Here is a 67918-nt window from a genome sequence, read left to right on the forward strand (position 1 = left end):
AAGAGAGAAGAAAAGTCACAGCTGTTATGTTAGCATCTGCTTCCTCCCACCAGACTTTGTCTCAAACCCTCGAAGATGCAGGCACGCAGACAAGGCATGAGGGCCAGGGGAAAGCCGCCGGGCACTGCTCGGGCCAGCGGCCTGGGCTGCTTCTGTCCCCTCCCCACCCCCAGTGTCCCCTCCCCTGCGAGGCCCCTGGGGTGGTGTTCAGGACGCTGAGGACGCCTTGCTGAAGGCAGTGGTGGCCCCTCGGACACAAGTGTGCGGCCCAGGCCCGAAGGCTCAGTTCCTGCCGCACCTGTGCACTCGCCTCCCTCTTCCAGGAACCAGGGGTTCCCCATGGCCGCCCCTCGGCCTCCCACTCTCACACCCGGCTCCTCCCCTGCCCTGGGTGCTGCCCAACCCGCTCCAGCACGAAGCCGGCCATGTCAGCAGCCCGCCGGCCCCTGGTCTGACTCCTGGCCCGTGGCGGGGGCTGCCCTGGATTTCTGGGCACAGGGGGAGGAGGCTCCGGGAGAGGGGGGCCCGAGGCGGAGCGGGTGGCGGGGTACAGGGGTGGCCCCGCAGATGGGGAGGCTTTCGCACGGAGGGGGACGTCTGTAGGCGGGGAGATTTCTACAGATCTGTTTGAAAGGCAGAGTTACAGAGAGGTGGAGCCAGAGAGAGAGAGGGAGAGAGAGAGAGCCAGAGAGAGAGAGAGGGAGGGAGGGAGAGGGAGAACCAGAGAGAGAGAGAGAGAGAGAGAGAGAGAGAGGGAGGGAGGGAGAGGGAGAGCCAGAGAGAGAGAGCCAGAGAGAGAGAGCCAGAGAGAGAGCCAGAGAGAGAGAGAGTACAGAGAGGTGGAGCCAGAGAGAGAGGGAGGGAGAGGGAGAGCCAGAGAGAGAGAGAGCACCAGAGAGAGAGAGAGAGCCAGAGAGAGAGAGAGAGAGGGAGGGAGAGGGAGAACCAGAGAGAGAGAGAGAGAGGGAGGGAGAGGGAGGGAGAGGGAGAGCCAGAGAGAGAGAGCCAGAGAGAGAGCCAGAGAGAGAGAGAGTACAGAGAGGTGGAGCCAGAGAGAGAGAGAGAGAGAGAGAGAGAGAGAGAGAGAGGGAGGGAGAGGGAGAGCCAGAGAGAGAGAGAGAGAGAGCCAGAGAGAGAGAGCCAGAGAGAGAGAGAGAGCACCAGAGAGAGAGAAAGAGCGAAGCCAGAGAGAGAGGTCTTCCACTCCCCAGATGGCCACAACGGCCAGAGCTGAGCCAACCTGAAACCAGGAGCCAGGAGCTTCTTCCGGGTCTCCCAGGCAGGTTCAAGATTTATTTATTTATTTTGAAAGGCAGGGTTACAGAAATGGGGAGGGGAGGGGAGAGGAGAAAGAGAGATGGATACTTTCCATCTGCTGTTTCACTCCCAGATGGCTGCAATGTCCTGGGCTGGGCCAGGCTGAAGCCAGGAGTCAGGAGCCTCTTCCGGGTCTCCCACACGGGTGCAGGGGCCCAGGCACTTGGGCCATCTTCTGCTGCCTTCCCAGGCCACAGCAGAGAGCTGGATCGAAAGTGCAGCAGCCGGGACTAGAACCAGTGCCCAAATGGGATGCCGGCACCTCAGGCAGAGACTTTACCTGCTGCGCCACAAGGCTGGCCCCACAGGGTCTAAACTGCTGCACCAAACCCCTCCACCGAACATTTTTAAATCTGTTTTCATTTAACTTTTTTTAAAGAAAGATTTATTTATTTATCTATTTTCGTCCAGGTTTCTGAAGCACCCCAGTATCTCTGCTGACCCCAGTATCTCTGCACTAAGGGCTGAAAGCCACCAGGAAACTCAGGAACCAGAGCAGGCTGGGCACCTGCACACAACCTGCCGACGCTGCACACGACCCCCTCCAGACACTGCACACTGCACACGACCCCCGCCAGACGTTGCACACGACCCGCCAGACGCTGCACACGACCAGCACTGAACACCTGCACACAACCCGCCCCGCCTCTGCGCACGCCCCACCCCCCACGCTGCACGTGGCCCACACGCTGCCTCTGCACACGACCTGCTCCTGACACTGCATGTGGCCCACACCCCCGCCCCTGCACACGACCCCCGCCAGACGCTGCACACGACCCGCCAGATGCTGCACACGACCAGCACTGGACACCTGCACATGACCTGCCCCGCCTCTGCACACGCCCCCCCTCCCCCGATGCTGCACATGGCCCACATGCTGCCTCTGCACACGACCCGCTCCTGACACTGCATGTGGCCCACACCCCCGCCCCTGTACACGACCCCCACCAGACGCTGCACGCGACCCATGCAAGCACCTGTGCGTGGGTGACCCACACACCTGACAGGTGCGCATGACCAGAACACAGCTCGGGCTCTTCGGAGGCCCCTGCCGCTGTGTCAGAGGTCAGAGGGTGCCCGGGTGGCACGGCCTTTGGAGGAGCGTCCAGGGTGCCGGTGACCCCTGCACACCTGCACACTGCCCAAGCCTGGCCTCCACCCGGACACCTCCAGCCAGCCCTGGCTGTTGCAGGCATTTGGGAAGTGAACCAGTGGATCTGTTAGGTAGGAAGTCAGTTATGAGCTTATGTGTGTGTGACAGGCCTAAAGAGAAGACATCTATATGCATCTGCATCTCAAAGTCATCCTAACAAGGTTTCAGGGGAAGCCCAGATTTCGCATCCTGCCTGCCCTGCCCCCTTCTACCTGATAACCTGCCAGGTGGAGACCCTCACCCCTCCTGCTTCCTGCCTGATAAATCTTCCACAATCTCCCAGGTGCAGCCCAGTATCTGCATGTCAAACACCCTGCTCCCTTCCTCAGGTCTGATAACATTTGCATCCATAAAGTCCTTTGTTTCAGACCTTCGAGAGAAGTTTTTCTATTTACATCCAAAAAGCCCTTTGTTCCAAGAGGAGCAGAGGTGGGGAAGCAAGACCCATCTCCTTAAAAACCCCCAGCCTCAACTGGACTGCGCGCTCAGCTCTCGGCATCTTTGCTGAGCCGCCCGCGTGGCCTGGCCGGGTGTACTCTCCACTCACCCATGCAGCCCCGCTCTCCCCCAGTCTGAGGGACTGGGCACTCTCTCTCAGGCCCTGTCTGGAGAGGTGCCCATCCGTCCTTACAGATGTTCCTTCTTAATAAACCTTGCTATTTTACCTCCCACTACTCTGTCTCACGCCTGAATTCTTTCTTGCGCGAAGACAAGAACCCTGCAATTTCTCCGGTAACAGATCTATCTCTGCCTTTCAAATAAAATGAAAATAAATAAAGTTTAAAAATTGAAAAAAGTATTGGGTAAACAACAAAGGGCATTCTTTTAAAAATCAAAATTGGTGGGGCTGGCGCTGTGGGACAGTGAGCTAAGCGGCTGCTTGACACCAGCATCCATTAGGAATGCTGGTTCGAGTCCCGGCTGCTCCACTTCCCAGCCAGCTCCCTGCTGATGCCCTGGGAAAGCAGCAGAACATGGCCCAGGTGCTTGGGCCCCTGCACCCGCGTGGGAGGTCTGGAAGAAGCTCCTGGCTTTGACCTGGTCCCGCTCCGGCTGTTGTGGCCCTTTGGGGAGTGAACCAGCAGATGGCAGACCTCTATCTCTCTCTCTCTCTGTAACAGCCTTTCAAATAAATTTTTAAAAATAAAAATCTTTAAAACTTTTAATAGTAATGTGTGTGGGGGTGGGATTTGGTCTAGTAATTAAGGCGCCCGTGTCCCACATCAGAGCGCCTGGGTTCAAACCCCAGCTCTGCTCCTGACTCCAGCTTCCTGCTCACGCAGGCCCTGGGAGCAGCCGTGGTGGCTCAAGTGCCTGGGCCCTGTCACCCACGGGAGACCTGGATGGAGTCCTGGCTGCTGGCTTCCGGCCCATCCAGCCCCAACCGCGTGGCCTCTGGGGAGAGCCCAGCAGGTGGGAGATCTCCCTCTGCTGCCATTGAAATAAACAAGTAAGTGTCAGTCCCCGTGGGCCGCACGTTTATGGGAAACGTTTACCATGGAAGCTACACTGGCTCCACGGGGCCACGAGCTCCTGAGCTGCCCTCTTCTCTATCAGCTTTGTGGCAGGCGATGCACGCACCCGAGTCAGGACCAAAACCCAGGTCGGCCTCCACCTGCACCCGCGGCCACCCAACTCTGTCACCAAACCCCAGAGCTGACCAACTGCTCCGCCTCCCGGTCCCCGGCCTCCCATCTCCTCTGCCTCCCGGTCCTCAGCTTCCGGCCCCTTGGATTCCCGGTCCTCAGCCTCCCGGCCCCCAGCCTCCCGGCCCTCAGCCTCCGGTCCTCAGCCTCCCGGCTCTCAGCCTCCCGGCCCCCCAGCCTCCCGGCCCCCAGCCTCCCGGCCCTCAGCCTCCTGGCCTCCCAGCCTCCCGGCCCCCAGCCTCCCAGCCCCTCAGTCTCCCAGCCCTCAGCCTCTGGTCCCTCAGCCAGGAGCTTCCTCTGGGTCTCCCACACGGGTGCAGGGGCCCAAGGACTTGGGCCATCTTCTACTGCTTTCCTAGGCCACAGCAGAGAGCTGGATGGGAAGTGGAGCAGCCGGGACTAGAACCGGCGCCCATATGGGATGCCGGCACTGCACAGCTTTACCTGCTACACCACAGCACCAGCTCTTGGAGATGGATCTCTCGTTTGCCTGTTCACTCCCCAAATGGCCACAGCGGCTGGGGCTGGGCCCTGTGCAACCTTAGTGCATCGCTGTCCTCACTCCTGGTAGCTGTGTGGGGCTCCATCCAGCTCCCACACTTGCCTCCCTCACAGGGGACACGCGCACTCAGGTGGGGTCTGACCCCTGCTACTCTGCATGAATGTGGCTCAGTGGCTTTTATGTCTGAGAGCCACTTGCATATATTATTTTAAGGCAGAGATACAGACATAGAGCAACCTTCCGTCTCCTCATTCACCGCCACCCCAGCTCCCCAAAAATGCTCACACAGCCAGGGCTGGGCCTGGAAGCCAGGAGCCAGGAGCTCCATCCAGGTCTCTGGCGTGGGTGACAGGGCCCAGTCTCCTGGGCCATCTGCTGTCTCTCTGATTGCTCAGCAGAGAGCTGGAATGAGAGCTAGAGCCAGGATTCGAACCCAGGCACTGTGACGGGGGAAGAGGGCGTCCCAAGTAGGGTCTTGACTGTGGCACCAGACACCTGCCTCTATTTTTTAAACTGATTGTGTAAAGTAACTTTAAAAATTTGTTATTTAGGGGCTGGCATCATGGCATAGTGGGTAAAGCCACCACCTGCAGTGCCGGCATCCCATATGGCTGCCAATTCGAGTACGGGATGCTCCACTTCTGATCCAGCTCTCTGCTGTGGCCTGAGAAAGCAGTGGAGGATGGCCCAAGTCCTTGGGCCCCTGCACTCATGTGGGAAGACCTGGAGGAAGCTCCTGGCTTCTGGCTCTGGATTGGCGCAGCTACAGGTGTTGTGGCCAATTGGGGAGTGAACCAGCAGATGGAAGACCTCTCTCTCTGCCTCTCCTCTCTCTTTAACTCTGACTTTCAAATAAATAAATAACTTTTTAAAAAATTTATTTATTTAAAAGGCAGAGTTACAGAGAGAGCAAGAGAGGCAGAGAGAGAGAGAGGTCTTCCATCCACTGGTCACTCCCCAAATGACCTCAACGGCAAGAGCTGGGCCAATCAGAAGCCAGGAGCCAGGAGCTTCCTCCAGGTCTCCCACATGAGTGCAGGGGCCCAAGCACTTGGGCCATCTTCCACTGCTTTCTCAGGCTCATTAGCAGGGAGCTGGATCAGAAGAGGAACAGCCAGGATTCGATGCCGGCACCACAGGCAGCAGCTTTACCCACAGCACCAGCAGCCCCCCATCTGTTTTTATATGAACTCTTTACCATGTGTTTGCTTTTTCTCCTTCGTCTTTTCTAAAACTTTATGTAAAACTCAATCCGGGTCTCCCACAGGTGTGGCAGGGACCCAAGTACTTAAGCCACAGCTGCTGCCTCCCAGGGGCTGCATAGCAGGAGGCTGCACTGGGAGTGGAGCTGGAACCTGAACCCGGGCACGCCCACGTGGGAGCGGCATCTCCACGGCGCCAAAAGCACAGCCTGGTTCCTAGTCTCGCTGCCACTGTGCAGGAGCTCTCCGTGTGCGAGTCTGAACAAGCTGAGGATTCGCAGGAGTGGCGCAGGCGTTGTGGTGCGCATCCCATGGCTCAGTGCCTGGTCCGAGTCCTGGCTGCTCTGTCCCGCCAATTCAGCTTCCCAATAATGTGCCTGGGAGGCAACAGATGAAGAGCCAAGCATTTGGGCTCCCACTGCCAACGCAGCAGATCTGGATGGAGTTCCTGGCTCTTGGCTTTAGCCTGGCCCAGTGCCAGCTACTGCAAGCCTTGAAGGGTGAGCCATTGGAAGGGAGATAGTCTCATATTCTGTCATTGCCTTTCAAACGAATCTGTTTTTTTGAAAAAGATCACAGAAAAATAAAAGATAACTTTACTGGGGCCGGCGTCTTAGTGGAGTGGGTTGAGCCAGCGCCTGCGGCCTGCTGGCATCCCGTATCAGAGCACCGGTTCAAGTCCAGCTGCTTCGCCTCTGAACCAGCTTCCAGCTAGTGCTCCGGGGAAAGCAGAGGACGATGGCCAGGGCACTTCCCCACGCGGGAGACTTGGATGGGGTTTAAGGCTCCTGGCTTTGGCCTGGCCCAGTCCTGGCCATTGTGGGCAAACTATTTGGGGAGTGGACCAGCAGAGGAAAGATCTGTCATTTTGCCTTTCAAATAAATATACATATATATTTTTTAAAGTAAAGAAAGTGTTTTTTGGTGCAAAAACCTATAAAACCCATGCGTAGTCTCTTCATCACGCACGTTCTCCGTGAACCTGGGGAAGGCCGGGCGTTGGGGAGTCAGCCCTTTGTTCTCAGGGCTGAAGGTCATTTCCCCATTGGCTGTTTGTCTTTGAGCCACTGCTCAGCGGGACTGTTTACTCTTCTGCAGTCAGATTGATTGGTTTCTGCTTTCAGGCGGGTTGTGTGTCCTGCTCAGAGGAAAGGGTGCTGCCCTCCGATGAGCTGGGCACGGCGGGCTGGGCTCCTTGGACAACTAGACAGCTCCTGCTCTCCAGGGATCCCGGTTTCAGAGGGACAGGAGGCCAACTGGCCACTGCGTTCTGCGTCATAACAACGTCATACGAGCACACGGGGATGTGTGAGAGTCAAGGACACCTCGCCAGCTGGAGCTGGCCAGGGAGGGCTCCCCGATGGAGGCGAGCACGGCAGGGCCCTGGCCAGCCCTGGCCTTCCAGTAAAAGCAGCCACGTGTGCAGACCCAAGAGGCAAGAAGTGACGTGGCTCATTCAGGTGGTGCAGTATGGCCAGAGAGCTGGCTGCCCTGCCCGGCTGGCCAGGGGTCCGAGGCAAAGCTGGAAGGGTGGGCATCAGGGCCTTACCCTGCGGCAGTGGGGAGGCAGCTGAGGACCTGACCAGGCAGAGGAGTGGGAGGCGGCCCAGGGTGGAGGCAGTGTGGAGGCGGGGCCTCTCACCAGCAGCCCTGACTGTCCCCCGCTGCCGATGAGCGTGCGTGTTTCAAATGCTCTCTTCTCTCAGCTTTGCAGAACGCGAGAAGCAGCAGCAGCAAGGCAGGCATCTTCTCTAGGGGACATTCTCGCCCGGGACGGTGGCCACACGGAGCACGGGCCCCTAGTGGGGAAAGCCACAGTGCCGTCCACCCTGGTACCCCCAGCATACGGGGAGCGGGGCGGTAAGTGCGGCTGCCCAGACCCATCTGTCCAGGCCCCCATTCAAAGCAGGCAAGTGCAAGTGTTTGGCAAGTGGTTAAGATGCACCTGGGGCCCCCACACCCCACAGCATGCGTGGTTCAGATGCACCTGGGGCCCCCACATCCCACAGCAGTGCGTGGTTCAGATGCACCTGGGGCCCCACACCCCACAGCATGCGTGGTTCAGATGCACCTGGGGCCCCCACACCCCACAGCATGCGTGGTTCAGATGCACCTGGGGCCCCCACACCCCACAGCATGCGTGGTTCAGATGCACCTGGGGCCCCCACACCCCACAGCATGCGTGGTTCAGATGCACCTGGGGCCCCCACACCCCACAGCATGCGTGGTTCAGGTGCACCTGGGGCCCCCACATCCCACAGCATGCGTGGTTCAGATGCACCTGGGGCCCCCACATCCCACAGCATGCGTGGTTCAGAGGCACCTGGGGCCCCCACACCCCACAGCATGCGTGGTTCAGATGCACCTGGGGCCCCCACACCCCACAGCAGTGCGTGGTTCAGAGGCACTTGGGGCCCCCACACCCCACAGCATGCGTGGTTCAGAGGCACCTGGGGCCCCCACACCCCATAGCATGCGTGGTTCAGACGCACCTGGGGCCCCCACACCCCACAGCATGCGTGGTTCAGATGCACTTGGGGCCCCCACATCCCACAGCATGCGTGGTTCAGATGCACCTGGGGCCCCCACACCCCACAGCATGCGTGGTTCAGACGCACCTGGGGCCCCCACACCCCACAGCATGCGTGGCTCAGATGCACCTGGGGCCCCCACACCCCACAGCAGTACGTGGTTCAGATGCACCTGGGGCCCCCACATCCCACAGCAGTGCGTGGTTCAGATGCACCTGGGGCCCCCACATCCCACAGCATGCGTGGTTCAGACGCACCTGGGGCCCCCACACCCCACAGCATGCGTGGTTCAGACGCACCTGGGGCCCCCACACCCCACAGCATGCGTGGTTCAGATGCACCTGGGGCCCCCACATCCCACAGCATGCGTGGTTCAGACGCACCTGGGGCCCCCACACCCCACAGCATGCGTGGTTCAGATGCACCTGGGCCCCCACATCCCACAGCATGCGTGGTTCAAGCCCCAGCTCCACTCTAAGCTCCAGCTTCCTGCTGGGAGACAGCAGGCAGTGGCTCAGAAGGTTGGGTCCCTGGCGACTATGTGGGAAACCTGTTCTGGGTTCCGGGCTCCCAGCTGTCAGAGGCATTTGGGGAGTAAACCAGTGGAAGTTCTCCCTCTCTATGTCTCTGCCCCTCAAATAAATAGAATTTTGGTGGCTGGCACTGTGGCATAGCAGGTAAGGCCAGCATTCCACATGGTGCTGGTTCATGTCCCGGCAGCTCCACTTCTGACCAGCTCCCTGCTAATGGTCTGGGGAAGGAGTGGAGGATGGCCCAAGTGCCTGGGCCCCTGCACGCGCATGGGAGGCCTGGCAGAAGCTCCTGGCTCCTGGCTTCAGCCTGGCCCAGCCCCCCGCTGCTGCAGCTATCTGGGGAGTGAACCAGTGGATGGAAGCTCTCTCTGTGTCTCTCCCTCTCTGTAACAACTCTTTCAAATAAGTAATCAAACCATTAAATAAACATTTTTTAAAAAACAAGGACAACAAAAGAACTGCGCACTGGCTGGTCGGGGGTCAGGCGTCAAAGCGTGGGTAATGGCGCTCCTGAGACAGGGCCAGAGCTCCCTCTGGCTGGGCGCCACCCCCCCCTCCTGCCACCTACTTGCCCTTCCTCCTGCTCTGTACCCACTGCCGAGCGGTGCTGCCTCCAGCCCCTGTGGAGGTGGCCAGCGATCACCCAGTGCCTGCTGTGTGCAGGGCTCCAGAGGAAGTCACTGGGGGACCGCGGTCACCCCATGCCTGCTGTGTGCAGGGCTCCAGGCCGGGCTCCGCAGGAAGTCGCTGGGGGACCACGGTCACCCCGTGCCTGCTGTGTGCAGGGCTCCAGGCCGGGCTCCGCGTCACCCCGTGCCTGCTGTGTGCAGGGCTCCAGGCCGGGCTCCGCAGGAAGTCGCTGGGGGACCACGCCGCGGGCCAGAGCAGGGCAGTCTGCAGGCCACTGTGGCTCTGAAACAGCTGCGGCCGCTCAGCAGGACCGAGCCTGGCTGACTGGGAGGAGAGCGATTTCCAAGTGACGAGGGCCAGCTGGAGCCCCCACCCCTGGGTTTGTCACTGTGTCCCCGTGCCACATCCCACCCTTCACCCCGACCTGATTCCAGGAAGCTCCAACCCAACGCACGGCCAGGACTTGGACCCAGGCTCTCTGACAACGGACGCAGCGCCCAAGCACAGCCTTAACTGCCGCCCAAACATTGCCTCTTGAGGTAGTTGTTTTCCCCCAAGATTTATTATTTATTTAAAAGACAGGGCAAGAGACAGAGAGACAGAGATCTTCCACCCACTGGCTCACTCCCCAAGTGGCTGCAACTGCTGAGACTGAGGCTGAAGCCGGGAGCCCATAGCTCCGCCCAGGTCTCCCATGCGGGCGGCTGGGGCCCAAGCACTGTGTCCACTTCTGTCACCTTCCCAAGGGCATTAGCAGGGAGCTGGATCAGAGGCTGCGCAGCCAGGACTGGAGCCCGCGCGCTGATAGGGGATGCGGGCGTCACAGGCACAGCCTAGCTCACTGTACCACAACACCGGCCTCCAGAAGGGCTGTCTTCTTCAGTGCCTGAGGGCAATTCTATCCCACAGCACCACTCATCCTGTCAGGTGCCGTACAGGAGAGGGGCTGGAGGGAGTGGAGGCCTTGGTCCTGGCCAGTGGTGCCCTAGTGGCTCTGAAGGCAACTCCAGTCTTGGGGCTCTTGGGACGGGATGGGGTATCCCCCATGCCAGATCGGGAAGCCAGCCCCAACCCCAGCTCCAGACAGGCTAACGAGCTCCCGACTGCACAGTGCAGCCACACAGCAGTGAGCTCAGATGCAGGCAGCAGGGGCTGTGGTCTCGCTGGGGTCTCCCCCATTTATGTGAGCTGGGGGGAAGGGGCCCTGTCTCAGGAGCAGGACAGCAGAGACCAGGACGCACACAGGCACCGGGGGCCAGGCAGGTCCAGCCCCGCTGGCCACTCACCTGTACTTGCAGAAAGCGATGTGGGTCCAGGAGCAAACGGCACGAGGGGTTCAGGCCTCGAGACTCCAGGCAGGTGCTGGGGCGGGGCCGGGGGCCGCTGTACTCCACACATTTTCTCTCCCTCGGTCCTCCCCACACCTCCACGAGTGTAGGACGGCGGGGAAGCGCCAGTCGGGGCCAGCAGGGCGCTGAACCGAGCAGGGAACGGGGATGCAGGGGCATCGGCCAGCCAGCGTCAGCCCAGACCCTTCCCGAGAAGGTCACTGTTTATTCCCAGCACCCCAGGTTCACAGCACGGTCAGTGGACACCACGTCCTGCCGGCGGGCACTTAGGCCCCTCACCAAGTGACCCACCCCGCCAGGACCCCCAGGTCTCCCGTCACTCAGTCCTGTGCCCAGGAGCACAGGGACAACACAGCCACCGTCACGGCACCACTCTGGGAACAGGCAGGGAGGGGCTGCAGGCAGCAGGCGTCCTCTGGGAGAAGCCAGGCCCAAAGCCTCTGATGCCGTGTAGCCAGGAGCAGGCCAGGGCCTGGGGCAGCTCCAGGGCGGGCCCAGCTCAGAGCCCTACTCAGCAAACACGGGCCTCTTCACCAAGGGTGGACGCCTCCCTTCTTCGCAGCTCGGCCAAGCGCAGAGGCCACACGGCACAGAAACCCCAGTTCAACCATGCTGGACGCCATCGTGCTGAGACAGGATTTCTCTCACTTTGTCCACAATGGTCTCCACCTCCGCCATGGCCCCCAGACCTGGGAGCAAAGTTCTGCTATGGCCAAGGGCTTGCCAGATGGGGCCCACAGTCCCTCCCAGGGCTCCGCCAGTACCCTACCCAGAGCCCAAGGCCAGGCCAGTGTGTTTGCCTGAGCCACCCCTGGAATCCTTCCTGGACAGCACAGCACAGGCCCTGGGACGGGGCTATGTACCAGGGACTCCACCAGGCCCTGCCTGTGACCGTTCATCCCAACCACTCTGGGGACTCCCAAGGGCCAGTGAGGGGGCGATTTTGCCACCATTACAAGCCCTTCTGCAGCCAGGCTGTGAGGCTGGTGAGACGCCCACCTTGGTCTCCACACACCAGCTTCTTTGCCACGCAGGGGATCTCGATGTAGCCGAAGGCCTTGAGCTGGTCCACCTGCTGGGCGGTGACTGGGTGCTCCCACATGGCCGTGTTCATTGCCGGGCAGAAGAGCAGGGGCTTGCTGCGGTCCCAGGCCCGGATTACACAGGTCTGTGAGGGAGGTGGGGCGGGGGTCCTGCGGGTCTGCCTGCCACCCACCCCGTCCTCTGGGCCCTGCACCAGTGGTGCAGCCCCAGGCTTGAGGGGCCAGGTGCAGCCTATCTGCAGGCAGGTAGCTGGCTGGCAGCCCCCCCTCCCCCCCGCCCCCCCCGGCCTCCCCACAGGAAGTGCTCGGGCAATACTGCCAGCGGCCCGGCCCCCCCTGGGCAGGCCTCCTATCCCATGCAGGAAGCCTCCCTGTGCCCCAGCCTGAGCCTGCGCCCTGGGCTCACACCTCCTCTGGAGCTGTCCGCCTGCATCAGCTCTGCTTCTAGGCCACCTGACGCTGCCAAGAACCTTCTCAGACACTCGCACTTCCCTCCGAAGCCTCACTGCGACCCTACCAAAGGAGCTGCCCCACCTCAGACGGCCAAGCTGCAGCTCCCTGACAGGCGAGCGCTGAAGGCTACCCTGTGCTCCTCTGCCACCCTCCACCACCCTGCAAAACCCTACCGCCTCCCGAAGCCGGACCCCAGCAGCTCACAGAGACCTGGCTGTGCCACCTCTCTCGGGCTGGGGGACGCAGCCCCCTCCCTTAGAGTCCTTCCTGTATAGCTGCAAGGCCTGCGGGTGAGAGGCTGTCAGGGCTCACAGCAAGGGCTGGCGCGAGGCCCCGGCTCTCAGGCAGCTCCTGTGGTTGCCAGACACAGGCTCCGTGGGCCGCGGGCTGCCCCAGGAGGGAGCGGGCTCCCCCAGGCACCAACTGCTGCAGGCGCCTCCTCCCTGGACATGGAACCTCCCCTGCAGGGCAGCCCATCTGGGAATGCTACCCACAGGCCAGGACCACAGCTGCCCTGGGTGCCCTTGCCCTCCCCTGGGGACAGGAAGGAAGTTCTGTCCCACATAGCCCCAGACCTACTGCCTGCGTCATCTCAGACACAGCGTCGGTTTCCCACCCAGTGCTGGCAACACGGCAGCTGGGCTGTGAGTGGCCGGTTTCGGTTGCACTTCCTCCTGGCCCCAGCCACCTGCTGCTGCCCTGGTGCTGTGGGGTGGGGGCTGCATGGGGGCTCCTGGGTGCCCTCTTCAAAGCCCAGCACAGCAAGCTCTCCCTGCCTCACCCTGGCCAGCAGCACTTCCTGGGCAGACCACGGCTCCTCTGAGCCGCCTGCCTGCCACCCTGCCTGTTACCACTGGCAGCAGGAGGGAGCAGAGGAAGTCACTGGCTCACACGGGCACTCCTATCTGTGTCCTACGCCTCTGGTTCTGCACCCAGGAAGCCAACAGACACCAAAGGGCTGGTGCTCAGCCAACAGCCCGCTCCCAGCTGCACGGTCCATCCTGGGAAGTCACCTCCTCTCTCTGTATCTGCCTGCTTGTGTGGCACAGGGCAGCACGGGGCCCACATGGGCCAGGAGGCAGGCATGGAAGCAAGGGGCACAGACCCACACCTAGCAGGCTTCCCTGGCATCCCAGGGTCTGGACTGGAGGGAGAAGAGGTGGAGAGGGAGGCAGCAGGTGGGGGGCCTGCAGGGGGCATGCGGTGAGTGTCACTGAGAGAGGACACCAGTTCAAGCTTCGTGAGCCTCGCGCCTGCCAGCTGGGGTGGGGGGGTATCCTGAGTTCAGGGGTGGCAGCACCTCAGAAGGAAAAAGGAAGGGAGAGGTCCTTGGAGGCCAGTGAGTTTTGTCACATGGGAGGCAGCTGGGCAGCCAGTGGGAGGCCTGGGACTTGTGGGACAGGCTGGTCACACACGCTGACCCCTCTGTGATGAACGGACTGGGCGCCTCACCTGCGGGCCCCAGGAGCAGCCCCGCCAGGCAGCGCTCCTGGTGCCTCCGAGGCCAGCTGTCCTGCAGCACACGGCCTGGGCCCCAGGGCCAGCTGTCCTGTGGCACACGGCCTGGGCCCCGGGGCCAGCTGTCCTGCAGCACATGGCCTGGGCCCCCTGCTCACCCCAAGCCCTTCCTCAGATGAGGCTGACGCTGCAGAGCCCACTGGCAAGCAGGCGAGGACACGGACCGCGTGTCTGACCCCAAACCCCGCCTCCGCGTCACGACTCCCGTTCTTTCCCAAATGGAGCTCAGGAGAACTGCGGGCTGTTTGTGAAAGCGGAGTCACTACTCGCCTCCCACGCCCGCAGGACACGGGGTGCCCGACAGGGCCTCGCAGGACCGTACCGCTGGCTGGGGCGCGGGCGAGCGTGCCTTCCGATCCTGAGTGCCATCCCACGGCAGGGGAGAGCTCGCACTCGGACCTCCCAGGACGATCACAGGCGCAAGGGCGGCTCCCAGGACGCCAGCTCCAGGAGGTCGCAGGTCCGAGGCAGCACCCTGCACAGCTGGACGCCCGCCAGCTCCCCCGCCCGCCCCGGCTCCGCTCCCGCTGAGCTCCCCCTAACAGACGGGAACACTGTGTCTCGGCCTCAGGCTGCAGCTGTGAAAGAAGCGAGTGTGCACGAGAGACCCCGGCGGAAGTCCACCCCTCTCAGCTTGGCCTCATGCGTACCCAGAGCTGATGGGGAGGCCGTGGGCCAGGCAGGGAGCCCAGCGGCAGCGCAGGGCAGGGGCGGCCCAGGCAGGGCTGAGTGCCAAGGGGCAGCTGAGAGGCAGCCCCTCCAGGGACCCCCGGGACCCCTTGCTGCACAGATGGTGAGGCAGGCCCCGGCCCACGGAAGAGGCTCCTTGTACCAGGAAGTCTGCAGCTGAGCAGGCCCGGGCGGGGGGAGGGCACCGGAGGTCACTCACAAGCAAGTTGTCACAGATGCCGCTGGCCACCTTCCCCAGGGTGTTGGCGTCCAGCGGGGCCACCAGCATGAGGTCGGCCCACCTCCGCAGGTCAATGTGCAGCACCGGGTCACAGCGCTGCTTCCACATCTGGCCGAGGGAAGGGAGCGGGGTCACCGAGATGGCCACTCTCTCAGCGTGTGTGTCGGGGAGAGGGGCCAGGCAGAGCCCGTCAGGAGCCCACATCCCTCCCGCAGCTAAGGGGGCCCTGAGAGAAGCCAGGCCCTGAGAGACAAATGCCCCTTGTCTCCCCAGCCATTCCCTTTATGGCTTGGCTTTCCAGAGCGCTGACATCTGGCAGGGATCTCCCGCCTGGGCTGGAGGCAGATGCTTGGGCTGTCCAAGCCAGCAGAAGGGCCCCGGGGCGGTGAGAAAGAGGGGGCGGGGTGGGGGAGGCAGGCCAGCCAGCAATGTTCTGGGCTGAGAATGTTTAAAATCGCCTGGCAGGGCACCCCTGGGAGGCCCTGCTCGGCGTCTGGTGAATGGGCCCGGCGGCCGTGGGAAGTGAGGCGCTGACGCCGGGAGCCACGTGGACCGGGGTGGTGGGAACAGAGCGGCTCTGTGGCTTCACCAGGCCAGATAAGTACAAGGACACTCGACCTCGGGCACCTGGCCAAGGCTGAGCTCCGCCCGCAGGCCAGCAGCCGGACAGATGTTTTCCTCACTCTCTCTGCCCAGATGGCCCTGACCGCTGACGGGAGCCCAGCCCGGCTGCAGGGAGGGCTGTCCTGCCCCTGCCGGTGGGAACGCGCACTGACCTCCCACTCGTCAGCGTCGCTGTAGAGGGTGGCGGCCACGTCCTGGGGGCTGTAGAAGTGTTTGGCTCTCTCAGTTGTGACCACTGCAACTTCCAGCTGTCACCGAGCACCAGTGGAGGAAGGAGGGGGAGGAACCGTCAGACCCGCAGGCCTGGGGGCCATCGAGGCAAAGGGCTGCAACAGCAGCCAGCCCGCGTCTGTCACCAGAGGTCAGGCCCTCCCAGGTGCACCCGTACCTGCCAACCGGTGCTCAGGGAGCAGCAGGCCCTCTGCCCGGGCAGAGTGGGTGGCAGGCGGAGCAGGCTGGCGACAGGAAGAAGCTCAAGCCGCTGCGGTGCCTCACAGGCCCGAGTCCCGCACATGGCAGCCCTGCCCTCTGCAGGCAAGGCACCGGGAGCTGGTCTGGCCCCGCAGTTGCACCCCAGCCCCAGTGAGAAGGCAGCAGAGGCCTCTGGGTGCTTCTAGGAACAAGGACTCCTGGGAAGGGGGCCTGCTCTCGGCGGCCTTCACACACCCATCGTTTACTCATAAATCGCCCACACAGCACGGGGCAGCGTCTGCCTGTGTGAGCCGTGCGGTCAGACTACCAGGCTGGGAGGGGGAGGGAGAAGGGAAGCGTGTCCCCAGCGTGTCGCGAGGAGCAGCAGCAGCAGGACCAGAGCAGTGGGCGTGCAGTCACGCTGTGGACCTGCTTTGAGCCAACACAGATTGGAAGGCTTCATGTGGAAAACTGAACTTCCCGGCTCCCACGGAAGGCTGACAGCCTGAGGGCTGCTGGCCCCGTCTCCCTACTCGCTGACCTTGGGGCACTGGGCAAGAGCGGCCTCGTGGCTGGGGCGTCCCATGCCTGTGCCAACTCAGCTCGGGGCCTGAGCGGTCAGCGAGCTCTGCACAGCACCTGGGAGCAGGAAGCAGAAGTCTGAGACGACCCATCCACTCTCCACCTCACTCCCACGAGCGTCTCCCCTCCACAGGCCTTGTACGAACCTCAGGGACGTCGGGGAGGGGTCCTTTAAATCAGGCCCCTCAGAGTGCTGGCATGGCCGCACACAGCCCCAGCAAGCCTCGTCCAGCCCCGAGCACCCAGCCCCAGAGAGGCCGCGGTACAGGGTGCTGCCGTGGGTCTCCTCTTCCCCATGGGGAAAGACACAAGGTCAAGTGTGGGGCACAATCCCTTAGAGAGGAACATCCAGCTTCCAAACTAGCAGGAGGAAACCTATCCGCCCAACAAGGGGGAGGAGGGAAGCAGCAGACACGACAGGGGACCGCAGACAGCCTCCGACGGGACGCAGCAGGAGCCTTTGCCTCTGCACTGTCACTGATTTGAAAGGCAGAGAGAAGAGAGGCAGAAACACAGACCCTCCTCCCGCTGGCTCACTCCCCAAATGCCCGAAACAGCGGGGGCTGGGCCCTGCCAAATCTGGGTGTCTGGAGCTCCGTCCAGATCCCACGTGCACGGCAGTGGCCCAACCACCTGAGCCACCACACTGCCTCCCAGGTGTGCACTACCAGGAGCTGGGTCAGGAGTGGAGTCAGCACTGAGCCCCGACACTGCTGTGTGGGACGTGGGCGTCCTAACGGGTGCCTAAAGTGCTGAGCCAAATGCCCGCCCCCCAAAAAACTGACCTTTTAATTCCATTTGCCTGCAAACTTTTTGAGAGGCCCTTGTGAAAGCAATTTCTAAGAAAGATACAAACACAAACACTGCAGAACAAAGAGAAGAGGACAGAAGAGGACAGCGTGAGGCAAACGCATCTGTGGGAGAAGGGAGGGGGCAGATGGGATCAGACGGGACCAGACAGGTGAGAAAGGGGAACGCTGCGAGCTGGGAGCAGCTGAGAAACCAGGGCGCAGGACGGGCGCAGGAGCTGGAGCCACTGTGTACCTGCGGCACAGAGCTGGGCTCCGCTCCTGCAGGAGGAGCAGGCAAAGCCCCCAGATCTCCCGCCCAGCCCAGGCAGCCCACCTATCACCCTTCCCTGCCCCCGCAGGGGTCCAGGCGCCAAATCTGGCAAACCGCGGTTAAAAAGGAGCCTTGGAATAGAAGAGATAACTTATGGAATGACCACAAGGCCGAGCCCTCGTCCCACACTCGGCACTCAGAACCCTGGGTGTACGAGGCAGGATACTGCAACAGTGTTTTCTGGAAAAACCAAATGACCTGGGAGTAGAGGGTGGCACCTTCAGGTTTTAAATTCCAAGGTCCCCAATAAAACTTCGTGTCCCCAGCTAAGTACCTGCCTGCCAGACAGCAAAGATGGAGTCTTTTACATTCAAACAAGAACGAAGCAAGGGTATTAGACATTGGAGGAAGGCTGAATGGCAGGGAAAGAGATAAAATACACAAATAAAAACCAGAAACCCAGAGATAATGCAGGGACAAGAGGACAAACATGAGACCGTACCCAAGAAATAACACAATGTTATTTTATTTATTTATTTTCATTTTATTTTTACGGCAGAGAGACAGACACAGGGATCTTCCATCCACTGGTTCACTCCCATGCCTGACATAGCTGGAACTGAGCCAGGCTGAAGCCAGGAATAATGAACTCCGTCCAGGTCCCCCAGGTGGGTGGCGGGGACCCAGGTACCTGAGCCATCAGCTCTGTGTCCCAGGCATTACCAGGAAGCTGGATTGGAGGATACAGGCGCCCCAAGCAGTGACTGAGCCACTGCACCAAACACCCACTCCCATAATGCTGCTTTAAAAAATGAATGTTCAGGGGAAAAAAAATTAACTCTTAGAAACGAACAAGATCAGGGCTGGCGCTGTGACATAGTAGGTTAAGCCTCCGCCTGCAGTGCCAGGACCCCACATGAGCGCGGGTTCAAGTCCTGGCTACTCCACTTCTGAGCCAGCTCCCTGCTAACGTGTCTGGGAAAGCAGCAGAAAACAGTCCATGTGCTTGGGGCACTAAACCCACATGGGAGACCCGGAAGCAGCTCCTGGCTCCTGGCTTCAGCCTGGCCCAGCCTTGGCCCTTGTAGCTATTTGGGGAGTGAACTAGCAGATGGAAGATCTCTCTCTCCCTCCCTCTCTCTGTATTTCTGACTTTCAAATAAAATAAAATAAAATAAATAAATAAATAAATAAAAGGAAGGAAGGAAGGAAGGAAGGGAGGAAGATGGTCAATAGTGAAATTAAAAACTCAATACAAGCCAGCGCCGTGGCTTAACAGGCTAATCCTCCACCTTGCGGTGCCGGCACACCGGGTTCTAGTCCCAGTTGGGGCACTGGATTCTATCCCAGTTGCCCCTCTTCCAGGCCAGCTCTCTGCTATGGCCTGGGAAGGCAGTGGAGGATGGCCCAAGTGCTTGGGCCCTGCACCCGCATGGGAGACCAGGAGAAGCACCTGGCTCCTGGCTTTGGATCAGCACGATGCGCCGACCGCAGCGGCCATTGGAGGGTGAACCAACAGCAAAAAGGAAGACCTTTCTCTCTCTCACTATCCACTCTGCCTGTCAAAAAAAAAAAAAAAAAACTCAATACAAGCTCTAGAGGAACCTTCCAGAAAGAAGAACAGAAACATAGATAGATAAGAACAGCAATAATAAGCGGAGAGAAACATAGCAACCCAGGAGGTGAAAATCCAATAAATTCCATAAAGCGAGTAGAAAGAGAGAGGAGACAGGCCTGCATGGCGGTGTAGCGGCTAAAGCACGGTGGACTAAGCCTGCATCGGTGGCGCTGACATCCTATATGAACACTGGTTTAGGTCCCGGCTGCTCCACTTCTGATCCAGCTCTCTGCTGTGGCCTGGGAAAGCAGTGGAGGATGGCCCAAGTCCTTGGGCCCTTGCACCCTCATGGGAGACCCGGAAGAAGCTCCTGGCTCCTGGCTCCTGGCTCCTGGCTTTGGATTGGCCCAACTCTGGCTGTTGCAGCCATTTGGGCGGTGAACCAGTGAATAGAAGACCTCTCTCTCTCTCTCTCTCTCTCTCTGCCTCTGCCTCCCTGTAACTTTGCCTTTCAAATAAATAAATCTTAAAAAAAAAAAAAAAAAAAAAGATAGAGGGGAGAAAAATTACAAAAGAAATAAAAGTTCCCCAAACTGCAGAACCCAAAAGTGGGAGCCTGTGGGGTGTGAGAAGGCGGCCCCACAGCTTTTCAGGAAACAGTAGTGTCACATCCCGACTGTCTATCAGTGGGACAGAGCCCACACCCCGACCCGTATGGAGCCTGCAGCCAGCAGGGACAAGGACGTGCTCACATGGGCCCAGCCAGGCCCAAGCGTTGCCTCTCCTGTCCCCAGCGGGGTCCCTCCCTCTGGCCCAGGGTTTGCTCAGCCTCAGGGAGCTCCTGGGGGTCTCAGGCCTGCTGCTCTCCCAGCCAGCACCAGAGATCCTAGGCCACATCACGAGTAGCATGAGGCCAAGACAGAGCTTCCCCACGGCCACAGGCTGAGAACCAAGGGAAACCCTTTGCGAGGAGCATCTTCACAGGCAGTAACTATGCTGGCGATGTCCCCAGATTCCATCAAAGGCCTCACCTGCATCCAAAGCTACTAGTCGCGGGGCAGGTGTTTGGCCCAGTGAGTGAGACGCCCTGGCTACTCCACTTCCGAGTTAGGTTCCTGCTAATGTGCCCTGGGAGGCACCAGATGGTGGCCCAAGTAGTTGGGTCCCTTCCACCATGTATGAGACCTGAATGGGGTTCCTGGTTCCTGGCTTTGGCCTGGCCCAGCTCTGGCTTCTGAAGTCATTTGGGGAGTGAACCAGCAGATGGAAGACCTGTCTCTACCTTTAAAATAAATAAAATGTAATTTTTAAAAATAAAAACCCTTATCTCCTACCTACCATGTGAACAGAAATTGTTCCTGGTGGGCCAGATGCAGCCTGAGACAAGCATTCTCCAGGATCTCCTGCGGCCCCCGTGGGCAGTACCCGTGGTCATCTGTGGGGCCACCTGCTCCACTCCCAGAGACATGGACAACTCCAGCCCTGCCCCGCTCTCCTGCCCCCACATACACCCTAGGCCACCAGCCACAACCCCATGCCCCCACCCCACATCGGGAAGGGAGATGAGCCCCAACATGTGTCCAAGCCCCTCCCACCACCACTGTCCTGCTTTCTCGGCCTCCAAAGGGACCTCAAGGACCCACCCCGCCCCCACACACCCCGCCGGGGATCTCGGGAACCAGACGCTGCTTCAGTGGTCTTTCCCCAAACACGGGAGCAGCCTCTGGCACAGCCCGACGTCCTGGCTGTGTGGTCTCCTGTCCGCCTGGCCACTTGCCCCGCTTCTCTGCTGCAGGGGACCACTGTCTCACTCCCCAGAGCTCCCCGCTGGCCTGCACCCTTTGCTCTTTAAGAACTTCCTGGGTCCATCCTCTCGCCATTCGGAAACTTGGAGAGCCGCTTCCTGAAGACGGCTCCCCCTCTCCCCAGCTCCCCGGCTGCCTGTCACTCCGGGCACAGAGGGCGTGCCAGCGCCAGCGCCAGCCTCAGGAACTTCCTCCTGCAGCGGGCCCAGCCCTGCCCTCTGGGCTCCCGGCCCCCTCTGCAGCTTCCCTGGCAGGTGTGGGTCCGCGTCTTCACCGGCCAGCGGGACAGGTCCTCCCCACTTCTCCAGGGTGACCCTGACCCCAGGGTGGCTGGCAGGCCTGGGCAGGTTTTTCTGGTTTCCAGGGATGTCACTGGCTCTGAGTCAGGAGCCCTTGGGGCTTTGTTCTTTCGTTTTCATTCACTCCCTCAAAGGTGTTGGGAGCCAGGGGCTGGGCCCTGGGTCTGAACCCACACACAAAGCCTTGTTGTGCTCCCCTCCGAAGCACCCAGCAGCTCACTCGCCCTGACCTTTTCCACAAATGCCACAGAGCCCTGGCAGGGCAGAGTCTCCCCGAGGGCAGGAACCCTCCTCGGCTTCCTCTCACACCTCTCTGGGTCCTGGCAGCAGCAGGGCTGGGCGCCAAAACACCGTCTCCAGGGCAGGCGGAGACGCAGACTGACTAAGACACTGGCATCACACATCACGGGGCCTGGGTTCGAACCCCATCTGTAGCCCCCGACTCCAGCTTCCTGTGATGCACACCCTGGGCGGCAGCAGGTGAGGGCTCAAGGATGAGGGTCCCTGCCACTTACGTGGGAGACCTGGATGGAGTTCCTGGCTGTGGCTTCAGCCTGGCCTGGCCACTGAGAGTATTTGGGAAGTGAACAGCAGAAGGGGGCTGTGCGTATATGTGTGTATGTATCTCAATACATTTTAAAAAGAAAAAGACCAGTCTCCTACACACTGCATAATTCCTGAAAAGCAATTCCGTGCCTGGTCCCCCGCTGGAGCCTCTGAGAACAGTTTTTGTATCTAATTTTTAAAAAAATATTACTTATTTGAAAGACAGAGTGATGGGTGGGGGGTGAGTAGGGAGGACAGAGAGAGATCTTCCATCCACTGGCTTACTCCCTAAACGGTCACAGTGGCTCGCTCAGGCTGGGCTGAGCAGAAGCCAGGAGCCAGGAACTCCAGCCAGGTCTCCCACGTGGGTAGCAAGGACCAAGCACTTGGGCCATCTTCTGCTGCTTTCCCAGCCACACCCGCAGGAGCGGGGTCAGAAGCCAGCTTACTGTGTCACAACGCCCTGCCCCCACCCTATGGGGTCTAATACTCTAACCTGAACTGTGCGGCTTGGCCAGACCCTAGCGCGTCTGCTGCCTGCAGCTTATCGCCCACCACTCAGGATTCCCTGCCCGAGCCGGCTGGCAAGTCTGGCTTCCTTCTCTCTGCAAAGCAGACACGGAGCAGCTCGGGAGTTCCTGCAATGCAGGCAGGAGAGGCCACAGACCGAGGGCGACTCCTCCACCCTAGGCTGCAGCTTGGCCCTGGCTGTTGTGCCATGTGGGGTGTAACCCAGCGGATAAGATAACAGATCTCTGTCTCTCTGCCTTTCAAATAATAAAGAAATAAACTACATAGTGTTCACTCCTGCTTCTGTTCGGTAGGAAGTTAGAAATTAGCCTATGAGTGTGTGAGGGGCCTGAGGTAGCCAAGCCTCTGCAGCCCGGGACTGCACACTTCCAAGTCCTGTGCAGGCCTGAGAAAGTGGACAGGTGGTCTCAGCCCTCCCGCAGAGTCCTTGCTGCTCAGCACCACGGGGGTTTCCTGGCCTGGTAACATGGAGCACTAACACCTGCCCAGCCTCCTCCAAGGCGGGCACCAGGGGTGCTCTCCGGTCTGACAGCACCACGGTGAAACCTGGGGAGGACTTCCACCTGATTCACACTCAGCGGGCCTTTGTCCTGGAGGGGGAGGGAGAGGGAGGGGAAGAGAAAGAGCGGGAGGAACTGGACCCCTTTCCTTTTTTTTTTTTTTTTTTTTTTTGATAGGCAGAGTGGACAGTGAGAGAGACAGAGAGAAAGGTCTTCCTTTGCCGTTGGTTCACCCTCCAATGGCCGCCGCGGCCGGCGCACCATGCTGATCCGAAGGCAGGAGCCAGGTGCTTCTCCTGGTCTCCCATGCGGGTGCAGGGCCATCCTCCACTGCCCTCCCGGGCCATAGCAGAGAGCTGGCCTGGAAGAGGGGCAACCGGGACAGAATCCAGCGCCCCGACTGGGACTAGAACCCGGTGTGCCGGGGCCGCAGGCGGAGGATTAGCCTGTTGAGCCACGGCGCCGGCCCCCCTTCCCCTTCTAAGCCCCGGCCTGAACCCAGCGTGCTCAGCTCTCGGCTCTGCTCGGCCACCCCCTGGGCTGCCAGGTGCATTCTCCCCACTAACCATGCAGCCTTGCTTGCCAGTGACCGGTACTCTCTCCCCATCCTAACAGGCGCCCTGCCCCACGAAACCTTGCTCCCTTGCTGACTGCTCCTCTCTGCTCACACCTGAGTCCCTATCCCACCCATCGCTAACAGAACCATTTAAACAACGTGAAAGCCATTTTTAGCTGCAGGATACACAAAACCAGGCTCTGGGCAGGCTCTTCCCCAAGGGCCTTGCTAGGCCCGCACTTTCAATGAGGGTCCGCCCAGGCCAGCTCAGGGCTCCACACCACTCCTCTGAGCCCCTGCCTCGTAACCCACAGTGGCACCTGGCTCTCCGGGGGGACAATCTGTTTCTAGCTCTGTTTCCAAATTAGAAGCCATGCTACAAGGAACACCTTGCGCACACCCTGAGCTCTTGTACAGACCACCAAGGGCTTTCTCTGGGGGGGATCGGGGGCTGTGGACATTGCCAAACTGCCCTCCAGGAAAGCAGAGCTCGCCTGGCCCCACGCACGCAGGAGCAGGGCCTCAGTGCCGCACCCTCGAGAGCCCTGGGCAGCCTGACGGACACTCACCCCTGCCCTGGCAAAGGCCAGCGTGGTGTCTGTCTCCAGCCACACTCGGGCAAGGCTGCCAGCCAGGGCGGAAGCTGACGGAGCTGACCCCACACGGGAACTCCGGGCGCAGGTGGCCTTTGCTTCCCAGCCCTTTCTGCCCTCACATCTAGAATCTTCTGGTCACCTGATTCCCTGCCCTCTTTCAGAGGCCAGAAAGACCTGACCTGCGCCAGTCCCGGCGTCAGACCACCCCTCAGCAGCCGCCTCCCGCTGGCTCAGGACATCACTGCTGGTGCAACCCCACCCCTCACCACCACCCTCAGACTCTCCCGGGGACACAGCTGCCCGGTGCTCCCCTCACTCACCCCGGGATGCCAGGACGCCCTGGTGGGCCCGGAGCAGGCGGGGGCCGGGCCTGTGGGGTGGCCCAGCTGCTCATTTGCTAGTCAAAACCTGCGGGTACCTGAGGGAGCTCAGGAAAGCCCTGGGTGCGTGAGCCCACAGCTCAGCAAAGAGCCCAGGCGACCGCTCCCGGGGTGAGCAGAGGGGCAATGGGGAGCTCAGACCCAGGGAGGCCACCTGCTGGGGCAGCACAGGCAATGCAGGGGTCTCCCAGGCTGCTGAGGTCCACCTGCAGCGGGTGGCTTGTCCCATGTGTCCCCAGGCCACGTGGCTGGCCCAGAGGACTCGCTGCCAGGAGCCAGGCAGGGTGGCAGGCAGGAAAAATGCTGGTCTTCAGAGTGCTGCACTCTGTGCCCAGTAGTTGAACAAAAGGACAAACCAGGCCCCCAGTGGCCTCTCCTGAGCCTCACGAGAGCCTGGGTGCACAGGCCAGTCACCCCATCTTAAACTGAGGAAGGCAGGCCCCAAGACGCCACGCCAGGGAGGCCTCCCTCCCAGCTCAGTGCCCTCTGGCTGCCTCACTTTGCGCTTTGATCCTGGCCAGAGGTGGGAGCCAACCTCTGTTCCAGACCTGCCCGTCCCCTGGCAGGGCCCAGGCAAAAAGGCAGGGGCGGGCGGGACAGCCTCCCGCTCCAGGCAGCCCTGTCCTCACCCCCGCCAACGCCGGCTGCGTGGGAGCAGGAAGTGGCGGAGCTGCCATTGCCCCAGCTCTGAGGCTGCCCATCTGTTTCCTGGGCTCGGACTCCCCGCCCCTGCCCGCCCCCGCCCGCCCCCGGCCGGAAACTCAGTTGCTCTGGGCTATGGGAACAGGGAGCTGCAGGGTGCCCTCCCTCCCCGGGGACTGCAGCCCCTTCCAGGCCTCCCACCCTGGCTGGCCAGCTCCCACAGAAGGTCCTGGACACCCACAAGCACAGAGCCCATCCTGCAGGTGCCCACGAAACTCTCCTCCCACCCCTCCCCCCCCCCAGGCCTGGCTGGCTTCCCCCACCAGCAGATTCCCTGCTTATGCCAGCCGGGGGAGGGGCAAGGGGTGACATTCTGGGTAGAAGTTTGTGGAAAATTTAAAAAAAGTGATACAAGCCTTCCCAGCCTCTATAGGCTTCCCACAGGGTCATCTTCGAGTGAGCACCGCCCCCTGCTGGCCAGGCCAGGTACAGCTGCCTGAGCCACACACGCCCAGCACAGCCCAGCAGGCAGATGCACAGCCTGGATCCGTATCAGAGTGCCTGGAGTGAGCTCCAGCTCTGCTAACACACACACCCTGAGATAACTCAAGTGTTCGAATCCCTGCCACCCACGTGGGAGACCCAGGTGGAGTTCCAGGCCCCTGGCTTCAGCCTGGCCCAGCCCCAGCTACTGTGGGCATTTGGGGAGTGAACCTTAACCAGCAGATGGGAGATATGTTTATCTATCTCTGACTTTCAAATTAAGGAAAAAAAGTTAGCATCCAACACCCTACAGAGAATTAATAAACAGGAACAAAACCACAGGGCTGGGCCGGCGCTGTGGTACAGCGGGTAAAGCCGCCGCCTGCAGTGCCGGCATCCCATGTGGGCCCTGGTTCAAGTCTCGGCTGCTCCACTTCTGATCCAGCTCTCTGCTATGGCCTGGGAAAGCAGTGGATGATGGTCCACGTGCCTGCACCCGAGTGGGAGACCCGGCAGAAGCTCCTGGCTTCTGGTCAGCCCAGCTCCAGCTGTTGTGGCCATTTGAGAAGTGAACCAGCAGATGGAGGACCTCCTCTCTCTCTCTGCCTCTAACTCTGCATTTCAAATAAATTAATTAAAAAAAAAAAAAAAAACCCGCAGGGCTGGGGCAGACACGAAGGAGGCCTGCGTGGACCGAGCCTGTGCGGAACCTGAGACGGTGGAGAGCAGCAGAGCGCGCAGCGGGCAGTGCGGCGTGGCCCCAGCAGCAGTCACCAGGGCAGAAGGTGAGGAGGCCAGACCAGGAGGGCTGCGGCCTGAGAATCTCTAGCACCTCGAACTTCTGCCCCCAAAACCCGGCCAGAGCTGGGGAGGCCCAGCAAGAGCAGCGGGTAGAGGCCCTCACCCCGGGACTCGGCGGTGGCTCCGGGTGCATCTCTGGCGGGCAATGGGAGCCCCTGGGCTTTCAGCGTGCTTGGCCAGCAGGACGACCACGTGTGTGACACGGGGAGAGGACGGAGCGGGCACCGAGGACTGGCCGCCTCTCTCCAGCCGGCCCTCCTCCCACACAGGGCCTCGCGCAATCTCAGGGTTAACGTCCTCCACTGTGACCTTCCTGTCACCTAGGGCCTGCCTGTGTCACACACAGGTCCTGTCTCCTGTACGCCCTGCCACCCACCCACCCACACACACACACACACAGAGGAGCCCAAGAAAAGCCGGGCCGCTGGGCTGGAGGCCGCCTCGCCCCAGGGCACTCACCCCGGGCACGTCCAGAAGCCCCGACACCAAGAGAGGAAGCTTCAAGGCCGCCACACTGCCCGTGACACCCACCAGGACCCGGAACTTCCGCTCCTCCGAGGCCTCGGTCGCCGGACACGAGGTCCTTGGTTCCACAGGGGGCCTGGGGGCTCCAGATTCCGGGAGCCTGGTGGGCTCTGGCTCCATGAGGCTGTCAGGATTTAGCGTCTGAAAACAGAACAAAAAGCGCCCCCTTCAGTCTCACAGCTGCACCAGAGCGTATCGGCCCTGGGCGTCAGGGGCACGGGGTCAGCCCTGGGTGTCTGGGGGGCCAGTCTGATGGGAAAGTCAGACCCCGCCCCGCACAAGGCCAGGGAGGTAGCGAGGTGCCAGGTGCTGTGGCGGTCCAGAGAGGCCCTCCGAGATCCTGCCACAGAAATGCCAGGAAACAGCCTGGGAAGAGGGAGCCGGGTTGCGAAGGCGAGGCGGTTTGGAGGAGGAAGGCAGGTTTGGGAACGGGGAGTAGCTCAGAAATGGGGCCTGGGGCCGGCGTTGGGGTACAGCAGGTAAAGTCGGCACCTGCAGCGCCGGCATCCTATGGGAGCGATGGTTTGAGTCCCCGCCGCACCACTTCCCGTCCAGCTTCCTGCTAACGGCCTGGGAAAGCAGCAGCAGACGGACGAGTGCTAGAGATCCCGGCTGCTGGCTTTGGCCTGGTCCAGCCCGACGGTTACGGCCATTTGGGGAGTGACTAGTGCATGGAAGAGCCGTCTGCCTGTCCTCCCTCTCCGAACGCTACCTTTTCAAATAAATTATTTTAAATGGTGCTAAAGTGAGAGCCAGGGTTGTGGGGGCCTGGAGAGGTCAGGCCAGAATGTAAGCACTGCAAGGCGTCTGTGTTTATACAGGGTGCAGGCGACAGCGCGAGGGCCCTGGTGCTGGGAGGAGGGGAGCTGCAGTGAGCTGGGGCGACCGACCAGAGGGAGCGGCCGGAGGGCCTGGTGGGACCCAAGGCCACCAGGGCTGTGGGTGTTCTGGGAGCTGAGATATTTGCCTCTGTGCCTGTCCCTGTAGGTCCAGCTGGGCACCCCTACAAGTGAGAGCCCAGGAAGGGACAGGCATAAGGGGACGCAGCCCACCCACCCACCCCCAGACCATCTGGTCAGTTTCTTCCTCTGGAACATCGAGAGAAGCAGTGGTCATGACCACACACCGCCAGCCACACCCCCTCCTACGCTCGGCCTGGGCCACCCCAGCAACCATGGAGGACTGGCAGCAGCACGCACTGGGCGAGGACTGCGGACACTCGGCTCTGCCTCCAGGGGCTCTGCAGGGGTTGCAGCTGAGCGCAGCTGAGCGCAGTGGAGGCTACAGCTCCTGGTGACCCCCGACACCCCCCCCCCCCGCAGGCTCCCTGAGCCGTGACCAGGCCTCACTGCCACCCTGGGGCAGTCCTCACCGTCTGCGAGTGAATAACCAGGCAGAGGACAGAGGAGGAGTCGCGCAGCACGAGCCCTGGGCCCTGTCCACGCTCGTGCTCCTGCCCTCGTGTGTGACTGCGGCCGAGCTCCACCGGCCAGCAGCTGTGACCTCTGCCCCACTTCAGGGCCCCAGCCAAGGGCATGCTGGACAGCCCAGAGCTGGACAAGAGCATCCACCCAGGGACAGGGGAGCCTTGTGGGCCTCAGCCTTGCCTGTGGGATGGCAAACCCCTCCCCGCCCCACCCCTGCCAGGACAAGGGGATTCTCCCAAAACCAGAAGCTGAACGCCTTGCAGCCCCTGTCCCGCCTCCCCAGGCTGGCGTCCCTCCTAGGGACCAGGCTACGGAGCAGTCACACCAGGGACTGAGCAGCTTTGTAAGGACCAAGAGCCTACCCCCCAGTCTAGAAGACAGGGCAGATGTGCGACAGCCAATCGGAGAATCCTAGGGCAGGTGCCACGCTGTGAGCATTTGTCTCTCCAAATTCAGGAGTTCGGTCCCCAAAGTCTCACGTTAACAGGGTGGGGGCTTCAGCCAATGGGCTTGGAGCTGGAGCGACTGCATGGGGTTGGTAGGGTGGAGCCCCCGTGGTAGCCGCAGCCTGCGCTCCCAGGAGCCCTGAGCCTCAGGGAGAGCGGCCCCGGGCAGGTTACTACCGGGACACCCCAGGGGCCCGCCATGCCGGGGGGTCACAGCAGGGGAACGGCCAGGCCCCGGCTCGTGACACGGACCGGTCTCAGGGCACCTGCCAGTCACTCTGCGGACAAGGGCGGGCGGACAGGGCTGCACCAAGGAGCAGGTGCACCAGGCCAGGCAGGGCCGGGGGTCACCGCGGACCCGGGTCCACAACGTCAAAGGCCCTCACCGCCGACCCCGGCCTCTGTCGGGCCCGTCTCCCACCGCTCACACGGAGCCTCGCGCCACCTTAACCGCCTCCCCGGGCCGGACGAGGGCAGGCGGCTGCCGCGGGCGCGCTCGGCGCCGGCTAAGCGGCTGCTCGCCCCTCACCGCCGTGTGCCGCGGCAGCCCCCGCCCCGCTCCGGAAGCAGGCTCGCGGTGTACCGGGACGGACGGGGTGCGCGCTGGCGAGCGGACACCTTCCACACGGGAGCAGCGCCCGACTCGGCCCGGCGGGCGCAGAGGGAACCCCCTACTCCGGGCCCCACCGCCCCGGCGGCACGCCCGCGGTGAGGAGGGGTCGCACGGGCGGCACGGTCTCTCCTACACACAGGCCCTCGCGACTCATGGCGGCGAGCGCGGCGCCGCCGCTCTCCCCAGTCTCCCAGGCCCCTTCGACCGCTCACCCGCGCCAGGCGCAACTCGCGGCAGCCCCAAATATCGCGTGATCTGGGCCACCCTCCGCCCTGCTTCCGGGGGCGCCGCGGCCTCCCGACAGGACCTGGGAAGCAGCGTGGTCGCGAGGCCTTCTGGGAGTCGTAGTCCGCCGCTCTGCTTTCTGGGAGTTGTAGTCCATTTCTCCACCTTGCGGAAGCCACAGTCGGTTTCTCATCATCTGGGCCCCCCATTCTTTGCATTCGCGGACTCTCGGCAGGGCTTGGCCTCATTGTGTGGCTGCTTCACCCTCATCCTGCCCCCACACACTGCTTATCACCGGGGAACTCAGTACTGAGTAATAATAACCGCTTTTGGGGGAGGTAAACAGGGATATAGGAGCAGTATGGCATCCCCGCTCTCAAGACAAACAGAATTGCAGAATACTGGGTCCACCCCGAAGAAGCCGAGGGGTCCGAGCGTCAGGCACGAAGGGGGAGCCCCTTGTTCTTAATCTTTTTTTAAAGATTTATTTATTTTGAAAGCCAGAGTTACAGAGAGGCAGAGACAGGCATCTTCATCCGCTGGTTCACGCCCCAGATGGCTGCAGTGGCCAGCGCTGGGCCAGACCAAAGCCAGGAGCCTGGAGTTTTCAGCCAGGTCTCCCACGTGGGTGCAGGGGCCCAAGCGCTTGGGTCATCTTGCTGCCGTCCCAGGCCATAGCAGGGAGCAGGATTGAAATGGAGCAGCTGGAATACTGGCAACCAAGTGGGACGCCGGCATTGCAGGCAGTGGCTTTACCTGCTGTGCCGAAACGCCGGCCCTAGAGCTGTCTTTTTTTTTTTTTTTTTAGATTTATTTATTTATTTGAAAGTCAGAATTACAGAGAGAGAGGAGAGGCAGAGAGAGAGAGCGGTCTCCTAGGTCTTCCATCCGCTGGTTCACTCCCTAGTTGACCACAATGGCCGGAGCTGTGCCGATCTGAAGCCTGGAGCTTCTTCCGGGTCTCCCACGCTGGTGCAGGGGCCCAAGGGCTTGGGCCATCTTCTACTGCTGCCCGAGGCAGAGAGCTGGTTCCAAAGTGGAGCAGCCAGGACTCAAACTGGCGTCCATATGGGATGCTGGCACTGCAGGCAGTGGCTTTACCACTAAGCCACAGCGCCGGCCCCAAGCTGAGTCTTTTTTTGAAGGGCACTAGGGCGTGGATGGCACAGCACTGGCAGCCGGGAGACAGAGGAAGGGAGCGTGGGGGATGTCTCTGCCCTCTCATTCCCCAGCCCGCAGCCCCTTTTCTGTTCAGCCAGGCTGCTCCAACAGCTGTGGTGGGAGGGCCCTCTGTGCTCCGCCCCTACCCCCCTGCCCTGCTGTGAGCCACCTGACCCCGCCCACTCCTCTTAACAGGCAGAAGCCTCTGTTGCAATTTCAAGGCCAGCTCAAGGTGCCTCAGAGAAGGGGCCACAGACACGGGCCACCAACCCAGCCCACCTGCACGCCTGCCCCAGGCCCACAGAGAGGCCCCATCCATGCAGCCCCTCAGGAAGACACGCGACACAGCGGCACACACAGGGCCAAATGGTCCTTTTATTACGGCTCACGCAGTCATCACAGATGGACATGGTGGCTCAAGCAGGTCGACTGCCAGCTAGGGCATGGGCTGTGTCTCCCGGGGACAAGGAGGCACACTGGGCACCAGGAGGATGCACTAGAGGCCCCCGGCTGGCCGCAGACCCCAGGGTCCCCAAAGCTGGCCTGGGCCCTCCTCCACCCCCAACCCCGCCCCCTTCTCACACAAGGCCCTCCCCCGGGAAAGTGCAGAGTTGCCTGGAGATTCAGCATCCCAAGGCCTGGCCGAGCTGGGCACACCCAGACCACAGGTTCCCCGAGGGTTAAGCCAGGGCGCGGCCACACAGCTCTCAGCCAGGGAAGAGGAAAGGCAGGAAAGACAGGACACTGACCACAGGCGGCACCGAGCAGGACATGGATGTCAGCCTGGCGGCTGGAGCTCAGGCCCAGGAGCCACAGGCCGGGCCGGGGAGGGAGCGGAGGGGACCTAGTTGGTCAGAGGCTCCTTTTGGGTATCGGGGCCGTGACAACGGCGCTCCAGAGAGGAAATGCAGAGGAGGGAGCCAGTTCTACTCTGCGGTCCAAGCCCAAGGCAGAGGACTTTCCCGAGTACCTGCAGCTCCAAGCTCAGGGTGGCCTGGAAGCCCAGGTGTGGGCTCCACGCTGCACCCTGCCCAGCGTGGTCGAGTGGGATCTGGTTGTCCGATCCACAGCGCCCGGGGGGCTTCTCTTGGGAGAAGGGAGAGTGGGAAAAGGGGCCGCTGCCCCCGGGGTCCCGGGGTCCCGGGGAAGGGCCCCCTCCCCTCCAGGTGGCAGCGCTGGGCCCCTGCCAGCCACCACCACAGTGATCCCAGTGGACACAGAGGCCTCAAGCCAGTCTCCTGGAAGGGGAGGGGCTCTGAGAGGGAGGAAGACCAGGAGCCCAGCCCTGAGGGCAGAGGGGAGCCAGTGATTAAAAAAAAAAGAAGCCCTGAAGCCAAAGAGCCTCCCCTCCGCACCCCCCCCAAGTCCCACCCAGGCCCTGTGCTTGCCGCTGGGATCGGCCTGTGCTTCCTCCTGGACCCTGAGTTCATGCGCCCATGAGCAAACTGGGCAGGGGCAGGCGGGCTCCCCTCGCCCTGGGCCCTGCGTGCCCGCTCCTCCGACCTCCTCTCCAGGCCTAGCCCCGAGCCCTGGCCCCCACCAGACCCAAGCAGAACAGCCAGGTCACCAGGGACCTAGCGGTCACTCAGAGGCACCTAGAAGCCCCGGCAGGCTGGGGCCAGCCGGACCTCCCCAGGGGACCTCCGGTTCGTCCATGTCTCAGCTCCAGCTGTGCCTCTGCGCCTGACACCTGCTACCACCACCCAGCCCCAGCAAGGCAGTGTGCGGGTCGGGGAGACAGGACACAGCAGCTGCAGGGACTGGGGAAGACGCACATACAGAGCGGAGCTCGAGGGGCTTGGGGAGATGGGGTGGGGGGAGCAGAGAAGGGAAGAGAGGCCTCTGCTCAGGGCCAAAGAGGCCGCCCCTGCGTTGGGCTCCCTGGGCTGGGCATGTCCAGCTGTGTCCCGCCCACATATGGCTCAGGCCCTGTCAGCTTCCTGGATGTGCAAATCAGATCAGATTGGAGATCCGGGCTCAGTCTAAGGAGCAGAGACACCGGGGAGACAAAGGAAAGCCGCCAGGGGAGGGAAGACGGTGCAGGGGAGCCGCCAGCAGGGGAGGGGACCCAGGGCAGGAGGAGCCCGGAAGGGCCCCTGCCTGTCCCATCGCCACCACCAGGAGCTGCCCCGTGAGATCCATGGTGGAGACGGTCACCGCTGTGGTACAGGGCAGAGCGCGCCGGGCTCTCTGAGATGCCTCCCCAGCCCCACGAGGAGTCCCGGGGCCAGGGTCGGGGGGGTGGCCAGGCGGAGGGTGGGGGGCTGGTTTAGTTCTAAACATACATCTAGCACCACGACAAAAGACCTCCACGGCACACTACTTCACAAGGAGACACGGACGCGGCTACCGCCGCCCGGGACAGCGCCCCTGCAGCACCCCCGGCTCGGGGGGCGGGGGACAGACGCAGACGGGCACGGAGATACGTGGAGAGAGATATATATATAACTCTGACTCTGTACAAAGAGGGAGGAGGAGGCGGGGGAGGAGAGGGAAGGGGGAACCCTGCTTGGTCGCCACAGCGGACGCTGTGGCTTGAGCCCCCTGCCCCGCGGGCCGCAGCCGTGCGGCTCACATCTCGTTGGAGTACGTGTAGTTGGGGGTGGCGGGGTACTGAGTCTGCGGCTGGTTCATGGCCCCCTGGGCCGCCCCCATGGCTGCGTTCTGGGCGGCCTGCTGCACGTGCGGGTTCTTCCACGCCCCCGTGGTCCACTCCTCCTGGGCTTTGCTGAAGCTGCCCCCGCTGCCCCGGTAGAATTTATGAACCTGTGGGAGGAGGTAGCGTCCATCAGAGGGGAGGCCCGCCCTCCACAAGGCGTGCACCTGCAGGGCAGGGAATCCTGGGGGCCAATCCCGAGTGCACCCCTGGAGAGGAACCCCCTCCCCCGATCTGGGGGCTTGGGACGGGGATGAGGGGTTGCTTTGGATAGAGGCCACTTCCCCAAGCCACCTGCTGGCCCCGAACCACGTACCATGCTGAGAGCAATGAAGGAGAAGACGGCCACGGCCGTGAACATGACCGTGGGAATGAGCATCACCACCGCCGAGCCCACGTTCGTACCGAAGAAGGCGATGGTGGCGATCCAGCCGCTGGAGCAAGAGGCCGCCTGTGGGTGCGCAGGCCCGAGGAGGGCCCCCCAGAGAAGAGCCCGCCCGTGGACTCAGGTGCCCGCGGGGCCGGCTCACCGGGCACCCGAGCCTTCCCAGGCTGACCCCCAGTGCGAGGCGGTCCCTCGCCGCGTCCCCCACCCGGCCCGCCCCGGCCTCTTACCAGACGCCCCAGCCGGGGATGCCCACGGCCTGGATGATGCTGATGACCAGCTGGGCCATGAAGGTGAAGAAGAACGCCATGAAGCTGAAGGAGCTGTCGGTCCTGCGGCACAGGGGACGCTCCTGTCACGCGGGCTCAGGCCGGGGCCGCCTGCCTTCAGGGTGCCCGCTCCCTTCCCGGCTGAGGTGAGGGCACCATGGACACAAGACACCGAAAGCCCTCAGCCGGGAGGCCAGAACGGGACGGCGAGCATCTGTGGGTCTTTACAGCTTGAGTGTGACATGTGACATGTGATGTGACACAGGGGAGGGACCCCGCTGGCATCAGGCCTGCCACCTCCATGGGGATGGCCCACAGGCTGTAGAAGGAACACCCTGTGGGCACCAAGACAGCAGCTAAGTGGCACATGGCGGGGGGGGGGTCTGACTTCAGGCCCGTTAGCATGAGTATTCCATGGGCACCACGGCAGACGGTATGTGGTTGGTCCCATTGGCACAAAGACGGAAAGCCCGTTTGGCACTAGGCACTCCTGGGAGTGAGATGCCCAGCTCCCTGGTAGACGGGAGGGGTGGGCCCTTGGGCATCAGCACACACACAGCGTCACGGGCACCTGGGTGCTGGTCCCCTTGGCACACGCACAGACGGTCGTCCTGGCACCACCACCAGCACGGGGGTCCCACAGGCAAAATGTAACCAGCAGCTCCCTGGGGAAGGTACGGGCAGAAAGCCACAGCAGGCCTGGTCCCTACGCTGCCCCCAGCCAAGCAGAATGAGGGGAGGAGTGAAGAGGAAGGCTCCGACCGCCAGGAAGCTCCACCTGGCAGCCTGCACCGCAGGTGAACGAGGGAAAGTGAGCCTAGGGGGCGGCCAGAGAAGGAGGGGGGAGAGGAGATGCAGAGAAGAGGCCAGGGCGGTGAGTGGGCAGCTGCACGGCTAGGGGCCGGGGCCAGTGCCAACCACTTACTTGAAGGCCTTGTAAATGGGCCGAAACCAGCAGACGTAGGAGCAGGGTGTGAAGAGGATGAGCCAGAGAAAGGCGAGGCCAAAGTTGGTGGCTCCCCCGCCTCCGATGAGCCACGCGAGACAGCCCACCAGGTTCACGGCCAGTGTGACACTGTTCACTGCAGGTCCAGGCACACACAGAGACAGACACAGACACCCAGGCCGTGCACGCCCACGTGCGCACACGCACACATGCCGGCAGCACGGTGCACACACGCCAAGACCCACAACCCACACAGACGGACACACACACACAGAGGAAGCACAGACGGTAAGAAGGAAAGCCGGGGGCTCAGGCAACCCCCTCCTCACACCCGCTGCGGGGGAAGCCAGAGGCTGCGGCGCTCTGCCCAGCGAGCTCCGTTCAAGGGCCCCAGGGCCTCACCCTGGTAGACACGTTCTTCATTTACTGCCCAGAATGGCCACAGTCCCGGCCCTGCCACACACACAGCCAACCCACCTGAGCCCCTCTCCTGCGAGGTGGGGACGGGAAAAGACATCGCTTCAAGACTGGGCAGGCAGCAGTGTCTGGGGTCTTAGTCTTTAATCTGCTTCCCAGACAACTCTCAAGCCACCTCTTCCAGGAAGCCTTCCTTCACTACCGCACACGGCAGCCTCACTCTTCTCCCATCCCTCGGGCTCCTACAGACTTGGGCTGGTCTCACAGTTCCCCAAATACAAATCCCAGCCCATCAACCAGACTAGAGGCTCCCCCTCCTCTGTACCCGCACCAGCTAGCAGAATCTAGGAATCCCAGTGCCCCGAGTCACAGCCAGTGGGGCCTCAGTGCCTCCCCGCTTTACAGAGAGCAATACGGGTGGCACGGACGCGCTGACATCAGGGCGCCCCGGCCTTGAACCCTGGGCTGGGTCGCAGCCCCTGACAGCCAGCTCCTGTGGTCTCCCCAGCGGACCCTTGAACCTCCCAGGGGTTATGAACATTTCCTAGGAACCAACGCACCCGGCGGCGCCTACTGAGGACTTAGGGAGATATTTATAGCCCTTAAGTCCAGCTCCTGGATGAGACCTTGCTGGGGCACAGTGCACAGAGCCTGGGGCGGGCAGAACGCTCCGAGTCTCAGGGCCCCTCGTAAAGACCTGGGCATCCCTCCCACCCCTACCCACTGACCCCACACTGCCTGCAGGCCGCCTCAGGGTCCTTGCCAATTGTATGCAGGAAAGAACTAAGCACTGAGCTACTGGTCAGCACCTCCCTCCCAGCCCCGCCTCTCTCCACCTCTCTTCCGGTAGCCAGCCCTCCTGCGCTGTCTCCTCGGCCAGCTCAGAGTCCACACGTCCTCACCCCCACCCCACTGCCGTGCAGACCTGTGGCCACCGTCACCCTGCACGGGCACCTCTCTCACCTGCAGCGCCCAGGGCCGCAGGGCGCCCGGCAGGTAGCCTGGCTGGCTGTGAATTCAGATGGAGCCTGTGTGGCCCCCGGGTCTCCAGGGCCAGGTTTCTCTGTCACCCTCTGTCCACAAGCACACTCCCTTTTCTGGGCCCCCCCGGCCCAAAGCTCCCACCTCTACGTCTTCCTCACAGCGGATACAAACACAGCATCAGAGCCAGCAGCTGCAGACCTGCCTCACCGCCCGGGGTCTGTCTGCCCCCGCCCTCCTGGCCACGCCGAACACGGCAGACCTGGTCAGCTCCTTCCTGGCGGTCGGCTCCCTGGGCAGTGCAGGCCCCAGCTGTGCTCATGCGGTGGCAGCCAGCCTGCCCTGCCCCCATGTGCCTACCAGGTGCCAGCCTACGTCCAGCCAAACCCCACCCACCCCCGGAGGACACCACTCCCACCAACCTGCCACAAAGCGTCAGAAAGCGGGGGGGGGGGGGGGTAGGGGGGTGTGGGGGTGGGCTGCAACGCTGGCCCTCCAAACCTGAGCGTGCTGGAGCCCGAGACTCAGGAGCCCAGCTATAGCCACAGCCATCACAGCGCCAGGGCCCTCTGCCGCGGGCGAGTGCCCGCCCAGACCCTCCCAATCCCCAGAACAGTGCTCTCTGAAGAATCTGAGAGAGAGAAGGCTCCCCCAAGCCCAGAATCCTGGGTCCTGGCAGTCTCCAGACACTCCTGGGAAAGGCTTTCCAAGGGGAAGGGAAAGAAAGAAACACAGAGGACCACACTGCAGAGACCCTGCCCAGGTGCCAGGGGGTGGGGCAGGTGGAGGAGGAGAGGCCGAGAACGGGGGCCCTGAGGCCGAGACCGGAGCTGGACCCTGAAAGGAGCTGCTGGGAGCCACGCAGGACGGCCTCCCTGGCCCATGCAGGTGCTGCAAGCGGGGCTGCGGGCCCTCCCCACCCCGTCCCCACCCCGGCACTCACGCATCCAGAGGTAGTAGAGCCGCTTGGTCATGTTGAGGTGCTGGGGGGGGATGTCCGCCTCGAAGTCTTGATAGAAACAGGGCTTCAGCGGGATGAACTTGGGCAGCGGCGGGAAGTTGTTCACTTTCTCTGCGGATGAGCGAGGCACACGCGTGACGTCACCGGGCACGATTCCCGCCCCACGACCTGACACGCCCACCCTTTCCACGGCCACTGTGCAGTCCCCTCCCAGCGGCTGTGACTGCCCAGGTCCTCCATCCCCATCTTCCCTGGACTCCAAAGTCACCGAAGACCCCGAGATAGCGTCACTGGCAAGAATAAAAACCAATAAACGCTGTGTGTCGGGGTCAAGGCCCCCCATAACCAGGCACAGGGAGTGGGATGGGTGGGTCAGAGATGAGGGTCCCAGCCTCCACCCCACATGCATTCATTCATTCCAGCCACTGCTCCTTTCAGACCCTGGTTCATTCGGGGTCAGGGGAGTAGGGCTGGGACCCACATCTGTAACCTCTGAGCCCTACAAAGCCACAGGGAGAGATGGCAGACACCAGAATACAAGGGTGGGGCCGGTGTGGTGGAATAGTGGGTAAAGCCGCTGCCTGCAATGCCGGCATCCCATATGGGCACCAGTTCAAGTCCCAGCTGCTCCACTCCCAATCCAGCTCCCTAATAATGTGCCTGAGAAAGTGGTGGGAGATGGCCCAAGTCTTTGAGCCCCTGCACCCACGTGGGAGAACCGGAAGAGGCTCCTGGCTCCTGGCTTCAGATTGGCCCAGCTCTGGCCATTGCAGCCATTTGGACAGTGAACCAGTAGATAAAAGACCTTTCTTTCTGTCTCTCCCTCTCTCTGTAACTCTACCCTTCGAATAAATAAAATCTTTTAAAAAAAGAATTCAAGGGTGGCCAAGGGGAGTGCCTGGGCCAGCAGTGCTGCCACTCAGTCGGACGGACAGCAAGACGAGGACGGTGCGGCCCCCAGGCTCAGGGACCTGACAGAGGGCCACAGTGTCAGGCTGAGGTTCTCAGTCAGACTTCAGGGGGAGGGGGGCAGGGGATACCTGGGGACGAGAGGACAGAAAGAAAGACCCCCAAGACCGAGGAGAAGAGGGGGTGAGGAAGAGGCCACCCACCCCCCGCACTCTCATGCCCATGCCCGCCCCCCTCCTTACCGGCCATGATGGCACCTGCTGGCCCAGCAGCCTAACACGCCTTTTGTCTTGAACTGGAAGGAGAGAAAGGCCAGAGAAGGATGAGGGCCAGGGCTCTGCCCAACCCAGTCCCTCGGTCAGCCCCTGCTGGGCTGCGAGCTTCTTGGGGCGAGGACCCCCAGCGCACACCCCCATGCAGGCGCAGCCCAGTGGAGACAGCACCTCACCTTGCATAGCCACACCCTCCTCTCCCGCCTGCCCCTTTAAGGGTGGCAAGGACACCTGGGAGGGGACCCCGAGCAAGGAGAGCTGAGTGACAGAAAAAGCCCAGGGGGCCAGAGATGCCTACGTTCCTTCCTTCCCCAGGAACACCGGCTGCTCCGGCCTCCTGCCTCCTGCCTTCTGCCATTGGTTCACTCATTGGAACTCACGTCTGCCAGGCCCTGGGCAGAGAGCACAAGCACCACCCAGGCGGTCCCCGCCCTTGCATGAAGCAGTCAACACCCCGGGCGGCAAATCCCACCACGCAGGCAGGCACGGCGTGGGTCAAGGGGACCTGCTGGGTGCCGGGGGGATAAATCGCAGACTGTCGCACAAGGAAGCTGCCCCGTGGGCGGAGCAGCGAGCACCAACGGGCAGGGGGCAGACCCCTGCTCCCCCCGAGCACTGAGCCGGAAGCACGGGCAGGAAGGGTGCAGGCTCCAGGGAAGGCAGGAAGCCGCGTGAGGACCAGCAGGGCTGCGGTGCTGAGACACCAGGAGCCCCGTGCAGGCAGCAGCGGCACACGGGCGGGGAACAAACGTGAAGCAGTCGTCCATGAATTAGGGTCAAGGCGCTGACACCTCGCTGAGTGCCAGCTCTGGTGGACATGGGAGGCGGCTTCAGAGGCAGGGGAGGGGCGAGCATTTGGCCTGGTGGTCCCACATCGCGGTGCCTGCATTCGACGCCTCACTCCAGCTCCTGATCCAGCTTCCTGCTAACGCTCAGACTAGGAGGCCAGTGGAGATGGAGCCACGGATTGGGTCCCTGAGTTCCAAGTCGCTGGTTCTGGCCCCACCCAGGGACTGCTCTGGGCATCTGGGGAGTGAACCAGCAAATGGCAGCTCCTCTCTGTCCACGCCTGTCTGTCCTTCTCCCTCTCAAAAAGATTTGAACAATTATAACCTTTTGTGTCCCTTTTGGATATGGAATACAGATTGAAAAAAAAAAAAAAAACTGGGCGGCGCCGTGGCTTAACAGGCTAATCCTCCGCCTGCGGCACCGGCACACCGGGTTCTAGTCCCGGTTGGGGTGCCGGATTCTATCCCGGTTGCCCCTCTTCCAGGCCAGCTCTCTGCTATGGCCCGGGAAGGCAGTGGAGGATGGCCCAAGTCCTTGGGCCCTGCACCCGGATGGGAGACCAGGAGAAGCACCTGGCTCCTGGCTTCAGATCAGCGAGATGCGCCGTCCGCAGCGGCCATTGGAGGATGAACCAACGGCAAAAAGGAAGACCTTTCTCTCTGTCTTTCTCTCGCGCGTGCTATCCACTCTGCCTCTCAAAAAAATAAAAATAAAAAAATAAAAAAAAAAAACAACTAACCAATAATATCGACCACAAAAAGAAAACAGATGGGGTAGAGACATTTGTGAAATGCTACCCATTTAGGGCCGGCAGTGCCAGCATCCATATGGGTGCAGGTTTCTGTCCCAGCTGCTCCTCTTCCGATCCAGCTCTCTGCTGTGGCCTGGGAAAGCAGTAGAAGATGGCCCAAGTGCTTGGGCCCCTGTAATCACATGGGAGACCTGGAAGAAGCTCCTGACTCCTGGCTTCAGTCGTTGCGGCCATCTGGGGAGTGAACCAGCAGATGGAAGACCTTTCTCTCTGTCTGTTGTCTCTCTCTCTCTCTCTCTCTCTCTCTCTCTCTCTCTCTCTCTCTCTGCCTCTCCTTCTCTCTCTGTATAACTCTTGACTTTCAAATAAATAAATAAAATCTTTTAAAAAGAAAAAAGAAAACGAAAACCCATGAGACCCAAGTGGCAGGATCACTTTTAGAGAGGGAGAAGGACATGAGTTCTGTCCGTAAATGCAGGAGCTGCAGACTCGGCAAGTGCCCCGGTCTGGGGGCCAGCGTCGTGGCGCAGGGGGTCAAGCCGCCGCTTGCAATGCAGCATCCCACATCAGAATGCGGCTGAGTCCCGGCCCCTCCGCTTCCGATCCAGCTCCCTGCTAACATGCCTGCAAAAGCAGCAGAAAACAGCCCAAGTGCTTGGGCCCCTGCACCCAGGCGCGAGGCACTAATGAAACTCCCGGCTTTTCCGTGGCCATTTGGGGGGAGAACCAGCAGATGGAGGCTATCTCTCTTCCTCCTTCTCCATGGCTCCCTGCATCACTCTCTCAAATAAGTAAGTAAATCTTAAAAACAACAGAGTAAGTTCTGCTTTGCCATCAACATCAGCAGAGCTGACTCAGACAAGGCCCATCATTGCTGCTACAGCACTGGGGCAAGGTTGGGAGGAGGGAGTCACACAGCCCGAGTGTCACCCTCAGAAACTCAGTACTCACAACAGAGAAAGGAACTTCTACAGCGAGAGCCCGGGGCAGACCAACTGGATCAAACTCAGCATTTCTGATAACAGGACGGGGCGAGGGCACGGTATGTGCTTCCCAATGGCGGGAGGGAAGGAGGGGGGATCCCCTGTGCAACACTGTTGTCAGAGAAGTTCCAGCTGAGAAAACAAGGTGACACTTCACAGGACAAAGACTAATGTCCGGAAACACAAAAATCGATGGGGGTGGGGTGGCCGTTTGGCACAACCGATAAATCACTGACTCGCTCGCAGTGCACGTCAGAGGGCCCGGGTTCCAGTCCCAGAGCCACTTCTGATCCGGCTTCCTGCTCATGTGCACGCCGGGAGGCAGCAGGTAAAGACTCACGTACAGGGCCCCTGCCTCCCGCGTGGAAGACCTGGACTGAGTTCTTGGCTCCTGCCTTTTGCTTGGTCTAGCCTAGGCTATTGTAAGCATTGGGGCAGTGAAATAACAGAAGGTCTCTCTCTCTCTCTCTCTCTGCTGATCAAAATATATATATATATGTATACATAATTTTTTAAATATGGGAACTTAAAATTAATAGTGGAACCCATCTGGATTAAAGCAGACTAGGAACAGGCACTGTGGTGCAGCGGGCTAAGCGACCAGGATCCTGTATCAGAACACGAGTTTGAGTCCCTGTTGTCTGCTGCCAATCCAGCTTCCTGACAATGCACCTGGGAAGGCCACAGAGAACCTGGGCCCCTGCCACCCACATGGGAGATCAGGATGGAGTTCCGGGCTCCTGGTTTGGGGCTGGCTCAGCTCTGGCTGTTACAGCCATCTGGGGAGTGAACCAGCAGATGGAAGGTCTCAACTGCCGTCTCCTTCCCCCTCCCCCTCCCTTCCCTCCACCTCCATTTCAAAGTAAAAATTTAAAGCTCACTATTTTAAAATAATAACAAAATAAACTAAAGGAGACTAAAGACAAAAGCAACCAAATACAATGGGTAATCCTTTAAAAGTGGATCCAGGGGGCCAGTAAAATGGTGCAGTGGGTAAAGCCACCACCTGCAGTGCCAGCATCCTATATGGGTACCAGCTCAAGTCCCAGCTGCTCCACTCCAGATCCAGCTCCCTGCTGACGTGCCTGGGAAAGCAGCAGAGGACAGTCCAAGTCCTTGGGCCCCTGCGTCCACGTGGGAGACCCAAATGAAGCTCCTGGCTCCTGGCTTTGGCCTGGCCCAGCCCCAGCTGTTGTGGTCTTTTGGGGAGTTAACCAGCACATGAAAGATAGTTCTCTGTCTCTCCTTATCTCTAACTCTGCCTTTCAACAAATAAATCTTTTTAAAAAATAACAAGAATGTTTTTAGGACACCTAGAGACATTTCCATATAGACGGCCAGCATCACTATTGGCATCGTTGCCCACGTGAACTTCCTCGTGTGTATGGAAATGCCTTAGTTCCTAGGAGATACAAGCTAAAGTATCTGGAAGCAAGGCGCCTGGTGTGCAACTTACTTTCCGATGGGCGCAACAAAACTGCTCTGTACATAAAGGAAAATGTTGCAAAATGGTAACGGATAGCTCTGCAGGAAGAGTGCACAGTGTTCAGGATACCACGCTTCCAGCTTTCCCGTAGCTTTGAAAATGTTCAAAATAAAAAGTTGAGGGAAAACAGACATCTTTGTTTTTGGTAACAGGTGCACAAGGGACCTTTGGGAAGGAACCGAGAACAAACAGCTGTGGGAGAGATGGCATTGCAGTAGAGCAGGTAAAGCTGCCGCCTGCAATGCCAGTGTCCCCCATGGGCACCAGTTCCAGTCCTGGCTGCTCTACTTCCTATCCAGTTCCCTGTTAATACCTGGAAAAAGCAGTGGAAAATAGCCCAAGTGCTTGGGCCCCTGCTACCTATTTGGGAGACCCAGAAGAAGGTCCTGGCTCCTGGCTTCAGACTGGCCCAGCTCCAGCCATTGCGGCCATTTGGGGGATGAACCAATCAAACTCTGCCTTTCAAATAAATAAATAAATAAATCTTTTTTTAAAAAAAGAACAGCTGTGGGGCTGGTGCTGTGGTGCAGCAGGTTAAAGCCCTGGCCTGAGGTGCTGGCATCCCATATGGGTGCCGGTTCTAGTTCCAGCTGCTCCTCTTCCGATCCAGCTCTCTGCTATGGCCTGGGAAAGCAGTGGAGGATGGCCCAAGGCCTTGGGCCCCTGTACCCATATGGGAGCCCCGGAAGAAACTCCTGGCTCCTGGCTTCGGATCGGCGCAGCTCCAGCTGTTGTGGCCATCTGGGGAGTGGACCAGCGGATGGAAGACCTCTCTCTCTGTCTCTACCTCTCTCTCTAACTCTTTCAAATAAATAAAATAAATATTTTTTTAAAAAAAGAGAGAACAGCTATGGCTCCTACAGCAGGAAGCATGGAGTGGGAGGGAGGCAGGATTTTGACTGTGCACCTTCATGCCATGTTCCCATGATCCAAGACACCGTCCATTCTAAGACAGATCATTATTTAACTGATAAAAAATAAAACACTGCCAACCAACCTGTGGGGCGCCTGAAGTTGTGATACACAGACATTAAAATGTCTTCAGAAATACCAAAATGTTCATTTTAGAATCAACAAAATCTGGGACATCTGCTGAATTACAAATCATGTAAATATACTTACCTGTTAAAAAAAAAATAGGCAGAAGAGGGGCAGCTGGTAAAGAATGAAAAGGAGCGATGACAAGGTGGCAGGAAAGCCGGGAGAGTGCGGAGTCACCAGAGCCAGCTCAGAGGGGACAAATGGGACCGGTGCCACAGAGTGTCCTCTGTGCAAAGGCCAGAGCCGATGGCCCAAGGGCTTGGGCGCCTGCACCCCATGGGAGACCAGGAGAAGCACCTGGCTCCTGGCTTTGGCCTGGCCCAGCCCCGGCTGTTGCAGCCATCTGGAGAGTAAACCAGCAGATGGAAGATCTCTCTATGTAACTCTGCCTTTCAAACAAATAAATAAATCTTTAAAAATAAATAAATAAAAATAAATAAAAAACCAGAAAGAAAAGGCCGGGGATGAGCAGCAGCAAATCAGTGGCAACCCCAGCAGGAAGCAGCAGCCAAATTAGAATAAGCTGGATACGGACAGGCGCCGTGGCTCACTAGGCTAATCCTCCACCTGCGGCGCCCACACCCTGGGTTCTAGTCCCGGTTGGGGCCCCAGTTCTGTCCCGGTTGCTCCTCTTCCAGGCCAGCTCTCTGCTGTGGCCCAGGAGTGCAGTGGAGGATGGCCCAAGTGCTTGGGCCCTGCACCCCATGGGAGACCAGGAGAAGCACCTGGCTCCTGCCTTCAGATCAGCGCGGTGTGCTGGCCGCGGCAGCCACTGGAGGGTAAACCAACAGTAAAGGAAGACCTTTCTCTCTGTCTCTCTCTCTCTCACTGTCCACTCTGCCTGTCCAAAAAAAAAAATAAAGGGGGGGGGAGCAGGGGCCGGCGCCATGGTACAGTAGATTAATCCTCCACCTGCGGTGCTGGCATCGCATAAGGGCACCGGTTCCAGTCCTGGCTTTTCCTCTTCCCCTCCAGCTCTTTGCTATGGCCTGGGAAAGCAGTAGAAGATGGTCCAAATGCTTGGGCCCCTACACCCCATGGGAGACTGGGATGAAGCACCTGGCTCCTGGCTTCAGATCGGCACAGCTCCGGCCACTGCGGCCAATTGGGGAGTGCACCAGTGGAAGGAAGACCTTTCTCTCTGACTCTCCCTCTCACTGTCTATAACTCTACCTCTCAAATAAATAAATAAAATCTTAAAAAAAAAAAAGAATAAGCTGGATATGTCAGCTGTCAAGTGCAGACAGACAGCTCTTTAAGAATCCTGACTGTGGGGCCAGCGTTGTGGTGTAGCAGGGTAAGCCAGCATTCCATACTGGAGTACCAATTCAAGTCCTGGCTGCTCCACTTCCATGACACCTCCCTGCTACTGCACCTAGCAAAGCAGCAGGTGGGATGGAGTTCCTGCCTCCTGGCTTCAGCCTGGCCCAGCCCCGGGCATTACAGCCAATTGGAGAGTGAACCAAGAGATGGAAGATATACATGTCTGTCTCTGTCTGTCTGTCTTTCAAATAAAAAAATCTTAAAAAGCAGCAGCAGCTGCCACCACCAATTGGCTAAGAAGACACGGGAGACAGGAGACTGCCAGCCGGGACGGGGGTCAGCTGGGGCTGCAGCGGTGGGCAGAAGCTAGGGATGTGGTGGATCCAGAAAGAAGCCGCAGGAGCAGAGACAGGGCTGAACGGATAAGCAAAGCCCCCAAGAAGCGGAGATCCAGGGACCGCAGGGCGAGGTGACAGGCCTTGCTCCTTGTACATGGCCTAAGATGCAGGCATGTGTGAGGCCTTGGGACGCACAGAGGAAGTCTCTGTCCAGCTCCATTCTCTGTGATCCAGAGCGCAAGACCGAAGTGGAGGAGGAGGAGGAGGTAAGAGGAGCTTTAGGGGCCGGCACCTTGGTGTAGTGGGTACAGCCACTGCCTGCAGTGCCAGCATCCTATATGGGCACGGGTTCAAGTCCCGGCTGCTACTCTTCCAATCCCGCTCTCTGCTATGGCCTGGGAAAGCAGTGGAAGATGGCCCACGTCCTTGGGACCCTACACCTGTGTGGAAGACCCGGAAGAGGCTCCTGGCTCCTGGCTTCGGATCAGCCTAGCTCCAGCCATTGCAGCCATTTGGGGAGTGAACCAGCAGATGGAAGACCTCTCTCTCTCTCTGCCTCTGCCTTCAAAATAAATAAATAAATCTTTTTTTTAATTGTTTTTTTTTGACAGGCATAGTGGACAGTGAGAGAGAGAGAGAGAGAAAGGTCTTTCTTTGCCGTTGGTTCACCCTCCAATGGCCGCTATGGCCAGTGCTGCACTGATCCGAAGCCAGGAGCCAGGTGCTTCTCCTGGTCTCCCATGCAGGTGCAGGGCCCAAGCACTTGGGCCATCCTCCACTGCACTCCTGGACCACAGCAGAGAGCTGGCCTGGAAGAGGGGCAACCGGGAGAGAATCCAGTGCCCCGACAGGGACTCGAACCCGGGGTGCTGGCGGAGGATTAGCCTATTGAGCCGCGGCACTGGCCCAATAAATCTTTAAAAAACAAAAACAAAAGAGACACTTTAAATCCTGGCTCCTCTACTTCCAATCTAGCTTCCTCCTAAAGTACACCCTGGGAAACAGCAGTGATGGCTCAGGTACTGTGTCAGGGCACAGAGGGTCTCAACAGGCTCCCAACTCTGGCTCCAGCCTGACCCATCCCTGGACCCAGCTTGCTCCCCGAAGGCAGGTCCAGAGATCCAGAAAAGTCTGGGCAGGGGTGTGGAGGGGATTCAGAGCAGGAGAAGCCACGCGGGAGGTCACCTCCCTGCATATCCAGGTAGGGGCAGAGAGAATCCAGGGAGGGCTGCAAGGGGCGGGGTTACAGGACAGAAGGCTCCAGGCCCTAGTGCAGGACTGCCTGCTGCAGGGCAGCGTGGGCGGGGGCCTCTGCAAAGCTAAGTTCTTACAGAGCTCAGCAAGGAGAGCCGCAATTTGCTCCATACTGCCACTCTTTCGTAGTGTGGGGGTATCTCCCCAGACTTACAGAGACATCTCCTCTGTTAGGAGTAAGATCCCTGCACTCTGTGCAAGACACCCACTCTGTGCAAGACATTCCACCTGTAGCGCGAAGCCAGGAGGCCAGAAGCTCCCACAGTGGGGAGAGCGAGGGCCGCCGCAGACAGAAGGGAGTTGAGCCTGGGGACCTGGGGCCGGTGCCAGGGCTGCCTGCTCCCCAGCATGCGTCTCTGCTCTCCTCCCGGGCACAGAAATGGGCATTTCCGGCCTGCTGGTCCCTTGCCCCTCTGCAGCCCCCCCTCCAGCCCTGAAGTCCCAGAACTACGACTCAACCTCAGAAGACAGCAGTGTCCTAGCCATGCTGCCACCCTCCTGCTGATGACTCCTCAGCCTCCTACGGGTTCCGGGCTTCCTGCCAGCCGGCCGGGAAGCTCCCTCTGCTTGCCACCCCCACGGCTTCCAGCGCCCTAAACCAGGAGCCCTGTCAGCCCCACCACGCTCTCACATCCCACTGCATACGTTCTGAGCAGTTACCCAGCACCAAGTGCTCACTCAGCATCACCCGACCCCTTCCTGGGTCCCTAAGGAGGCGGGGGGTGGGGGTGGGGGGGTCCAGGAGGGGCCTGGCAATCCCTATGCTGGCTTTTGACTTCGATGCCCTTCCGGTGGGTGGAAGCCGGACATCGGATTTCCTGCCCCACCCGGCTAAGCCCTCAGCGTCGGGCAACCCTGCTGACTCCACTTCCTCCAGCAAACTCGCAGGCTCCAGGCTGGCAGCTGGGAGCGAAGTGCAGCCCGGGAGGAACCGCAGAGGGGAGGGAGGAGAGGGAGGGCTGAGGAGCCTCTAACCGGATCAAGGGAGGCGCAGCTCCGCCGGACCACTCCCTCCCTGGAGGAGGAGACTCCCGCGCAGAGGGCAGTCACCTGGCTCAGAGGCGGCAGCCAGAGAAAAGGTTGGGAGCGACACCCCCGGGCTGAGGCCCCTCCAGAGCCTGCGGCCCTCTCTCAGCTCTCGCCGCGCCCAGAAGGAACCAAAGCCAGCAGCATCTGCGAGCCCCACGCGCTCGCCCAGCCCAGCCCTTCCCGAACCCCGCGCTGCAAAATCCCTGAGCCCACCGGCCCCTCCCTGGAAACCCCACTGCCTCTGCTCGGCCTCCTTTCTCTGCGGGGCCTCCCCATGGCCCCCTGGGGAGGAGGACGCGGCCGCTCGAACCCGCCGGGGATGGCGGACTCTCGGCTCCTGGCCCGGGGACAGGGCCGCCCCCGGGCCAAGGCACCCTCCTCCCGCAGCCGGGGGTCGCCAGGGCCGGGTGCACCTGCAGGCGCCCGGGGTGGACGGGAGCTGCGGGGGTGCAGCCGCACCTGCCGGCCCCCATCCCAGCCGGGCCCCTGGCTGCAGCTCCGGATCCCGGTCTGACGTCACCCCGCGGGGGAGCGGGGGCCGGGGGCGCTGAGCGCCCTTCCCCCCGCCCGGACAGGGAAGGTCACCCCGGCTCCGGCGCCGCGGCGTCGCGGGCAGAGGCTGCAGCCCCAGGCTCCCGCTCGCCCCCCGGGCCCGGCACTCACCTGCCGCGACCACCGGGCTGCGGAGAGGCCGCCGCGCTGCGCAGCGAGGCACGGAGGATGCGGCGCGGGGCCGGCCTCGAGCCGCTCCGGGGCGGGGCGGGAGCGCGCGCCCGGGCTGGCCTCGCGTGCGCGCGCGCGCGCTCCCGGGCACCCGCAGCGGCCGCTCTCGCGAGACTCCCGCTCCGCTGCTGGGTCCGACGGCCGCGCTCGCGAGAGCCTGCGGCCGGGGGCGGGAGCTGTCCGCGGTGCTGGTTCTCGGGCCCGGGCGGACCGGCCGCCGGGGCGGATTCGAGAGCGGCCTGGCCCCAGCTTGCAAATATGCATACTGGGGAGAATCAGATCCCAGGCCGGGCCCGGGGCCTCCGCGAGCTGCCAGGAGAAAAATTAAAAATTGGAATGGGCATTTGGCGCAGCGCCCTGCAGCCCGTAGTCCCGGGGTGGCTTCGACCTGGCCAGCCCTGGCTGTTGTGGGCATCTGGGCGGTGAACCAGGTCTCTGTCTGCCCGCCTCTCGAACAAAAGGACAGAGAGAGAACGCAGGCTGAATGCTTAAAATCGCAGAACTTTGGAGGCTTGAGCGGGGCCAGGGGCTGGGGCAGAAGGCGGGCTTTCACTGTGGGTGGTGGTCACTCAGCAGCCCCTCTGTGGCATCTCCACCCGGGGCACTGCCCCTGCCTCCCACCCCCACCCGCACCATCCTGGCCTGAAAGGGGGCCGCAGAGGGGTGGGAGACACTGCAGAGATTCTTTGCCCAGAACAGGGGCCCATTGTCTGGCTCCAGCCGGCCAGGAGTGGGGCCTCACTCCCACAGCTGGGATGAAAAGGGGGCGGGTGTGGAAAGCGGCAGTGGAGGACGAGGGCGGGAGAGGGAAGGAGGGAGGCACCCCGGGGCGGGGAAAGGACCCAGCAGGAAGTAATACCCGGCCACCCGGCGGACCAGCAGGCAAGCGTCCTGGGTTACGGGCAGGGCCACCAGGGCCACTGCTGCTCCTGTCCCTGGCTACCCCACAGTGACCGTGCCGGGACGCAAGCCTTGGCCAAGCCACAGAGCAGGGGCCGGCGAGTGACAGACGGAGCCTACAGAGGTTTGTGAAGTGTGGCCCCTATGGGAGAGGGCTGGGGAGTCCATGTGGGCCTTCAGGACAGGGTCTGAGGGGCCCACGCTGCGGTCCGCACGCAGGGTTTACAGGAGACATCTTGGGGTTCACGTGGGTCCTGCAGGGGAGGTGTTGGGGTTCCCCTCTGATGGCAACCTGGGAATTCAGAAGAATCCTACTTGGTAAACAGCGGAACCAGGAAAAGCGTAGGGAAGCCTGGGTTTGTCCTAGGGGACCACACCTCCTGCAAAGGAGGAGAACAATGCTATCGGTAGGGAAAATCACTTAAGCTTTCAAGGCACTTGCTGACCGCCTACCACGCCTGGGCCACAGCCAGCAGAAGGCTGTGGTTAGGGAATGCACTGAACGCGGACGCCCGCCCCTCCCCGGCAGGGTGGGTGTAAGCAGGGTCCTCACTGCACTGGATCTGGTTTTCACATGCACAGAGTAGGGATGATGCTATGCGGAAGTTTGTCTTGGGGGTCCTGAAGTGAATTAACGCATGTGACGCACGGGACGGTGCCTGGGACACAGAACGTGTTTAGTGAGTGCTTGCCCACCGCGTGTCCTCACTGGGGACGCGTCCTTCTGACGCAGGGCAGCAGTGGGAGAGCCTGAGCCAAACCCAGCAACTCCACATCCCAAGCGGCTTCTCAGAGTGGGGATCTCACATCCCTGCTCTTGCAAAGCTAGAAAAGGCTCCCCCTACAGGATGCCAGGGGCGTGGTCACATGACTGCAGGCAGCGCGTCCCTGGGAGTGGTAATGCAGCCACAGGCCCCAGACGCGGCTCCGGGCTGCTTGTCTTTTCCTGCCCACCGACGCTGAGTGAGGCACGTCCACGCAGGGGTGTCCAGGAGAACAGCCAGCAGACAACCGAGACAACGACCAGCGGCAGCCCTGAACCTGTGAGTGCCAGGGTGAGATGCTCAGCCCCGGGATATCCTGTCGCATAAGTGCTGTTGTCCCCGTTTTATAAACGAGGCAAGTGAGGTGCCCGGGGCTAACGGGATCCGATCTGCCCCAGGAAATAGAACGGGTGCATCGCTCGCCGGCTGTCCCCAGAGGTTGACTGGGAGATGGGGACCAGAGCACAAATGGTCACTTTGAGAGAATCCCAGGAAGCACCTGTAGAGAAGTAGCAAAGGTGAAACAAAGGAAGAAAGGACCAAGATAGGGTGCAGTGGTGAGCAGGGCACACTGTGGGCAGCCGGGGCTTCATCCCACTGGGCGCCTGTGGGCACAGCAGAGCACAACGCAGGCACGTGCTGCCAGAGGGACGAGTGGAGGGCTGCTCCTGGCACTGCCGGCCTGCCCCGTGCGCTTTCTGAGCAGAAGTCCCAGGACCTGATACTACAGAGCCATCGGGAGTGGCTACAGGCTCTTGGGAAGCAGCCAGGGCTGCATGGCTCCAGAGCCACATCACGCTGCCCCGAGATAACCCTGCAATTGCCTGTGCCCGTAGTCCTGCAGAAGTTTGCTGGACAAGTCTCCTTTTTTAGGCAAGAGCTTCCTGTGCCCCTGAACCCCTCAGCGCTCCTGGTCTGGAGACATGTATGTGACATGTCCCCTGGCATGCACGCCATGCACAGGAGCAAGGACACAGCGGCACCCTCTTGACTGCAGAGCCATGGACATGAGGTCGGCTCTTCCAGCTTCCCAGGGGAGCTCACCCGAGACCTCCCTGTGTAAATCGCCTCCACCCTGAGCCACACCACCCAGCCCTGCTTGTCTTCTCCCCCAGGAGGGAATGTGCGGAAGTACTCACTGATCACCCGTCTGATTAGAGGGCTGCACTGAAAACATGTGAAGGGTTCTTCCAACTCAGTCACAAGGACAAGAAACCCACCTAAAACTGGGCAGAGGGGGCCGGCGCCGCGGCTCAATAGGCTAATCCTCCGCCTTGCGGCGCCGACACACGGGGTTCTAGTCCCGGTCGGGGCACCGATCCTGTCCCGGTTGCCCCTCTTCCAGGCCAGCTCTCTGCTGTGGCTAGGGAATGCAGTGGAGGACAGCTCAAGTGCTTGGGCCCTGCACTCCATGGGAGACCAGGAGAAGCACCTGGCTCCTGCCTTCGGATCAGCGCGGTGCGCCGGCCACAGCGCGCCTACCGCGGCGGCCATTGGAGGGTGAACCAATGGCAAAAGGAAGACCTTTATCTCTGTCTCTCTCTCACTGTCCACTCTGCCTGTCAAAAATTAAAAAAAAAAAAAACTGGGCAGAGGGAAGCTGGTGCTGTGTCACGGCAGGTTAAGCTGCCACGTCCCATGTCAGGCACCAGTTAGCATCCAGCTCCCTGCTAATGTGCCTGGGAAAGCAGCAGAAGATGACCCAAGTAACTGGGTCCCTGCCACTCATGTAGGAGACCCGGATGGAGTTCTGGGCTCCTGCCTTCAGCCTGGTCATTGTGGCCACTTGGGGAGCGAACCAGCAGATGGAATACCTTTCTCTCTCTGCCTTTCAGATAAATAAAATAAATTGCCTAGATCAATTTTAAAAACTGGGCAAAGGATCTGAATAGGAATTTCTCCAGGGAAGGTGTACAAATGGCCAAAATCCCATGAGACCGTGATCAGCAACATTAGTCCTCAGGGTGAGATACTACTTCCCACCACTAGAGGGCTCTGAGCGACAAGACGGCGCGCTGCTGGCGGGAGTAAAATGGTACAGTCGTCTCCCAAAAATTCAAACTGAGCGACCGTTCGACCTAGCAGCTGCACTCCCAGACACGTCCAAGAGCAACGAGAACATTCACAAAGAGACCAGGAGTACAAGCTGCAGCTTTATTGAGGGTGGCGAGCGCTGCAGGCAGCCCTCCACCGGGGAGCGCGCACCGCCCAGAGCAACGCGATGCAGCCGCAGAAGTGCAGGACGGGCACCGTCAGCAGAACGGTGGACCGGCTCTCCAGTCGGCGTAATCCCGTGCCGTGTAGCTCAGGAACAGGACACTGAGGCACAGAGCCACTGGCCGGGACAGAGCGGACAGGTCTGCGTGACAGGTGATTCTAGACCTTGCCTGGGTGGCGGTGTCACCGTGTATAAAATTGTCAAGATTCACCCGCAAGATTAAAACGTGTGCCATGTATCCTGCGTAAGCTATCGCTCAGCAAAGTACTGGTATCATTTTAATGTTAAATTTTCGCTTTTTTAAAGATTTACTTCATTTATTTGAAAGGCACAGAGAGAGAGAGAGAGAGAGAGAGAGAGAGAGGTCTTCCATCCGTTGGTTCACTCCCCAAACAGCCATTAATGGCTGGGGCTGGCCCATGCTGGAGCCAGGAGCCAGGAGCTTCTTCCTGGTCTCCTCCATGGGTGCAGGGGCCCAAGCACTTGGGTCATCTTCTACTGCTTTCCCAGGTGCAGTAATAGGGAGCTGGATCAGAAAAGGAGCAGCCAGGACTCGAACCAGCGCCCATATGGGATGCTGGTGCCACAGGCAGAGGCTTAACCCGCTAAGCTACAACGCCGGTCCCCTGATATCACTTTTTTTTTTTTTTAATTTGGCTTCCTTCCATTGGTTCACCCCCCAAATGGCTGCTACAGCCGGCGTGCTGCAGTGATCCAAAGCCAGGAGCCAGGTGCTTCTCCTGGTCTCCCATGCGGGTGCAGGAGCCCAAGCACCTGGGCCATCCTCCACTGCCCCCCTCCCCGGGCCACAGCAGAGAGCAACCAGGACTAGAACCCAGCACCCATATGAGATGCCAGTGCCGCAGGCGGAGGATTAACCATGTGAGCCACGGTGCCGGCTCCCTGATATCATTTTTTTAAATGGTGTGTGTCTTGAGTCTAGGGAACAAATCACCAACCCCAACGTGGCTCTACCATGGTCTCCCCTCACTGCTTCCCTTCCATGGGCAGTGCCACCTGGGGGCACCCACGCACCCAGCCACAGACACTTCAGAGGTTGCCTGCCCACACTGGGCAGGGAGCTGGGCACTGGGCAGCCTGCTGGCCTCCACGCCAGCCAGCTTCACAGTCACCGCTTGAAGCTTAGCCAACAGCTCCGAGCATGGAATCGGGAACACTGCCCGCTGCACACTGAGTTAGAACAGGGCGAGTGCAGCCAGGAACGCCCATGCAAGCATGCTCCTGCCAACTGCCTGGAAAATGTCCTCCGCGAGTCCTAGCCTGGCCCTGGCACGGACGAGCACCAGCCAAGCCCCTGGTGCCGATCCACAGCCGTCGCCTGCCTGACCTGCTGGGCACGTGGCAAAGCAGTGTTGCTTTTACCCCCAGTCTCCCCTCCTCCACCCTGCAACCTCGCCCAGTGAGCCCTTCCAGAGCTCTGTGCCTGCTCCAGGCCACCCTTCCTCCCTGTGCACCTCAGCACCACCCCAAGGCCAGCCACAGGGCACGGAGCTCCTGGCTGAGTGGCGGGTTGGTAAATGTTTAACCGCCGGCTCCTGGGGGGGGGGGCACTGTTTACATCAAATATGCACACCCATAAACTGTACTGATACAAAGGACGTGCAACACATGACTGACACATAGACAGTTTTGTTGGTTCTGCTGAACTCTTGCAACTGTTGCCAACCTAAGGTTGTGTTTGACGGATGAGTTTTGGTGATTTATAAGACAATAAATCTCGCTGGCGCCCTGGCTCAGTAGGCTAATCCTCTGCCTTGCGGCGCTGGCACACCGGGTTCTGGTCCTGGTCGGGGCACCGATCCAGTCCCGGTTGCCCCTCTTCCAGGCCAGCTCTCTGCTGTGGCCAGGGAGTGCAGTGGAGGATGGCCCAAGTCCTTGGGCCCTGCACCCCATGGGAGATCAGGATAAGCACCTGGCTCCTGGCTTCGGATCAGCGCGGTGCGCCGGCCGCAGCGCGCTACCGCGGCGGCCATTGGAGGGTGAACCAACAGCAAGGAGGAAGACCTTTCTCTCTGTCTCCCTCTACTGTCCACTCTGCCTGTCAAAAATAAAAAAATTAAAAAAAAAAATAATAAATCAGGCTCTGTATTTGTCATGTTTGCTAATTTCCATGGTGTAAATAATTTCCCTTCAGCTAATTTCTTTCTTTCTTTCTTCCTTTTTTTTTTTTTTTGACAGGCAGAGTGGACAGTGAGAGAGAGAGACAGAGAGAAAGGTCTTCCTTTTTGCCGTTGGTTCACCCTCCAATGGCCGCTGCGGCCGGCGCATCGCGCTGATCCGAAGCCAGGAGCCAGGTGCTTCTCCTGGTCTCCCATGGGGTGCAGGGCCCAAGCACTTGGGCCATCCTCCACTGCCTTCCCGGGCCATAGCAGAGAGCTGGCCTGGAAGAGGGGCAACGGGGATAGAATGCGGCGCCCCAACTGGAACTAGAACCCGGTGTGCCGGCGCCACAAGGAGGAGGATTAGCCTGTTAAGCCACGGCGCCGACCCCTTCAGCTAATTTCGAGCTCACAATTGATGCCACGGAAGGCAGAGCTGGGCAGAGGCGCCACAGCACACCATTACACAAAGATCTTCAAAATATTGGTGGAAAACATGTATTATTAAAAAAAACTATGCATGGGTTTGATTTTTAAATATTTTTATTTATTTGACAGGCAGAGAGACAGAGGATTCCCTCTGTATGATTCCCACTGACTGGTTCTCTCCCCGGTGCCCACAATGGCCAGGACCAGAGCCAACAGCTGGGGACTCCAGCCAGGTCTCCCCCATCACCTGAGCCGTTGCTGCTGCCTCCGGGTCTGCATTAGGAGGAAGCTGGAGTCAGCAGCCAGAGCCGGGCTTTGAACCCAGGTCCTCCCATGGGGCACCATCGCAGGCGTCTGAGCCCCCGGGCTAAACTCCTGCTTCTTCTTGGAATCTTTGATGTGATCCCAAGGCTTTTCCTTGGAGGATGGGTCTGGCGACTGGAATTCCACGAACATTCTCTTGGAAAAACGCCCAGGACAACTGTCTAGACTCCAGGTCCCGTGAAGGGGGCGAGAGCCTTGGGACACTTGCAAAGCTGTTGAGTGCAGTCCCCCTACCCCCCCCTCCACAGTGATCTCCCCATGCACACTCAACGAGTTTCATTTACGTTTTAATTGTGGCTAAAAACACATACCACAGAATTTCCCAGGCCTGCGGCTGGCTCGGTAGTGTTCAGTGTACCCACGTGGCTGAGCAACAGATTCCAGACTTTTCTACGCTGCGGAACTGAAACTGTGCACCCGTTACCCAGCAACTCCCCCCCCCCCCCCCAGCACCATCTGTTTTCTGTGTCTGTGAGTTTCACTGGCGCAGGTACCTCAGAGAAGGGGAATCACACAGCACTTTCTACGGACAGTTTTTTTAAGCTTGTATTTAAATATTTTCATTGTATTTGAGAGGCAGAGAGAGGGCGTCCATCTGCTGGTTCACTCCCCAAATGCCCGCAACAGCCTGGGAGGGCCGGGTCAAAGCCAGGAGCCAGGAACCCCAGCTGGGTCTCCCACATGGGTGGCAGGGACTTGACCCATCAGCTGCTGCCTCCCAGGGTGTGCACCAGCAGGGAGCTGGATGAGACGCCGAGTAGGGCACGATTCAACTGGGTCCCAGGTGGTGACTTAAGCTGCTGCGGTGGGGGAGGGGTGGCATTGCAGTGCAGCAGTTTACCCTGCTGGGAGTGCCATCATGGGTGCCGGTTCAAGTCCTGGCTGCCTGCTCCACTCCCTCTTTTTTTATTTTGGACAGACAGAGTTAGACAGTGAGAGAGAGAGAGAGAGAGAGAGAGAGAGACAGAGACAGAGAGAAAGGTCTTCCTTTTCTGTTGGTTCACCCCCCAAATGGCCGCTACGGCTGATGTGCTGTGCCGATCCGAAGCCAGGAGCCAGGTGCTTCCTCCTGGTCTCCCATTCAGATGCAGGGCCCAAGGACCTGGGCCATCCTCCATTGCCTTCCCGGGCCACAGCAGAGAGCTGGCCTGGAAGAGGGGCAACCGGGATAGAATCCGGCGCCCCGACCGGGACTAGAACCCGGTGTGCCGGCGCCGCAGGTGGAGGATTAGCCTTGTGAGCCATGGCACTGGCCCTCTTTTTTTTTTTTTTTTAAGACTTATTTATTTATTTGAAAATCAGAGTTACAAAGAGAGACAGAGAGTAATCTTCTATCTGCTGGTTCACTCCCCCAAAGGACCACATGGTTGGGTCTGGGCCAGGCCAAAGCCAAATATTGATTGATTGATTTGAAAGTCAGAGTTGCAGATCTTCCATCTGCTGGTTCACTCCCCAGATGGTGGAAACGGCCAGGGCTGGGCCAGGCTGAAGCCAGGAGCCAGGAGCTCCATGTGGTCTCTCCCAGGGAGAAGTTCATGAGCTTTGCAAAGCTGCTAGTCCACTCCCATTGCCCTGCACTGTCAGTCACTCCTGTTTGGCGAGGAAGGCTGCCTTTCAGCCGGGTGCACTGCCTCGGTTGATGAAGTCGGGGCAAGGGAGAACGGATACTGAGGGCACGGCTCTGACTGCACTAACACGCCGAGACCTGCCGCCCAGCAGAGGAGCACGCAGGGCCCTGGCCGCCCTCCTGCTCAGAATGGGCTCCATGCCAGGGGGTGGGGATGAGCACACACTGTGTTACGTCGACATCACTAGTCCTAGCCCTGCACTCACAGCGGTGCCTGTCAGGTTGCCTGTCAGGCGGTAGAGACCCGCTAGGAGCCTGAATGGATGAGTGATTGACAGCTCTGCTGCGGGAGGAGTCTGGCCTAGCAGTTAAGACGCCCCTCGATGGCCAAGCCCTGCATCGCAGTCCCTGGGTTGGAGTCCCAGCTCCACTCCAGACTCTGACGCACACCCGGGGAGGCTCAAGTGCTTGGATCTCGGCCAACCACGTGGGAGACCCGGACTGAGTTTCAGGAGTGAACCAGTGGGTAGATCTCTCTCTGTCTCTCTGCCTTTCAAACAAAAGTAATAAATGAAAAATGTAAAACTGAATCATAGTGCTGCTCTCTTCTGTGAATCTTTTTTCTTCTTTTTCTTTTTTTTTTTTAAGATTTATTTATTTGAAATGCAGAGTTACACAGAGATAGGAGAGGCAGAGAGAAAGAAATCTTCCTGGCCGGCGCCGCGGCTCACTAGGCTAATCCTCTGCCTGCGGCGCTGGCACACCGGGTTCTAGTCCCGGTCAGGGTGCCGGATTCTGTCCCGGTTGCCCCTCTTCCAGTCCAGCTCTCTGCTGTGGCCCGGGAAGGCAGTGGAGGATGGCCCAAGTGCTTGGGCCCTGCACCCCATGGGAGACCAGGAGAAGCACCTGGCTCCTGCCATCGGATCAGCGCGGTGCGCCGGCCTCAGCGGCCATTGGGGGGTGAACCAACGGTACAGGAAGACCTTTCTCTCTGTCTCCCTCTACTGTCCATCTGCCTGTCAAAAAAGAAAAAAGAAAAGAAAAGCTGGGAACTGGGGAGCCGAGACCCCAGTGCAGGTCCCCGAGTGGGAGGCAGGAGTGCGGTCACTGTGCAGCAGCAGGAGCTGGAGTCAGACCCAGGTGCTCCAGTGGGGGTGGGGCCTCTGAACCACTGGGCCAAACACCTGCCCAGGAATATTTCCCATGAGCACCTAGCACCTCACGTCCTCCACAAAGCCGCCTGGAGATAATCCCCACGCCATTTCTGCCCACTCTGTTTGCTCTCGGCAGGTAACATCGATTCCTTCCAGGGGACGAGTGTGGGCGAGGGCCCTGGGCCCCTCCCTCCTCCTACTGGGCTCCCCACCCCCACCCGGTCGGTCACCAACCATGCTCTGACCTCACCCACTTTCGATCCACCAATTCCCTCTTTCCCTGGCGTCGTCCACCCTCCCTCTTTCATTTATCCTTCAAACATTTTGCAAAAGAAAAAAACAAAACCAGTTCTCCATCTCTCTATAGCTCCCTCGCAAGATTGTTGAAATCGTAGGCCATTTGTTAAAAACTCCACGATCAGCCAGCGTTCTCAGTTAATGTGTATACTACAGGGATATCAGGTGAGTCACAAAACTAGCCCCCTGACCCAAAACCCACCCATCACAGCTCTGGTCATTATCTGGCCCCCCGGGGACTTTCCCTAGGGCTGTGACCCCTCAGAGGAGGTGACTGCCTGGCCCTTGACAGTGTGGGTCTGGTTTAGCCATTGGTCTCTTATGAGCTTGTTCGCTGTAAGTCAGCCTCCCTATCAGAACTTGGCAATTTTATGAGCATTCATTATTCAATAAGAAAAACTATTTTCCCTGCTTGACTTGTTTTTAAAATTTGAAATTTTTTAAAAGATTTATTTATTTATTTGAAAGTCAGAGTTACACAGAGAGAGGAGTCAGAGAGAAAGAGAGAGGTCTTCCATCCGCTGGTTCACTCCCCAGTTGGCCGCAACAGCCGGAGCTGCACAGATCTGAAGCCAGGAGCCAGGAGCTTCTTCCGGGTCTCCCACGTGGGTGCAGGAGCCCAAGGACTTGGGCCATCTTCTACTGCTTTCCCAGGCCATAGTAGAGAGCTGGATTGGAAGTGGAGCAGCCAGGTCTCGAACTGGTGCCCATATGGGATGCCAGCGCTTAAGGCCAGGGCATTAACCCGCTGAGCCACAGCGCCAGCCCCTGAATGTTTTTTAAAAATGTATTTGAGGGGGCCCAGTGCCATGGCTCACTTGGCTAATCTTCCGCCTGAGGCGCCGGCATCCCTTATGGGCGCCAGGTTCTAGTCTCGGCTGCTCCTCTTCCAGTCCAGCTCTCTTCTGTGGCCCGGGAGGGCAGTGGAGGATGGCCCAAGTGCTTGGGTGCCTGCACCCACGTGGGAGACCAGGAGGAGGCCCCTGGCTCCTGGCTTCGGATCGGCGTAGTTCCAGCCGTAGCGGCCATTTGGGGGGTGAACAAATAGAAGGAATTTCTTTCTCTCTGTTTCTCTCTCACCCTCCCTAACTCTGCTTCTCAAATAAATAAATAAAATCTTTAAAAAAAATGTATTTGAGGGACCCATGTTGTGGCACAGCAGGTAAAGCCACTGCCTGCAATGCTGACATACCGTAGGAGTGCCAGTTCCTGTCCCAGCTGCTCCACTTTCAATCCAGATCCTTGCTAATGGCCTGGGGAAAGCAGCAGAAAATGGTCTAAGTGCTTGTGACCCTGTCACCCATGTGGAGACCAGAGGAAGCACCTGGCTACTGGCTTTGACCTGGTCCAGCCAGAGAGAGAGGGAGAGACAGAGGGACAGAGAGAGAGTCTTCCATCCGCTGGCTCATTTCCCAAATGACTGCAACAGTCAGGGCTGGAACAGGACAAAGCCAGGAGCCAGGAGCGTCCTCTGGGTCTCCCATGTGGGTGCAGGGGTCCAAGCACTTGGGCCATCCTCTGCTGCTTTTCTAGGCCATAGCAGAGAGTTGGGTCAGAAGAGGAGCAGCCAGGACACAAACTGGCACCCATATGGCGCTTCTGCATTTAATCTGTGACAGTATTACACATCATACGACGTTTGGAAAGCTCCACTACACACAGTCTTTGTGAAAGACTAAGAATGAAAAAGGTTGGGGCCGGGGCTGTGTGCAGCAGGTTAACACCCTGACCTGAAGCGCTGGCATCCCATATGGGCACTGATTCTAGTCCCAGCTGCTCCTCTTCCGATCCAGCTCTCTGCTATGGCCTGGGAAAGCAGTGGAAGATGGCCCAAGTCCTTTTTTTGTTTGTTTGTTGTTTTTGGTGCTGAAACCTGAGAATGGCCCAAGTCCTTGGGCCCCTGCACCCACGTGGGAGACCCGGAAGAAGCACCTGGCTCCTGGCTTCGGATCAGTGCAGCTCCGGCCATTGCAGCCATCTGGGAAGTGAACCAGTGGATGGAATACCTCTCTCTCTGTCTCTATCTCTCTCTATAATTCTGTCTTTCAAATAAAATAAAATAAATCTTAAAAAAAAGAAAAAGAAAAAGGTCGAGGCAGTGCTGTGGCGTAGCAGGCTAAGCTTCCACCTGAGACACGGCATCCCATTTGGGCGCCAGTTTGAGTCCCGGCTGCTGCACTTCTGATCCAGCTCTCTGCTGTGGCCTGGGAAGGCAGTGGAGGATGGCCCAAGTGCATGGGCCCCTGCACCCGCGTGGGAGACCCTGAGGACTCGCCAGGCTGCTAGCTTCAGCCTGGCCTAGTCCCGGCTGTTGTGGCCATCTGGGCAGTGAAGCAGCAGATGGAAGACATTTCTCTAATTCTATCTCTCCTCCTCTCTCTGTAACTCTTTCAAATACATTTTTTTTTTTAAAAAAAAATCTGAAAAAAGCGGCTGGCGCCGTGGCTTAACAGGCTAATCCTCCGCCTTGCGGCGCCGGCACACCGGGTTCTAGTCCCGGTTGGGGCGCCGGATTCTATCCCGGTCGCTCTTCTTCCAGGCCAGCTCTCTGCTATGGCCCGGGAAGGCAGTGGAGGATGGCCCAAGTGCTTGGGCCCTGCACCCCATGGGAGACCAGGAGAAGCACCTGGCTCCTGGCTTCAGATCAGCACGATGAGCTAGCCGCAGCGGCCACTGGAGGGTAAATCAACGGCAAAAAGGAAGACCTTTCTCTCTGTCTCTCTCTCTCTCTCTCACTACCCACTCTGCCTGTCCAAAAAAAAAACTTAAAAAAGCAAAAGAATCTTAACATTATTATTAAAATGTTTTTTAATAAATAACTTTCAAGATTTATTTATTTATTTGAAAGGCAGAGGCAGAGAAAAAGAGAGAGATCTTCCTTCCATTGGTTCACTCCCCAGATGGCCCCAATGGCCGGACCTGAGCTGATCCGAAGCCAGAGCTTCTTTCGGGTCTCCCACGTGCATGCAGGGGCCCATGGACTTGGGCCATCCTCCACTGCTTTCCCAGGCACATTAGAAGAGAGCTGGATCAGAAGTGGAGCAACCAGGACTCGAACCGGTGCCCATATGGGATGCCGGCACCGCAGGCAGCAGCTTTACCTGCTATGCCACAGCGCCAGCCCCAGATCATTTATTTTTTAAAGATTTTTTTTTTATGCCGGCGCAGCGGCTCAGTAGGCTAATCCTCTGCCTTGTGGCGCTGGCACACCGGATTCTAGTCCTGGTCGGGGCACCGATCCTGTCCCGGTTGCCCCTCTTCCAGGCCAGCTCTCTGCTGTGGCCAGGGAGTGCAGTGGAGGGTGGCCCAAGTGCTTGGGCCCTGCACCCCATGGGAGACCAGGATAAGCACCTGGCTCCTGCCAACCGAACAGCGAGGTGCGCCGGCCACAGCGCGCCTACCGCAGCGGCCATTGGAGGGTGAACCAACAGCAAAAGGAAGACCTTTCTCTCTGTCTCCCTCTACTGTCCACTCTGCTGGTCAAAAATAAAAAATAAAATTTAAAAAAAAAAAAAAAAAAAGATTTTTTTCTTGAAAGGCAGAGAGAAAGAGAGAATCTTCCACCCACTGGTTCACTCCCTAAATGGCCACAATGGCCACGGCTGCTCCGGGCTGGAGCCAGGAGCCTGCGGTTGCAGCCAGATCTCCCACATAGGTGGCAGAAGCCCAAGAACTCGGGCCATCTTTGCTGCCTTCCCAAGCACATGAGCAGAGAGAGATAGAAAGCGGAACAGCCAGGACTCAGATCCAGTGCTCCAACGTGGAAGACGGCATTGCAGGCGGCTGTTTGGCTCGCTGCACCACCAGGGTAGTTTATTATACAGCAACCAACAACTGGGACATGGGGCTCTTCACATCCTTCGTGAGCTTCTCAGACTGCTGATCTAACCAAGACAGGCCCAGTGTGGGTCCTGCATCGACCCTTGGGGTACAGGCAATGGTGGCGAGCCCTGCAGGCTATCAGGAGAGATGCCAGCAGTCCCCTGGCCCCCCTCACTCCAGCACAGGACCAGGGCAGCTGATGGAAGGAAGTGGTCCCAGCGCAGATTAACAAGAAAGCAGCAGCAGCCGCCTCGGGCAGTGGTGGCTTCTGACGCTTTTCTTCTCAAATCAACAGAAGCCGAGTAAACTCCAGAGAAGCCCAGAGCCTCCTTCCCCTGCCCCAGGCTGCTCCGTCCCCAGCTGTGAAAGCCCCAGGTCATGGAGGATTTCCAGGTGAAGTTTTAAAGTTTCAAATAGAAGTTGCCTGGCCCAGCTTGGCTGCTGCAGCCATTTGAGGAGAGAACCAGTCGATGGAAGTTCTCTCTCTCTCTCTCTCTCTCTCTCGCTCACTCGCTCGCTCGCTCTGCTACCCATGTGGGAGACCCAGATGGAGCTCCTGGCTCCTGGCTTTGGCCTGGCCCAGCCGCAGCCCCAGTTGTTGCAAGCTTTTGGGGGAGTGAACCAGACAGAAGTTCTCTCTCTCTCTCCTTTTCTTTTTTTCTTTTTTTTTTTTTTACAGGCAGAGTGGACAGTAGAGGGAGACAGAGAGAAAGGTCTTCCTTTTGCCGTTGGTTCACCCTCCAATGGCCGCCGCGGTAGGCACCCTGCGGCCGGCGCAACGCGCTGTTCCGATGGCAGGAGCCAGGTGCTTCTCCTGGTCTCCTATGGGGTGCAGGGCCCAAGGACTTGGGCCATCCTCCACTGCCTTCCCGGGCCACAGCAGAGAGCTGGCCTGGAAGAGGGGCAACCGGGACAGGATCGGTGCCCCGACCGGGACTAGAACCCGGTGTGCCGGCGCCGCAAGGCGGAGGATTAGCCTAGTGAGCCACGGCGCTGGCCCTCTCTCCTTTTCAAATTAAGAACTTCCTCCAGGAGCTGGGGTGCACTGCCCCGGACCCTGGGGCTGGGCTGGGCACGGCACGTAGCTCAGTGTGACCAACAGAATGGAGAGGAAGTGCTCACGTGTGACTTCTTGGCCTGGCAGCCCCTGTTCCCATCCTTTTGGTATCAGTCACTCAGGGAGGAAGCTGGGGCTCGAGCTCACGCCGAGGGAGGCTCGGCCTGCACCTCCAGCCCTCCAGAAGGCCTCAGAAACATGATGGTGAAGCCGTGCGGGGTGTATAGCTTGCCCCGCCCCTGCTGAATGCAGCCGCGTGAGGGGCCACGGCTCAGTCCAGCCAAACCGCAGCATCAGAAATAAGGAACCATTGCGAAGTGTAGCCCCTAACAGAGAACCCAAACAAGCAATATTTAAAAGCCTAAAACTGGTTTTAGGTGCTGTGGCACAGTGGGTTGAGCCATCATCTGCCTTGCCAGCATCCCATATGGGTGTCAGTTCGAGTCCCGGCTGCTCCACTTCCGATCCAGTCAGCTGCTAATACGCCTGGGAAAGCAGCAGAAGATGGCCTGTGCTTGGGCCCCTGCACCCACACGGGAGACCTGGATGGTATTCCAGGCTCTAAGCTTTGGCCTGGCCCAGCCCTGGCCATTGCAGCCATTAGGGGAGTGAAGCAGCAGATGGAAGCGTGCTCTCTCTCTCTCTCTCTCTCTCTCTGTAACTCTGCCTATCAAATAACTAAAGAAAATCTTAAAAAAAAAAAAAAAAAAAAAAACAAACAAACACCTGAAACTGGTGCAGGCATTTGGCGGAGCGACTGAGACGCCGCTTAGGACACGAGCATCCCGTGTCCAAGAGTCTGTGTCCACTCAAGTCTCAGCTCCACTTCCAGCCCCAGGTTCCGGCTAACACAGGAGGTTCTAGCTCAGATTCTTGGGTTTCTGTCTCTTCCTGCCCTTCTCTCTCTTTCCTTGTCTAAAAGTAAACGAATAAAAACCTGAACCCATTGGGACAGGTGCTTGGCCCATTGATTAGGAAGCCCACGCCCCGCGTTGGAGAACCTGGGTTTCAGTCTCGGTTCCGGCTCCCGAATGCAGCTTCCTGCGAGTGCAGCCCTGCGAGGAGGCGGGTGATGCCCCCCGTGGTTGGGTCCCCGCTACCCACATGGGCGATGTGGATGGAGCTCCTGGTGTCAAGCTGGCTCAGCCCCAGCCATTGCAGGTATTATTAAAATTATTTTTTAGGGACTGGCACTGTGGCATAGCAGGGATAAGCCGCTGCCTGTGGTGCCGGCATCCCATGTGAGTGCCGGGTCAAGACCCGGCTGCTCCACTTCCAGTACAGCTCTCTGCTGTGGCCTGGGAAAGCAGTGGAAGTTGGTCCAAGTGCTTGGGCCCCTGCGTCCACGTGGGAGACCTACAAGAAGCTCCTGACACCTGGGTTCAGCTCAGTTCTAGCCATTGTGGCCATCTGGGGAGTGAACTAGCAGATAGAAGACTTTTCTCTCTCTCTCTCTCTCTCTCTCTCTCTCTCTCTCTCTGCCTCTCCTCTCTCTGTGTAACTGTGACTTTCAAGAAAAATAAATAAATTTAAAAAAAAAATGGCCCAAGTGCTTGGGCCCCTGCATCCACCAAAATAAAAAAATAAATAAAATGAATAAATGAATAAAATAAATAAATTATTATTTTAATTGGAAAGGCAGAGTTACAGAGGGGGACAGAGAGAGAAATCTTGCATCCACTGGTTCACTCCCCAAATGGTTGCAACAGCCAGGGCTGAGCTGATCTGAAGCCAGGAGCCAGGAGCTTCTTCCAGGTCTCCCCCGTGGGCACAGAGGCCCCAGCACTTGGGCCATCTTCTGCTGTCTTCCCAGGCGCACCAGCAGGGAGCTGGATGGGAACTGGAGCAGCCAGGACTCACACCGGCATCCATATGTGATGGTGGCGTTGCAGGCGGTAGCTTTCACCTGCTACGCCACAGCACCGGCTCCCACTGCAGGCATTTGGGGAGCGAAGCAGCAGATGGGAGCTCTGTCTGTCTGTGCCTCTCATGTGGAAAAAAAAAAATTTGTTTTCGAAACCTGAAGCTGTCATATGAAAACATGCATCTTGAGGACCTGAGCAGGCCACGCGGACTCTGGTGCAGAATTCGAAAGGTGCACCCACAACCCCAGCGAGGACCCAGGGGCACAGCAGTCCCACTGCTTCCCGCTCCCGTCACTTCTCCAGGGCAGAAATGACAGGAGCAGGTGACATCCAATCCCAACTCCATCATCTCTCCAAGGCAGGGTCACTGGGCAGGCCATCCATCAGCAGGTGCACAGAATTTCTGGGCACAGAGAGAGAGAGAGAGTTCTCCTAGGAGTTTTGCAAACAAAATATGTTCTTTCCCCCTGTTGAAATATATAAAATTTATCTTCTGGGAGGCTATTTACGGGTCACCTTGTGATGGATTTCAGAACAGTAGATGGCGGGCACACTCGAATAACTTCATCTTCGCTGAGGAGGAGACAATTACCGGGTGGCGACAGGGAGCCCTCGTGGCCATAAAAGGGTGTTTGGCTGAGTGTCACCCTGAGCCAGGGGCATCCCCGATGCGTCCAGCTCAATTTGGGGACTCTGCTCTGGGCCGGCGAGCTGGGGGATGGGGGTGTCGGGGGCGCTAGGTGAAATGGCTGTTTCCACTCTCACCACCACCACCAGGCAATGCCAGAGAAAGATGGAGCGGATTCCTGGCTGCTTCTCCACGCTCCAGACCCTCAGGGTCTCTGCAGCAACAGAATGACATTGTTTATCACAGCCTGACTCAACAGGAAGTGAAGGCAGAAGGGCTTTATGTAGGCAATGCTGGGAAAAAGCTGACACAGCCACTCCCCATTGAAATGAGGCAGAAAATGTCCCATCACACACAATCAGAATAAAACACTGGGCCTGCATCCTGCCTGTCAACAAACAGCTGGGGCCCGCGGCTCTGCCTCCCTGCTTCGTTTTGGGTTTTTCGCTGGCGCTTTTTTTTTTTTTTTTTCCCCATTTTGCAGGTTTGTGTGCAAGCTTTGCCGCTCAGACGTGAGCCTGTGGGTAAGGAATTGAGCCTTATTCTGGGAAGAGGAGTGAGCAGGCCATGGAGGGGCCGGGGGAACAGCCCGAGACAATCCCAAGAAGTACGGACTATCAGCATCATTGTGGCGCAGTGGGTAAAGCCCCCGCCTGCAGCACCGGCATCCCACGTGGGCTTTGGTTCGAGTCCCGGCTGCTCCACTTCCAGTCCGGCTTCCTGTTGACATGCATGCACCTTGGGAGGCAGCAGATGATGGCCCAAGCGCTTGGACCCCTGTCACCCATGTGGGAGACCAGGACGGAGTTCTAAGCTCCTGGCCTTGGCCTGCCCCAGCCCTGGCTGCTCTGGGCATTTGGGGAGTGAATCAGAAGATGGGAGGACTCTCTGTCACTCCATCTCTCTGCCTGTCAAATAAATACAAATAAATAAATAAATAACAAGAGGAGTGGGCACCGTGTCATACCTGGCTAAGCTGATACTTGGGAGTGTCAAGAGTGTCTCTTCCTGCTACATTCCCGTGGGTATCTGGGCAACCAGCAGATGCAGGATCTCTCTCTCTCTCTCTCATTCTGCCTTTCAAACAAATAAATAAACAAAACAAAACAAAACAAAACAAAAAGTACACTCCCAAGGGGAAGTTATGTTCTGGGAAAACAGACCCAAACCAAGCACCGTAGCTTCGCATACCCCAGGCGGGGAGAGAACTCACCCTGGGGTTGCAGATCCTCCCTTAACGACAGCCGGGGAGGCCCCGATGCTGTCAGGGAGAAGGGGTCTCCCACCCTGCCTCCCGTTCCTCCTGCAGGGGGCCTGGTGCCGCGACTGAGGACCGTTGGCTTGGGATCGGCTCCATCTCATCCAGGAAGTGCGAAGCAGCCACCTTGCGGTGCCTGTGGCCCCCACACCTTGTTCCATGCAAGCTGCTTGGTGCTGACTACACGTCAGCCATAACCCCAGCTCCCTCAGCTTATCAGCTCTCTTCCTCCCTCCACCACCCAAATCCTTTTGCTTCTGTTTTGATCAGAGTGGAGCTGGGAGAACTGCTCAGAGAGCAAGGCTGATCCAAAGGTGGGAAGGGATTTAGGGAGGGGGCTGTCGGCATCCCAGCAGGCTCTCGGGAAGTCGCTGGGGGCAAGAGCATCTCCTGGGCTCTCTTAACTTTGCCCAGGTGAGCAGCTGTGTACTGCGCCTGCCTTTAGCTTCTGGCAGAAGATGGGGGAGCTGGTGGCGGCACCCAGCTCTCAGGGAGAAGGAGTGTGTGTGTGGAGGGGAGGGCTATAGCGGCTTTGGCCACCCCTCCTCTAACCACCGACCCCCTCCTCGGCCATTCCAGACCCCACATCCTCTCTCTTCTGCCTCCCAGGTCTGAGGCAACTTGTCCTGTCTGCTGAAAAAGCAATTGAATGTTGGGCAAGATTAATGACTCTTGTCCCCGAATGGCCCCGCGCGCTGGGCGTGCAGCACGCGCCCCCATTCCCCACGCATGGGGCTGGAGCCGACAGAAGAGGAAGAGCGGCCCGGAGGCGAGATGTACGGCTGGAGTTGGGATTTCTGGAGACAGGACATGGTGAGGAGGTCAGGGCCGGGAGCTGGGCTGGGCAGCTAGACGCAGAGTCTCCAAGGCCACGGGCACTCACAGGCATCATTCAGTCAGATTTACAAAGAGCTCGGGTGCCCATAACCCCACTCAGCCCCCAGGGAAGTCTGGTGAGGTGGTGACTGATCTTCTGCCCTTGCAAACAACCTCAGATAAGCTGTCACCATGCGATCATTCGACAAACATGTATTAAGTTTATGCCAGGAATCAATCAGCTCTCCCCTCCTGCTCAGGCCCAGCGCGCTTTCCACACATTTGCTTCAACCCCTTGATTCCCGATCCTCATCCTCCAAAACTTGCTTCTCGGGAACTCCCCTTCTGCTGTGGTTCTGAAATGACCACGGATTCTGATACGTCTCCCTTCAAGCTGCAGAGCCCCCAGGCAGGGAGTGGGCCGAGCAGCTAAGACGCAAACATCCCAAATCGGCGAGCCTGCCGCATTCAACTCCGTGTTCAACTCCCGGCTCGGGCTCCTGACTCCACCTCCTGCTGATGCACACCCCAGAGACAGCGGGGGACACTCAAGCAGCTGGGTCCCTGCCACCCACGTGGGAGCCCCGGGCCAGGCTGCTGTAGGCATGGGGGTGGGGGGCAGTGAACCAGCAGATAGAAGCTCTATCTCCATCTCTCTCAATCTCTGTTTCTCTCTGCCTCTCAAA

At 59.5% G+C, this 67918-nt stretch overlaps 2 protein-coding genes across 9 annotated transcripts; both read right to left on the reverse strand.

The window, feature by feature from the left end:
* Positions 1–6529: 6529 nt before the first annotated feature.
* PPCDC (phosphopantothenoylcysteine decarboxylase) lies at positions 6530–29449 on the reverse strand. Of its 7 annotated transcripts, XR_009867332.1 has the most exons (7): positions 27181–27709; positions 26623–26829; positions 15564–15659; positions 14767–14895; positions 11863–12031; positions 10801–11552; positions 6530–7619 (listed from the first exon to the last, which is right to left on the reverse strand). XR_009867332.1 is itself a non-coding variant. In XM_062206445.1 (6 exons), exons 2-6 carry the CDS (start codon positions 26806–26808, stop codon positions 11467–11469), a joined length of 666 nt encoding a protein of 221 aa, XP_062062429.1. In that variant the 5' UTR covers positions 26809–26829; positions 29387–29449; the 3' UTR covers positions 10070–11466. The 7 variants fall into 7 exon arrangements, 6 of the variants coding, with proteins under 6 accessions (XP_062062429.1, XP_062062430.1, XP_062062428.1 ...); XM_062206445.1 differs by lacking the exons at positions 6530–7619; positions 27181–27709 and adding an exon at positions 29387–29449 and having other exon boundaries at positions 10070–11552; XM_062206446.1 differs by lacking the exons at positions 6530–7619; positions 27181–27709 and adding an exon at positions 29145–29230 and having other exon boundaries at positions 10070–11552.
* Positions 29450–31944: 2495 nt separating this feature from the next.
* On the reverse strand, positions 31945–47987 carry SCAMP5 (secretory carrier membrane protein 5). 2 transcript variants are annotated; one of them, XM_062206473.1, is made up of 7 exons: positions 47954–47987; positions 38327–38379; positions 37158–37286; positions 34796–34952; positions 33832–33933; positions 33533–33650; positions 31945–33326 (listed from the first exon to the last, which is right to left on the reverse strand). In XM_062206473.1, exons 2-7 carry the CDS (start codon positions 38331–38333, stop codon positions 33132–33134), a joined length of 708 nt encoding a protein of 235 aa, XP_062062457.1. In that variant the 5' UTR covers positions 38334–38379; positions 47954–47987; the 3' UTR covers positions 31945–33131. The 2 variants fall into 2 exon arrangements, with proteins under 2 accessions (XP_062062457.1, XP_062062458.1); XM_062206474.1 differs by lacking the exon at positions 47954–47987 and adding an exon at positions 40848–40869.
* Between the last annotated feature and the right edge of the window lie 19931 nt (positions 47988–67918).

The sequence above is a fragment of the Lepus europaeus genome, chromosome 11 (assembly GCF_033115175.1).
Source record: "Lepus europaeus isolate LE1 chromosome 11, mLepTim1.pri, whole genome shotgun sequence".
Classification (NCBI taxonomy): Eukaryota; Metazoa; Chordata; class Mammalia; order Lagomorpha; family Leporidae; genus Lepus; species Lepus europaeus.

Excerpts from the sequence above, each read along its gene's own strand:
- PPCDC (XM_062206443.1), bottom strand. Across the intron at positions 14,896-15,563 it reads GCGACGCTGACGAGTGGGAG|ATGTGGAAGCAGCGCTGTGA; the intron begins GTCAGTGCGCGT and ends TCCCTCGGCCAG. Across the intron at positions 12,032-14,766 it reads GCATCTGTGACAACTTGCTT|ACCTGTGTAATCCGGGCCTG; the intron begins GTGAGTGACCTC and ends CCTCCCTCACAG.
- SCAMP5 (XM_062206473.1), bottom strand. Across the intron at positions 34,953-37,157 it reads GCTCTACTACCTCTGGATGC|TGAACAGTGTCACACTGGCC; the intron begins GTGAGTGCCGGG and ends CTGGACCTGCAG. Across the intron at positions 33,651-33,831 it reads ATCCCCGGCTGGGGCGTCTG|CGGCTGGATCGCCACCATCG; the intron begins GTAAGAGGCCGG and ends CTCTTGCTCCAG.